Source organism: Hibiscus syriacus, unplaced genomic scaffold (assembly GCF_006381635.1).
Source record: "Hibiscus syriacus cultivar Baekdansim isolate YM2019G1 unplaced genomic scaffold, ASM638163v2 tig00110348_pilon, whole genome shotgun sequence".
Taxonomy (NCBI): Eukaryota; Viridiplantae; Streptophyta; class Magnoliopsida; order Malvales; family Malvaceae; genus Hibiscus; species Hibiscus syriacus.
This window is the reverse complement of record NW_024062699.1, coordinates 1762551-1834639: the sequence shown is the minus strand read 5'-3', so window position 1 is coordinate 1834639 and position 72089 is coordinate 1762551. Positions and strand designations below refer to the sequence as shown.

The 72089-nt window shown below is 35.1% G+C and overlaps 1 protein-coding gene and 4 pseudogenes across 3 annotated transcripts; 2 read left to right on the top strand and 3 right to left on the bottom strand.

Moving 5' to 3' along the window:
- On the bottom strand, nt 1-6481 carry LOC120120913 (annotated as a pseudogene).
- Nucleotides 6482-30500: 24019 nt separating this feature from the next.
- Nucleotides 30501-31264, bottom strand: LOC120120792 (annotated as a pseudogene).
- Nucleotides 31265-42476: 11212 nt separating this feature from the next.
- Nucleotides 42477-47118, top strand: LOC120120807. Of its 3 annotated transcripts, none has more exons than XM_039140344.1 (5): nt 42477-42696; nt 43290-43478; nt 43698-45074; nt 45250-45275; nt 45926-47118. In XM_039140344.1, the coding sequence occupies exons 2-5, from the start codon at nt 43469-43471 to the stop codon at nt 46676-46678; spliced, it is 2166 nt and encodes a 721-aa protein (XP_038996275.1). In that variant the 5' UTR covers nt 42477-42696; nt 43290-43468; the 3' UTR covers nt 46679-47118. The 3 variants fall into 3 exon arrangements, with proteins under 3 accessions (XP_038996275.1, XP_038996277.1, XP_038996276.1); XM_039140346.1 differs by having other exon boundaries at nt 43634-45074; XM_039140345.1 differs by lacking the exon at nt 43290-43478 and having other exon boundaries at nt 43634-45074.
- A 2629-nt stretch (nt 47119-49747) lies between these two features.
- Nucleotides 49748-54257, bottom strand: LOC120120809 (annotated as a pseudogene).
- Nucleotides 54258-57335: 3078 nt separating this feature from the next.
- Nucleotides 57336-60480, top strand: LOC120120808 (annotated as a pseudogene).
- The last annotated feature ends 11609 nt before the right edge of the window (nt 60481-72089 follow it).

The window sequence follows — 72089 nt, the reverse complement described above, 5'->3', positions numbered from 1 at the left end:
TCATGACAATGCCTCTAATGCAAAGTACAGATTACCTCCCGTATGCAGCAGCGGTCGACTTATTGCCCGCGGGATGTTGGAAGCATTGTCATTGCCGTAAAACGGAGAATTTCCGAGATGTATTGGTCAATCCGGGATCGAAGGAACTTCGATATCACCTTCCAACATCTTTAGTTCATCCAAAATACTTGGCCTTAAAGCTACCATTACATGAGCACATAAAATCCCAACCTGAACAAATCTCTCCATTATAGCCTTTGGATTGAATTCATTGAATCCCCATTATCAATCAACGAACGATCCAAAACCACCTCGGTCTTTCCCGCCTTCATCAGTGACCAAGCCCAATTGGTTATCAAAAATGCACGCGGCGAGTCCGACGATGACAAATCAAGAGCTTTTCTTCCACACATTATTTCCAAAATCACAACTCCAAAACTGTAAACATCGCTCTTCTCAGTAAGCTGGCCATATAGGGCATATTCAGGGGCCAAGTATCTGTGAGTTCCAGCTACTCGAGTTGTAAGGTGAGACTGGCCTTCCCGACTCTGATTCGCCAACCCAAAATCTGCCACTCTCGCTCGCATATCAGCGTCAAGCAATATATTCGTAGCCTTGATATCTCTATGACATATTGCAGGCTTCACTCCATAGTGTAGATAAGCTAACTCCTTTGCCACATCCATGATTATATTCTTACTATGAGGCCAACTCAATGGTTTACTTGCCATTTTCGATTGGAACAGATGATCTTCGAGATTTCCGTTAGGCATATAATCATAGACAAGGTACCTTTGGCTCCCTTTTTCATCAAAGCTTCCATCGTCGTCCATCATACAACAACCTCGAAGAGGCACAAGATTCCTATGCTTCAAGTTGCTAATAATCTCAACCACGTTGCAAAACTCATCTCCTTGAAACTCTGATTCTATAATCCTTTTGATTGCGACCACTTTCCCATCTGGAAAAATCACTTTGAAAACCAAACCAAATCCTCCTCTCCCTATGAAATTCTTATTTGAAAAATTATCAGTTGCCTTCTCAAGATCAGCAAGTTCGAACCAAATCGAACCAGTATTAGGTCTCAGGCTCAATTTTGCTCTACTTTGTTCTTCTAAATCATTAAAATTATTATCAGATCGACCAATAGTACGTTTCATTGTAAATCTTTTTTCACACCAAAAGTATAAACTCAATAAACTAAATGTAACAAAAAGTGCAATCCCAGCAGCAGTTGTTAGGTATGGCTCATAAATATACCAGTAAAGAGGACAGGAGATGGAGCGGAGTGAGCGAAGCGAACATCAACTGTCCTTACAAAGAAAGTCTCGTTGTGGGGTTACGAATTATGTGGGTTGGGGGTGGGGGGCGTAGCCCCCGCGGTACGGTACAGGGTTGATTTTGTAATTATGTACCAGGGTTTTCTATTATAAATAGAGATGTAACCTAGACCTAAAAAATCATTGAATAAAACTTCTAGCGCCGCCTAGGCACCGAGGACGTAAGCACATTGCCGAACCTCGTAAAATTCTCGTGTTCTTTCGTTTTCTTTACCCGTTTTCGTCAACAATTGGTATCAGAGCTCAGGAGCAAAATTCGAAGTCGCGAAATTCGATGGTCAGGGTAACTTCGCATTATGGTAAACGAGGGTGAAGGATCTATTGGCGCAGCAAGGGATCTTGAAGGCTTTGCGATCTACAAAGCCGGCGTCGATGGATGAGGAAGATTGGGAAGAATTGCAGCAGCGAGCGGCAGGAACCATACGATTATGCTTGGCGGACGAGGTCATGTATCACGTCATGCATCTATCGTCTCCAGACGAAATTTGGAGGAAGTTGGAAAGTCAGTTTATGTCCAAATCCTTAACGACAAAACTGTATCTGAAGCAGTGGCTGTATGGGCTGAAGATGCAGGACGATCACGATTTGGCGCAACACGTGAATGTCTTCAATCAAATCGTTTCTGATCTGGCTCGACTTGATGTGAAAATTGAAGATGAAGACAGAGCGATGATTCTGTTGTGTTCGTTGCCTTCCTCTTACGAACACATGGTGACTACTCTTACATATGGGAAAGAGACTATCAACGTTGAGGAGATTACTGCAGCCTTATTGGCTCACAACCAGCGGAAGCAGAATGCAGGGGAAAGCTCTCAAGCCGATAGCTTATATGTCAAGGGTAATCGAGATCGTGGACGGAAGCCAGAGAAGGCAGGGTCCGGGAAGCGGAATTCCAGATCCAAATCCAGGGATAAGAAGACGATTCACTGTTACAAGTGCAAGGAGGCGGGACATATGAAGCGAGACTGTCCGAAGTTGAAAAAGCAGACCGATGAGAAGCGTGATGGCTCATCCAAGTCTGTGAACGTGGTCGAGGATGATACTTCTGATTGCAGTGAGGGTGATATGTTTTCTATTTCAACGACACAATTGACGGATGCTTGGATTCTTGATTCTGGATGTTCTTATCACATCACGCCAAATAGGGAATGGTTTTCGACATACAGGCCGGTTAATTCTGGTTCGGTTTATTTGGGTGATGATCGATGTTGCAATATTGTTGGTATTGGTGATGTCAGAATTAAAATGCACGATGGCTCCGTTCGGACGTTGAGTGGTGTTCGACATATCCCAGACTTGAAGAAGAATTTGATTTCCTTGGGCACTTTGGACAAGAATGGTTTTATCCCTAAGGCTGACAAGGATAGGGAAACCATTCGGATTGTTAAAGGAGCATTGACTGTGATGAAAGGCAAGATGACTGCAGGGAATATCTACAGATTGTTAGGGAGTACCGTTGCAGGTGGAGTTCACTCTGTTGAGTCCTGTGATGATACGATAAAATTGTGGCATATGCGTCTTGCTCATCTTAGTGAACGTGGTATGGCAGAATTACACAAGAGAAACTTGTTGCATGGTGTCAAAAGCTGTAAGCTCGACTTTTGCAAGTATTGTGTTCTTGGTAAACAGACTAAAGTCCGTTTCAAGACTGCGAAGCACACAACTCAAGGGATTCTTGATTATGTGCATTCTGATGTATGGGGGCCTTCCACGACATCGTCTTTGGGTGGATCTAGGTACTATGTTACTTTTATTGATGATTTTTCACGGAAAGTTTGAGTGTATTTTTTGAAACAGAAATCTGAAGTTTTTGAGAAGTTCAAGCTGTGGAAAGCTGAGGTAGAAAACCAAACAGGACGAAAAATCAAGTGTTTGCGGTCTGACAATGGTACGGAGTACACAGATTCACAGTTCCTACAATTCTGTAAGGAGCATGGGATTCAGAGGCATTTTACAGTGCGCAAGACACCACAACAGAATGGTGTTGCGGAACGAATGAACAGGTCGTTGAATGAAAGAGCCAGATGTTAGCGGTTGAATGCGGGGCTTCCCAAACACTTCTGGGCTGAGGCTGTTAACATGGCGTGTTACCTTATCAACAGATCGCCAAGGGCATCGCTGGCTGGGAAAGTTGCAGAAGAGGTATGGACTGGTCATGATGTTAGTTTTGATAACTTACGGATTTTTGGTTGTCCTGCTTATGTGCATGTACCTGCTGATGAGAGATCCAAACTTGATGCAAAATCGAAGGAGTGCATTTTTCTGGGTTACAAGAAAGGTGTCAAAGGATTCAAGTTCTGGGATCCAGTTGCGAAGAAAGTTGTGATTAGTAGAGATGTCGTTTTTGATGAACAGTCTATGTTGCAGCAGAAGCAAGACACGACAGTGGTGGATTTCGAGCAGTTTCCAGTTGAGAAACCAGAAACTTCTCAACCGACTTCTGGTGGTTCCACTACGGATGATTTGCAGGATTATAGTCTCGCCAGAGACAGGGTGAGACGGACAAATATAAAGCCTCCGAACAGATTGGGTTTTGAAGACTTGGTATCTTTTGCACTTACTGTTAGCAGTGATGATCCAGTTACTTTTCATGATGCCGTTACTAGTCAGGAAAACGACAAGTGGATGGCAACCATGGTTGAGGAGATGGAGTCTTTGAATCACAATCGCACATGGGAGTTAGTTCCCCTTCCTGAGGGTAAGAAGCCGATTGGTTGCAAATGGGTGTATAAGAAGAAACCAGCAGTAACAGAAAAGAGGGGGAGAAGTTCAAGGCTCGTTTGGTAGCGAAGGGTTTTTCACAGCAGAAAGGAGTTGATTATGATGAAATCTTTTCTCCTGTGGTCAGGCACACTTCAATCCGAGCAGTACTTGCATTGGTGGCTAGTTGGGATTTGCATTTAGAGCAGATGGATGTTAAAACTGCTTTTTTGCATGGTGATTTAGAGGAGCAGATCTACATGCGGTAACCTAAAGGTTTCACTCAACCTGGAAACGAGCATTTAGTTTGCAGATTGAAGAAATCTTTGTACGGGTTGAAACAGTCTCCGAGACAGTGGTATAAACGGTTTGACTCCTATATGATCAAGATTGGCTACAACCGATGTGAGTATGATTGTTGTGTCTATGTTAAGAGCCTTGATGATGGTTCTTTTATTTTTCTATTACTGTATGTTGATGATATGTTGATTGCTGCGAAGAACATGGATGATGTTATCGGTTTGAAAACTTTATTGAGTCAGGAATTTGATATGAAAGATTTAGGTGCTGCAAAGAAAATTCTTGGAATGGAAATTTGCAGGGACAGAGACTCAAGGAGACTGCGGCTATCTCAACGGGGTTATGTTGAGAAAATGCTAGAAAGGTTTGCGATGAGCAGCGCAAAACCAGTTAGCACTCCATTGGCGAATCACTTTAAGCTCTCATCAGAACAGTGCCCCAAGACAGATAAGGAAGCTGAAAATATGGCAAAGGTTCCGTATTCTAATGCTGTTGGCTGCTTGATGTATGCGATGGTATGTACTCGTCCTGATTTAGCTCATGCTGTTAGTCAAGTTTGTAAGTACATGTCTAAACCTGGTAAGCAACATTGGGATGCAGTCAAGTGGATCTTTCGGTACTTAAAGGGTACTGTGGGACATGGAATTGTTTTTGGGAGTCAGCGGGATAATCCTTTGGTTGTAGGATATGTGGATTCAGATTATGCAGGTGACTTGGATAATAGAAGATCTACGACAGGGTATGTGTTTACTCTTGGTGGAGGGCCTATTTGCTGGAAGTCTACTGTTCAATCTGTCGTGGCACTATCTACAACTGAAGCTGAATACATGGCAGCGGCTGAAGCTGCAAAAGAAGCTTTATGGCTTACTGGTTTAGTGAAGGAGTTGGGTGTTCAACAAGGTGGAGTTTCAGTTGCTTTGTGATAATCAAAGTGCTATTCACTTGGCTAAGAATCAGGTGTATCGTGCTAGAACTAAACATATTGATGTAAGGTTCCATAAGATTAGAGAGTTGGTTGCATCTGGAGAGGTTTTGTTTCAGAAGGTGCATACTGATGAAAATGCCGCTGATATGTTCACTAAGCCAGTTACGACAGACAAGTTCAAGCATTGCTTGGACTTGTTGAATGTTTCGAGTTGTTAAAGGATCAAGGTAACCCAACCCACATTGAAGTTTCCAAGAGGCAGGATATTCGCCAAGGTGGAGATTTGGTACGGTACAGGGTTGATTTTGTAATTATGTACCAGGGTTTTCTATTATAAATAGAGATGTAACCTAGACCTAAAAAATCATTGAATAAAACTTCTAGCGCCGCCTAGGCACCGAGGACGTAAGCACATTGCCGAACCTCGTAAAATTCTCGTGTTCTTTCGTTTTCTTTACCCGTTTTCGTCAACAGCAGTGAAGCCAAAAATAAGGACCTTTACTAGATGAACTAGATTGTTCATTCAAAGCTAATGAAAAAGCACACACCAAAGCTCCATGACTTTCAGGTCCAAGTTCATTAGCAATCCCAGCCGCATAAAGAACGGTATAATAAAAACAATCAGTAGTGTGAGTTTTATTACCATCAATGGAGACCAACGTAGATTGGACTTGGTTACCAGCACGAAGGCAAGTATCGCAAGCAGTGAGATCACTGAGATCGAACCTGCAACCCTGGTCAAGTGCAGTGGATTCTTCGAGCTTTTTGATCCAATCTTCGATTGTTTGTATGCCGGCACAAAAGTTAGGTGTAGCCACGAACTGCTCAGACTGAAGGCAAAGGGAAACAATATTACTAGGAAGAGATAGAGAGTTGAGCTCAGACTGATAATCTTGGAGGCACGAAACAGAAGTAGGCAAATTTGGTAGGTCAAAGAGAGATGTTTGCTTAAGATGCTGGGTAAGTCCAATACCAAAGGCCGATAATATAGACATGCAACAGTCTTGTGGTGTAATTTTAACTTTGGAGGTTTAGGGTGAAAATTAAGATAGAGAGACGAGTTCCATGGAATTCTTGTCACATATGTGAGGTCCATTGGACATGTTGTAGAAGAGTTGGTCGATATGGGTGACGAGTCAGCTAAGGCAAGGGAAAGGACAAAGAGAAAAACAAGACAAGTAACCTCAAAATTGGTCTTCATGTTCTGTCTATGCATCTTCTTCTTCTTCTTTTATATTAAAGGGTGATAAATTTTCAAGCACAAAGAAAAATGAGGATGATGACATATAGGAAGGTGCAGTAACACTTACAAATAAACTCATCCCACATTTCAAATAGTATTTGACTGTTGTGCTGAGATGAGCCTTGATCATAGTCTTTCAATGGCGCGTGTCAAATCCCAGCAATGGAAGAAAAAGGGCTTTAAATTTGTTTGGAGCGTTTATTAAGGCATGCTCAAAAGGACTTGCTGTTGGATGGGAGTGGTCGTTATTTCCCAGAAATTCTTATTAACAGCCACTTCCCCCTAATTATTCATTGCCAGAATTTGTAAATTTGTACAATAATTTAATTCAGGGTAAATTACACAAATGGTCCTTGATTATAAGGTATTATTTTTTTGAATCTTCGACTATTAAAAAATACAAAATGATCCCCGATAGAATGCATTACTTTATTAAATCTCTCAACTATTAAAAGTTACAAAATGGTTACCGGACTATTCATATGTTCCAAACTTGTATTTTTTCGTTAAAAAATGATGATAGTTCGGGCTGAACGTTAACTTTTTATTGAGATATGATAATTGTTTGAGATTTTGAGATTAAATTTTATCATTTCACAATTAGTATGTTAATGTTCAGCTAAGACTGTTGTAACTTTTTTAACATAAAAGACGAGTTTATAATATATGAATAGTTGAGTGACCATTTTGCATCTTTTAATTGTTGGGGGACTCAACAAAATAAAATCCTATAATCAATAGGCCATTTTATAACTTTTAATAGTCGATGAACTTAACAAATTAGTCTCAATAATCAAGATACGATCTATGTACTTTACCCTTTAATTAAACATGTTTACAAACTTAAAAACTACCGCTTCGTAAAAAATATATTTAGAGTTAATTGCATGAGCATACCTTAAAATATGATTCCCATTCAAATTAGTCTCTAAATTTTTAAATATTTAAATTTCATCCTTAAACTATGACTATCATTCTAAATTAGTCCTCTTTATAATTTCATCCCTAAATTATGACATTCATTCTAAATTGGTCTTCGAACTTTATGAACATTCCTTGTTAATAAATCGTTAGGCCAAGTTATATTATTATATGTTTGAAAAAAATTAGGTTAAACTATAGTTGAAATTAATTACACATTTGGATGAAATTGTGGATGAAATTGGAATATTTATGGGGACCAATTTAGAAAGAATGTAATAGTTAATGGATGAAATTATAAAGTTTAAAAGTTTAAGTATTAATTTAGAATGAGAGTCATAATTTGAGGATAAAATTGAAATGTTTAAAAGTTTAAGGATCAATATAAAATAAGAATTATAATTTAGGGATATATGATATAATTAAAACACATCATATATTTATATATATTATACATATGACTTAGAGTTCACTTACACATAGTCATATATATATATTAACAAACTTATTTTTTTGGATAAATGTTGATTTTATTTCATCCAAAAGAACTAATTCTGTAACATCCCCAAATACCATACTAGTGACCAAAGTGTAAGGTTTATAAACTTGGTGGTTAAATTTTGATAAATTGAAAAGTACAAGGACTTAATTGGAATATCTTTGTGTCGTTGACTAGCAAAGAAGGAAAGTAGGAAGGGCATCTTGGTCATTAGTCAAGAAAATAATTAAAACCCATTATGGTTGTTTTATATAACCACGTGGAAGAGGAGAGAAAAAAATCAGAGAACTTTGGAAATATTCTTCATCCTTTCTTCCTCAACCTACCGTGACTCCATAAGCTAAGGTAAGGATCCTTCTAATTGGTTATTCTTTGTAATTTATAAGAGATTTTGATTCTTGATGTGTTAGGAAAACTTAAGGAAAGCTTAAGGTTGCCTAAAACTCAAATATGGATAATGTACCACCCTCAACCCGCATCTGAGTCCAAGGTGTCACATTGACTTTTCAAAGCATTTACTTTTACAAAGTGACTAAAAATTTCATTTGAAATTTATAATAAAACATAATAATTTCTATTATATAAAACATATGGTTTTACAAAACCTATCAGAGCCCACTTGACCCAAATCTTTAATTACATGCCAACTACTTTCAATAAAACAAAATACATATAATTCAAAACGCTTTTCTGATATGATCTTTGGAAAGGAGAGGTTGACTTGTCTTGCTCCTCTTTGCTCCTTAATCTTCTCGGAACCTACGTATGAAACATTCACACGCTAAGTTTATGACTTAGTGAGGCATATAACACGTATAATCAAAACTCTATATACTCAACAATGCATGAACATTTCACATTTCAAATATTAACATAATACCAACATCATATAATAATTCATATTACAACTATATACATGCACATATATCAACACTATCCTAATCACTTCATTGTAATTATCATTATCATTAATCCCTTTAAAACATATAATCTTGTATTTAACTTTAGTACAACTTCATACCACACATATCACAACCAAAACACATAGTATCATACAAGGTTTCTTTATATCATCTCTTTTATTAGCCCATGTATACATGTGAGAACTTAAGGTATGCGAGTACATTGAGGTTGTGCACATATGTTGTCACCACAGCTCGTATAAGGGTCCACTGAGTGGTATGTGAAATATGTCCCGAAGGACCTATGCATGTGTCCCGAAGGACCTGTGTATATGTCCCGAAGGACCTATGTAACCCTCGACTCTTGGCATGCCAACTATACCTATAGCTCTCCTTTCACATAACATGGGCATTCTCTTTCATATCATTTCTCATATTCTTATAGATATATGGTTCACTTTAACATATCACATAGCTTAACACATATACTTTCTCATGTCATGTCTCATATCTTGTGATTATGTAAGCACATTACTTATTTTTATATAGATCATATCATTTCATTCATAATCACATATTTCATGTTCATATGATCTCTTATGTTCATATCACATATCTTATAACATATTCTTATATGATCACATATATCATTTATACTCATTCACAATTACACTAACATGTACTCACGTATATCATATAACATATGCAATAACCAATAACACACATATATCATGTCAAACATATGTTCATATTAACGAATTCATGCATTCTACTATAGGAAATAGACTTGTCGCAAGTCTTATTTCCACTAAACATTATATACTGTCTAATATGCACTCACCTGAGCCTCACTAGTCATTCTTATACGTATAACTCTTGTGCACTCTTATAACTTCAAACCGTCTTGGACTTGTCTTCGATCGATATCTACAATGTACATATAATCGATATGAATATCATAATTCTAATTACTTATAACCAATCATCAATAATCTAAACTAAATGAAGAATCCAATTCACATTTCACTTTGAGTGGGTATCGGTACCCCCATGCATGGTACCGATACTTCCCTAGCTATGGTATCGATACCAAGCTTGGGTATCGATACCCTTTTTACATTCGAAATCCTTATTTCAAAAATGGGTACCGATACTGACCTTATGGTATCGGTACTCTTGGTATCGATATTGCCCTCCACGTATCGATACCCCTTGAATGTCTTTGTCAAATTTAAGCTTATAGTATCGATACCCCTTTACCAAATATCATTATTTACTCTTTGAAGTATCGATACTTGATGAAGCAGTATCGATACCCCTGGCCCATAATTCACTCCTACAACCCAAAAATCAACCATCACCCATCTAAATTCTTTATTTTACTCTTCTTTCATGCCTTTAAACTTTACCAAACTTACACAAATTAAATTATTTCACTTTAACTCATCATAACATCCCACATATAACTATTATACATGAATTCAAGAATCATACCAAATAATCAACATGTTCCAAATTCAGTTCTAACACTTTTGTTGAGTTAATCGATTAACGGAATTAGGCAAGAGGGGGGTGAATTAGCAATTAAAAATTTGGTGGAAGCTTTTGCAGAAAATTGAAAGTAATTGTATAGCGATTAAGAGTGGTTCGACTTTCTCAATCAAAGTCTACGCCCACTACCTTAGCTATCCACACTAAGGATTTTCCAGCAAATTCACTAATTTGTTCTTTCTTTTGAGGCCAAAGAGATAACCTTACAACACCCTCAAGAATATACCCCAATTCTTGAGAACACTCTTTCCCAAAGAGAAGATTACAAATTTGCAAACTTACAAGGAAACCTCACAAGGTAAGATGTTTGCACAATTCTAGAACAAGAAAAGAACACTCACAAATAATTACAAATGAGCACAAATGGTGTTCTTTGAAAGAAAAATGAATATTAAAAGGAAAATTGGCTTGATTTGCACAAACTTGGTGTTTGATGCTTTCTCTTTTGTTTCTCTATGATTTCTTATTGATCAAAGGCTTCAGAACTTGTTTAAATACACCTTGAATCACTTCTGAACGTTGTGGATGATTAGTGAAGATCATATAGCCGTTTTAGTGTGAAAACAATTAATAAAACACCTTGGAGCGTGGGGGGAATCGGTACCCCCTATGGGGAATCGGTTCCCTAAGTATAAAATTCAAATATTTCGACCGTTATACAAGGGGGGAATCGGTACCCCCTGGGGGGAATCGGTTCCCTCCGAACATTCTGGATTTCTCGGAGCCAAACCATTCAGGGGGAATCGGTACCCCCTTGGGGGGGAATCGGTTCCCTCTGAGCAATCTTGAATTTTTGGTTTTGAAATGGTTCGAAATACTTTGTAAAATTATTTTGAAATTGTTTTAAGATTAAAACTTAATTTTACACTTGAGTAAGAATTAAAAATGATCTTTGAAATATTTGGAGTAATGTTTTGATATTCGAATAATTCTATCGAATATACTTAGAAAATCATTTGGAAAATCTTAAAATTCATTTAACTTAATTTGTTATATCGAAATATCAAAATGTTTTCAACAATCTCCCCCTTTTTGATATAACAAAACATTTTAGTAATTTTAAGATTTTGAGATTTTGAAATCAAGTTTTGAAATTACTCGCCCTTACTTTAACACTAACACTTCAAGTTTTGAAATTACTCCCCTTACTTTAACACTAACACTTCTCCCATTTATCATACATTTAACACTTCTCCCCCTTTTTGTTAAATCAAAAAGACATTTTAAAGAATTTAAACAAGGTTTTGAAATATTTAGCCAATTGAATATATATAGTTTAAGCTGCTAAGATCACAAGCAAGAGAAACATTAGCCATTAGTTTCATAATCAATATTCATAAACAATGTGAAATGACAAAAATTGGTCATAATGCAACTAATATGTAAATGATGCAAAAATAAACATTAAGCTCAAAATGAAAGTGAAAATCAAACCAAATATATAAGCATATAAGTTCAAATATCCATTTATCCAACAAATTCAAACACCCAAAATAAAACAATCCATGAACATCAAAATGTTTCACAATTAAAAGTTCTGAGTTCGGGACGATAAACCCATTGACCCAAAGACCGAGTTTGATAAACAAATTACTAAGGAGATAACCATAAACCAAGGTTTCTATATTCTTGGAAGGAACAATGTTTATGGAAACTCACTAAAAATGATATGTGGCAGATAAATCTTCTTTTTATGTTGGATACAATATATCCTCTATATATCTATGTTCCTAAGGGAGGAGTACCTACCTCCAGATGGTCTAAACCACCAAGAGATCAAATAATGAAGGAATTTATCATGATGAGTTCTTAGCGTACTCTCACTATCCTTAGACTTATAGGGTGAATCCACAGTCTCTTTTTCATTAAACCTGAGTTATCTAGTCCAAAATGGGTAGCGATTGTGCCGGAGTCAATAAAAATGAATTGTCCTAAAAGATAGGATCAAATTCCTATAGTTTCAGATCGGAGCTCGTTTTGGACACATACCACATTGGAATAGAAAAATACGGACTAATTGATGATAAACCAAAGGCTTGAGTTTAAAGAGTTTATCAAACTTCTAGGATTTAAGAGTAGGAAGATATTGAAAATCCATATCTTCTATAGCTTGGATCGAAGGGATACACTCTTCCCAGATTTTATATGACTCAAAACAAGTATGGTACATATGGTATAGATCTTGTCCATAACCAGGTACGTTGAAACAAGAGTTCATAATGGTCATATTTGGGTTATTTGGATTGGGTGGAGGAAAAAGAGGTCGGTTTTGACTTGAGCGACTAGACAATGTCCTAGGTCGTTTAGGATTTGACATGGTTTAAGAATCGGAATAGAATATGTAACCTGAAAATTTAAAAAAACACATGTATGCAATTCAATCAATCCCAAAACTCAATTGAGTCCTCAATATTTCAAGGTTCTCTAAATCAATCCTAATGGGTAAAGTTTTTGAAAACTTTTGAAAAATATGGTTTTGAGAAACAATATAGTTTTCATAACAACAACATAATTCAATCAAAACACAATTAATGCCCGATATAAAGTTCATCCTAGAACTAATTAAAACTAGTTCTATGTTTATAAATTGATGAAATAGAAGTTTTGGAAAAATACCTTGAAGGATTTTGGATTTGAGTGAGATTAGATGAAGTTTGCACATTTTTTATGATTCCAACAGGTTTAGAAGATGATATTTGAAGTGAATTCTGATTAAGAACGTTGATTTGAGGCAAGAATGGAGATAGGAAGAGAGTTTAGAGGAAACGGCGGCAATGAAGATGACGCCAGACAGAATAGTGATTATCCTGTAGGCTAGCTCCGACAGACGATTCACAAGAGAAAATTCGCCCAAAAACCAGAGAAAAAAGTCTCTAGGGTTTAATAAAATATTATAAAATCAAAACCATCCAAAAAGCAGTCCACAAGCCGGACTGTTATAGCCAAAAATCGTCTTTATTCGAATTCTGCCAAAAATAGCAAAATCCCGAAAATCACTCTAAATTGAAATTCGAAATAAAATAAGCAATCTCCCAAAAATCCGGCCTAAATCGGATTTAAATTGACTTCCTAATTAACAATCGAAATATTACCATAAATAGTAAAAAATAACTAAATCTAGTGATCCGGAGGGGAAAACGGCAGAATTTGAGGTTGAAAAAAAGGTTACATGGAGCATAGCTCCATATAGAGAGCGTGCGCGTCGAAAAGTGCTTTTTGGATTGGGGTCTTATGCACGATTCTGACACCTGTAGCCAAAGTTATGGCCAAAAGACTGAAACATACTCAAAACGACCCCAATGAGGAACATGTCACAATCAATTCCCGCCTTTGCGCTGATCTGCCAACTCATGGTATCTCAGCGCCATCAACGTGCAATCTGACAGCTCAGCATCATCTGTCTCGGATCCCCCTGCATCAGTCACCCCGGGTTGGAAAGAACTCGTCCTCGAGTTCAGAGTAGTGTCATCAGGATCCACAAAATAATGACTCAGGTGCTTCACATTAAAGACATCAGAAGTCTTCAAGTGACTGGGAAGTCGCAACCTGTAAGCATTATCATTGATCTTCTGCACGACCTCACAAGGTCCAATCTTCCGGTCCTTAAGCTTATTATACTCACCAACATGAAAACGATCACGAGTTAATACAGCCCAAACAAAATCACCAAAATCAAAAAGTACCTAACGACGATGATTGTCGACCCGAGTCTTGTACTTGGTATTGCTCTCATGAATGGTCTGTTTTACCTGCTCATGGATACCCTGAAGATACTTTGCCATCTCATCTGCTTTAGGACTGAAACGTCCTATACGTGGAATAGGGGCTAAGTCCAACACCCCGGACGGGTTCTGACCATAGACAATCTCAAATGGGCTTAAACCTGTGGTTCTGTTTTTTGATCTGTTGTAGGCAAATTCTGCCTGAGGCAATGCCAAATCCCACTGCTTCGGCTTCGTTCCTGCCAAACACCTCAAAAGGTTTCCCAAACTTCGGTTCACCACCTCAGTCTGGCCATCCGTCTGGGGGTGGTAGGCGCTACTGAAATTTAACTGCGTTCCCAGTTTCCCCCACAGGCTCTTCCAGAAATGACTGATGAACTTAGTATCACGATCTGAAGTGATGGATCGAGGAACACCATGTAAACGCACAATCTCCTTGAAATAGAGATGGGCAATCCGGTCAGCATCCATAGTCTTTCTGCAAGCTACAAAATGAGCCATCTTGGAAAACCTGTCATCCACAACAAAGATAGAATCAGAGGCCCTTTGGGTGCGGGGTAAGCCTAGTACAAAATCCATGCTGACATCGAACCAAGAAGCTTCAGGAACAGGTAAGGGAGTGTACAATCCCGCATTGGTGAGAACTCCCTTAGACCGCTGGCACACATAACAACGGTCCACATAATGGGCCACATCACTAGTCAACTTGGGCCAATAAAATTCAGAAGAGATAAGGGCCAATGTCTTATCTCGGCCAAAGTGTCCCTCATTATAGAGTTCACTTATAATTTGCTGCCTCAATGAACAATCTCGAATGCACAACTGTAATCTACGAAACAGATACCCATTATGCAAAACAAAATCATGACGGTGACCCTCAGTTACCTCCTGAAATATCCTTCCAAAGGAAGGATCAGCTGCATACATATCTATGAATGTCTCAAATCCTGCAACTTTAGTACTCATGGTGGTGAGAAGTAAGGTACGACGGCTCAGGGCATCTGCGACGCGGTTCAAACTCCCTGCTTAGTGCCTCAGCGTAAAAGTGAATTCTTGCAAGTATGTTACCCACTTGGCATGACGTCTACTCAACTTGTGTTGGTCATTGATGTACTTCAAGGCCTCATGATCGATAAACAGAATAAACTCCTTCTGTACTAGGTAGTGACGCCAATGCTTCAGGGACTGAACTATGGCATAGAACTCCAGATCATAAGTGGAATAATTTTTCTTTGATCCTGATAGCTTCTCACTGAAAAAAGCAACCGGACGACCTGCCTGACTCAGAACACCACCAATGCCAATGCCAGATGCATCACAATTTACCTCGAACACTTTGTCAAAATCTGGAAGTGCCAAAACTGGAGCCTCGGTCATCTTCTACTTGACCAGTTGAAAACTGGCCTCTGCCTCCTCAGACCACTGGAAATCACGCCCCTTGAGGCACTCTGTGATAGGGGCGATCAGAGTACTGAAATTTCTAATGAATCGGCGGTAAAAAGACGCCAAGCCATGGAAACTTCGGATGTCATGTAAGGTTCTTGGTCTGGGCCACTCCAAGACTGCATCTATCTTTGACTGATCTGCATGAACACCATCAGTAGACACAACAAAACAAAGAAAAGTCACAGAAGTAGTGAAGAAAGAACACTTCTTTTGATTGACAAACAAGCACTCCGTTTTCAGCATCTCAAAAACAGCACGGAGGTGATCGAAGTGTGAAGTCCATGTCGGACTATAAACGAGGATATCATCGAAGTAAACTACAACAAATTTCCCCATAAAAGGCCGCAAGACCTGATGCATAAATCTCATGAACGTACTGGGCGCATTGGATAACCCAAAAGGCATGACCATCCACTCATACAACCCTTTTGGCGTTTTAAACGCCGTCTTCCACTCATCTCCAGGCCTTATTCTGATTTGGTGGTAACCGCTCTTAAGGTCAATTTTTGAGAAGATCTTAGAACTAGATAGCTGATCCAACATATCATCTAGACGGGGAATTAGAAACCGGTACTTCACTGTAATTCTGTTGATCGCTCGACTATCAACACACATACGCCAAGAACCATCTTTCTTTGGCACTAACAGAGAAGGGACTGCACATGGGCTCATACTCTCTCGGATATAGCCCCTCTCCAACAACTCTTCCACCTGTCGCTGCAACTCTTCGCCTTCCTTGGGACTGAGGCGATATGCTGGTCGATTTGGCAAACTTGACCCAAGAACAAGGTCAATTTGATGCTGAATATCCCTCATAGGTGGTAGTCCAGGAGGAAGATCCTCTGGCATCAAGTTAGAGAATTCTACTAGCAGCCGCTGCACCTCTACTGGTAAATCTGTATCCACGTCTACTGCATTGTTCTCGCAAGGTAGCAAGGCATAGACCACGCCGCCATGCTCAATCTCATCTAAAAACCTGGACATAGAAAGCAGATTAGTATTATGGGTTACTGGGGTAGGAGTAAGTCCTTCCCGCCGAGGTGCCAACACAATCTTTTTTCCCTTGATGCTAAGGGAATATGTATTCTTCCGTCCATCATGAATGACACTGCGATCATACTGCCAAGGTCGACCCAACAATATATGACACGCATCCATAGACACAACATCACACCAGGCATTATCAAAATATTTTCTACCAATTGAAAAAGACACGAGGCATCGCCTATCAACTGTTACCTCACTGTCTTTATTTAGCCATGACAACTTGTATGGCTTAGGATGACGGTCTGTCTTCAACTGCAATTTCTGGACAACCTCCTCGGACACTACATTCTCACAACTACCGCTGTCAATGATCATTTTGCAAACTTTATCTGCAACTGTGCAAGTCGTGTGGAAAATATTGGTTCTCAACCATTTGTCCCCTGAATCGCCCTTGGGGGTAAGTAGACTCTTGCGAACGACCAGAGTCTCATGACCATCTCCATACAGCACATCATCAGTCTCATCATCGTCATACACGGGTTCGCCAATCTCCTCAGTCTCGTCTTCCACGTTTTCCTCAATCAACAAATTTTTGCCCTTTTGACTAGCAGGCTTCCTGCAATCAGTCGCCCTATGCCCTTTGTTCACCACAACGAAAACATCTAATAGTAGGGTTAGAATTACCCTGCGGTGGCTGCTGAGCAGGACGGGACTCCTGAGGGCGAACTGGTCGACTGTTGTGATCGCTCCTGATCACTGGTCTCCTGTTTTGCTGTTTTTCAACAGCAAGTGCACGCTGGTATGCTTCCGAAACACTCCACAATGAATGAAGGCTGAGGACATCTTGCAAGGGCTGGCGTAAACCCCCCAAATATCGCGCCACCATCTGCTCCTCCGTCTCAGATAAATCGTTCCGGGCGACCAATTGGTAAAACTCCTCCGTGTAATCATCGACTGATCGCGCGCCCTGCCTCAACGCATGAAGTCACTGAAATAAGGTTTGCGTGTAGCCGAAGGGAAGAAAGTGGCCCTTCATCTTCTTTTTCATCTTCTCCCAATCAGTGATCTTGGCTTTGCCCTGTCTTTCTCGTGAACGTCGTAACTGTTCCCACCATGCAAACGCTCTGCCCTTGAGTTTGATGGCGATCAGTTTCACTTTCACACGATCGGGGACTTCCTTATATTCAAAAATACGCTCCACTTCATTAATCCAATCCACGAATCCCTCGGCCTGTAACGTACCAGAAAACTCAGGGAGATCGACCCGAAAACCAATGTCTCCATGACGCTCCTCCCGACCACGGTGCTCCCGGAATCCTGCGCGATTGTGATATGGGTTTTCGAAAGTGGAATTGGTATCGTGATCAGAGGCCTCACGATCCTCAAAATCCTACGCCGCCAGGCGCTGGGTTAATTCTGTGACTTGCCTCTGCAAATCCGCAATCATCACATCCTGAACGCTGCGATCACGACGTTGGGCTTCCTCATTCGGAACCTGCTCACGACGACCACGACCTCCAGCCATTGAAACTGGTGAAATTTCCCAAGAAGATGTTGAAGTTCTGACACCAACTGACGCCAGACAGAATAGTGATTATCCTGTAGGCTAGCTCCGACAGACGATTCACAAGAGAAAATTCGCCCAAAAACCAGAGAAAAAAGTCTCTAGGGTTTAATAAAATATTATAAAATCAAAACCATCCAAAAAGCAGTCCACAAGTCGGACTGTTATAGCAAAAAATCGTCTTTATTCAAATTTTGTTAAAAATAGCAAAATCCCGAAAATCACTCTAAATTGAAATTCGAAATAAAATAAGCAATCTCCCAAAAATCCGGCCTAAATCAGATTTAAATTGACTTCCTAATTAACAATCGAAATATTACCATAAATAGTAAAAAATAACTAAATCTAGTGATCCGGAGGGGAAAACGGTAGAATTTGAGGTTGAAAAAAAGGTCACATGTAGCATAGCACTATATAAAGAGCGTGCGCGTCGAAAAGAGCTTTCCGGATTGGGGTCTTATGCGCGATTCTGACACCTGTAGCCAAAGTTATGGCCAAAAAACTGAAACATACTCAAAACGACCCCAATGAGGAACATGTCACAATCAATTCCCGCCTTTGCGCTGATCTGCCAACTCATGGTATCTTAGCGCCATCAACGTGCAATCTAACAGCTCAGCATCATCTGTCTCGGATCCCCCTGCATCAGAAGAGAAGGGTTTTGAACAAAAGTAAGGGTTCTGCCCGTGTATAACCAGAACCCCAGGGGGGTATCGATTCCCCTGTGGGGGGAATTGGTTCCCCTTCAAAGGGGGAATCGGTTCCCTCATGGGGGGGTCGATTCCCTATGCACCAAAATGCTAAAATCCGATTTTAAACACCCAAAATGCTAAATTAATTTCCTCTAGTGGTATTGGCACTCATATATTGAAAATTAATCATGTTCAAACAATTAAATTAATCTTTAAACGATATTTGAACATAAAATTAATTTTTCATTAAGAATCATAAACTCCCCCTAACTAATAGCAATGAATGCAATCAAAAATTACTATTATAAGCATTTTTCATATATTCTTAAAAGTGCTAAAATTATTTTAAACACTAAGTGAAGATATGTTGGTCAAACCTAATTCTCTCCTAAGTGTCCAAAATCTTTCCTTGTCTAAAGTTTTTGTAAAGATATCCGCTAATTGGTGCAAAGTATCAACAAATTCTAGAGCTACATCTTCTTTAGCGACATGGTCTCTAATGAAATGATGTCTAATTTCAATATGTTTAGTTCTAGAGTGTTGGATGGAATTTTTAGTGAGACAAATAGCACTAGTATTGTCACACTTGATAGGAATAGTACTTACTTCAATTCCATAATCTAAAAGTTGTTGTTTCATCCATAAAACTTGTGCACAACAACTACCAGCTGAAATGTATTCTGCTTCAGTGGTAGATAATGCAACACAATTTTGTTTCTTTGAAAACCAAGAAATTAGCATATTTCCAAGTAATTGGCAAGTACCGGAGGTGCTTTTCCTATCTAATTTGCATCCTCCATAATCCGCATCTGAGAAGGCATGCAAGCTAAAGCTAGAGTCTCTAGGATACCAAAGTCCTATACTAGGAGTGTCCTTAAGGTATCTAAAGATCCTCTTAACAGCTAGTAAAAGTGATTCTTTAGGACATGATTGAAACCTAGCACACAAGCAAACACTAAACATAATATTCGGTCTACTTGCGGTTAGATAAAGCAATAAACCAACCATGGATCTATATATTTTAACATCCACACATTTACCTCCTTCATCCAAGTCATGCTTTATAGAAGAACTCATTGAAGTGGCATAAGGTTTCCCATTTTCAAATCCAAATTTCTTGAGTATATCCTTGACGTACTTAGCTTGATTGATGAAGATGCCATCTTTTCTTTGCTTGATTTGGAGTCCCAAGAAATATGAGAGCTCCCCCATCATGCTCAACTAGAACTCACTTTGCATTAGCTTAGAAAATTCTTGGCAAAGAACATCATTAGTAGAACCAAATATTATATCATCAACATAAATTTGAACTACTAATAAATCTTTACCTTTTCTCTTTAAAACTTTCCTTTGGAAAAACCTTTTTCAATTAAAAAATTTGACAATCTTTCATACCAAGCTCTAGGAGCTTGTTTTAAACCATAAAGAGCTTTTGTCAATTTTAAAACATGATCTGGAAAATTTGAATCTTCAAAACCTGGAGGTTGTTCCACATACACTTCTTCTTTTATAAAACCATTTAAAATGCACTTTTAACATCCATTTGATATAATTTAAATTCATTGAAACATGCAAATGCTAATAATATTCTAATTGCTTCCATCCTAGCTACGGGAGCGTATGTTTCATCATAGTCTATGCCCTCTTCTTGAGTATACCCTTGAGCAACAAGTCTAGCCTTGTTTCTCACTATATTACCACTCTCATCAAGCTTATTCCTAAATACACATCTAGTACCTACAGTAGATTTATTACTAGGCCTTTCAACTAATGTCCATACTTTACTTCTCTCAAATTGATTTAACTCTTCTTGCATAGCCATAATCCAATGTTCATCATTTAATGCTTCTTTAATATTCTTAGGCTCTATGCATGAGATAAATGCAACATAATTACAAATATTTCTAAGAGAAGATCAAGTTGTTACCCCTTTGGATGGATCACCTATAATTTCACCATCATTGACATAGTTGTACTCTCTTGGATAAGATACTTCCCATTCTTCAATGGTTGGATTCTCAAGAGGATCATGAGTTTCCTCATTTTTCGTTTATTCCTTTGATGATGGTTCTCCAACGTCATATCTAACGTCATTTGTATATATAACACTTACATCATCATTCACACAAGAATCCTTCCTCGGAAGGGGATTATCATCGAAAACAACATGTATAAACTCTTCTACAACTAAAGTTCTTTTATTAACTACACGATAAGCTTTAGAATTTAAAGAATAACCCAGAAAAATTCCTTCATCACTTTTAGCATCAAATTTGCCAAGGTTTTCTTTACCGTTGTTTAAAACAAAACATTTACATCCAAAAGGATGAAAATAACTAATGTTAGGCTTTTTATTTTTGAAAATTTCATATAGAGTTTTCTTTAAAATTGGCCTAATCATTACTTGATTTACAACATAACAAGCGGTATTTGTGGCTTCCGCCCAAAAATATTTTGGCAAATTATTTTCACAAAGCATGGTTATAGCTATTTCTTCTAAAGTTCGATTTTTCCTCTCAACAACTCCATTTTGTTGAGGGGTTCTAGGTGCTGAAAAATTATGGCTAATACCGTTAGAGTTACAAAATTCAGTAAATCCAAGATTTTCAAATTCAGTTCCATGATCACTCCTAACACTAGTTAATAGAGTAAACTTTTTCATTTTGGATTACTTTTGAAAATGTGATGAATTGTTCTAATGCTTCATCTTTAGTACTTAAAAATAGAACCCAAATATATCTAGAATAGTCATCTACTAAGACAAATGCATATTGTTTTCCACCCAAGCTAGTAGTTCTAGTTGGCCCAAAAAGATCTAAATGGATCAATTGTAAAACTCTACTAGTTGATACATCATTAATGGATTTAAAAGAAACTCGCTTTTGTTTTCCTTTAGCATAAGCATCACATATTTTATTATTATCAAATTTAAGCTTAGGCAACCCTCTTACTAGGTCTCCTTGAATTAACCATTGCAAAACACTCATACTAGCATGTCCTAGTTTCCTATGCCATAACCAACTATCATGCTCATCCTTAGCAACTAGGCATAAATTAGTCATATCAAAAGAATCTAAATGCACCATGTATATGTTTCATATTCTATGACCAACAAGCATAATCCGATTAGATGCAATGTCAATTAATTTTGCAATCATTTAAAATAAAACATTGTATCTTTTATCAAATTTATTTTTCAAAAGATTATGCTTTTAACCCATTCACATATAAAACATTATGCAATGTTGATTATAGAGATTAAGAGCACATGCATAAAGTTTTTGAAAATGTTATGCATTAAAACTTTATATTAATTAAACAAAAATCTATGCATAAACATTAAGAAAAAGTTCAAGTCAAAATTTTGCAAAACCAAAGTTCTTGAAAAATCGATATAAATTGTTAAAGAGATATCAATTACATTTTAAAAACAATTTTGACCAAAAAAAATATGATGAACTAGAGTTTTTAAAACATTACCAAAAATTACTATGTACATCATACAATATTTTTCAACATACATGAGACAAAACATAATAATTTAGAATTATTTAACATTTAAAACCTCATGCATGCATAAACTAAATGAGCAACCAAATAAAAAAAACATTAAGTTTAGAGGTTACCCATTCCTTTTTCATGTATGGCTAGAGCATCTTGAATATCATCATCTTTATCACCATTGCTCTCACACACCTACAAGAGACATTTAAGTAGATTTTGGTATCCAAATTGCTTTGGATCCTTGAACATTAGTTTCAATGCCTCTTGTTCCTTTTGGAACCAATACTTGTCTAATTTTAAATCGTTTTCCTTTCTTTAAAGGACAAGTATGTTCCTTATGACCATGATAATGACAATGTGAACATATTGTCATTATTGAACTAGATGAACTATTTAGAATGATCTCTTTTTCTCTTGTTAAACATTCAAGCTTATCTTTCAAATTGAAATTTTCTTTTTCGATACTTTCAAATTTCATTTTTGAGAGTTCTAAATCCTTCTTCAAGATTTCATTTTGATTTTCAAAATCTATTTTCATTTCTAGAAGAAGTTTGTTTAATTTGAAAATTTCTTTTTCAAAGTTTTCAGATTTTATTTTTGAAAGCTCTAACCCCTTTCTCAATATTTCATTTTGATTTTCCAAGTCTGTTTTAGCTTTCAAAAGAAGATCATTTTTAGCAATAAATTTAGAAATCAATTTATTGTATTTGGAGTTCATGGTCTCAATCTTCGAAAATAATTTATCATAAGCATCTTGTAACTCATTAAAAGATTTTGAATTTGATATATTTGAGTTAGAAGATACATTTGGCTCTGTGAGAGCTAATTGAGACACCACTTTTATTGGTTCTTCTTCTTCCTTGTCTCTATAGATCTCCTCAAGCTTATCCCACATTTCCTTGGCACTTGAACAAAAAGAAACTCCTTTATATACATTAGGATCAATTGCACAACACAACATGTGCATAGCCTTTGAGTTTTGTTGAGCTTCCTTCCGTTCTTGAACACTCCACTTCTTTGCCTTCTTAGTAGGAGAGGAATATCCTTTCTTGATTATCATCCAAGCTTCCATATCAAATGCTTTGATGAATATTATTATACACCTCTTCCAATGACGATAATTTGTTCCATTGAAGTGTGGAGGCACTTCAATAGGTCTGGATTCTTCCATGGAGAATGAACTGGAAGTAGACGCCATCTTTATCGATTTAACTCTTCCCGAATCGACTCAAGAGGCGATTAAACCTTCAAATGAGTTAGGCTCTGATGCCAATTGTTGAGTTAATCGATTGACGGAATTGGCCAAGAGGGGGGTGAATTGGTAATTAAAAATTTGGTGGAAGCTTTTGCAGAAAATTGAAAGTAATTGTACAGCGATTTAGAGTGGTTCGACTTTCTCAATCAAAGTCTACGTCCACTACCTTAGCTATCCACACTAAGGATTTTCCAACAAATTCACTAATTTGTTCTTTCTTTTGAGGCCAAAGAGATAACCTTACAACACCCTCAAGAATATACCCCAATTCTTGAGAACACTCTTTCCCAAAGAGAAGATTACAAATTTGCAAACTTACAAGGAAACCTCACAAGGTAAGATGTTTGCACAATTCTAGAACAAGAAAAGAACACTCACAAATAATTACAAATGAGCACAAATGGTGTTCTTTGAAAGCAAAATGAATATTGAAAGGAAAATTGGCTTGATTTGCACAAACTTGGTGTTTGATGCTTTCTCTCTTGTTTCTCTATGATTTCTTATTGATCAAAGGCTTCAGAACTTGTTTAAATACACCTTGAATCACTTCTGAACGTTGGGGATGATTAGTTAAGATCATATAGCCGTTTTAGTATGAAAACAATTAATAAAACAGCATAGAGCGTGGGGGGAATCGGTACCCCCTATGGGGAATCGGTTCCCTAAGTGTAAAATTCAAATATTTCGACCGTTATACAAGGAGGAATCGGTACCCCCTGGGGGGGAATCGGTTCCCTCCGAGCATTCTGGATTTCTCGGAGCCAAACCATTCAGGGGGAAATCGGTACCCCCTTGGGGGGGAATCGGTTCCCTCTGAGCAATCTGGAATTTTTGGCTTTGAAATGGTTTGAAATACTTTGTAAAATTATTTTGAAATTATTTTAAGATTAAAACTTAATTTTACACTTGAGTAAGGATTAAAAATGATATTTGAAAGATTTGGAGTAATGTTTTGATATTCGAATAATTCTATCGAATATACTTAGAAAATCATTTGTAAAATCTTAAAATTCATTTGGAAAATCTTAAAATTCATTTAACTTAATTTGTTATATCGAAATATCAAAATGTTTTCAACAACTTTGAATTTCTTATTTCTATTCATGACAAGTCAAATTTAACCTCAAAACTCATTTACTAACTTCTTTCCATAATTTCACTTAACCGCACCTTATATTAAATCTTCCATAACTTCCTTATCTTAGAGTTTTAAGCTAATTTAAGCTTCACTCAAGCTTTCTTATCATCTCAAGAATTAAAATCAACTTAAAATTGAAAGAAAACATTCACTTGAGACCATCTTACCTTACTAATAGAGCCACGGGAAGAGAAGAAGAAGAGGAAGAGAGCCAACCAAGTCTCCAAGCATTTCTTTCATTTTTCTTCCATTTCCACGTGTTATATCCAATAAAAAGGAGAAATAAAAATATTTCTTATGAAATTACCATTATACCCTTTCCACTTTCAAAATTTTTTATTAACTCCAATACTAAAATTCTCCAATCAAGTCCCTGAACTTTTAATCTTTTCTAAGATTAGTCACTAATTTTCAAAAACTTTTATTTTGGTCACTAACCTGACTTTTGGGATGTTACAGACAAGTTATGAGAGATCGAATATAAGAGGTTTTATAAGTGAATTGTTGAGAAAGAGTTAGTAAGTGATGTTTGAGGTTAAATTTGACTTGTCATCAGTTAGAATAAGAGATTTATGAGGTTAGAAAGATTTTATAACAAAGTTGAAAATTTGGTATGATTTTTTATTCCAAGTATGCTATTGAGAAATTGGATGTTTAGGAGTACTAAAGTGAAATAAGTTGGTTTGGGAGAGTATAGTTGATTTTTAAAGCTTTAAAGAAGAGTCAAATGAGAAAGTTAGCAAAGTTTGGAAAATTTTTGAGTTAAATGAGTTAGTTCTGGGTTAGAGGTATCGGTACTGGATGAAGAATACCGATAAAAAATTTTGTTTTGAAATTTAAAACAAAACATTTTTAATATAAGGTAAAACATTCGTTGTAAACTATTACAAAGTTATAACTTAAATACATTACATAGCATTTTTTTCTTAGATTCATATACATGCCACCTAATTATCAAAAGAAGACCTGATTGTCATATAGTTACTGATTTGTCAACCTTGGATTGATGTTCTCTGTTGCACTCCTTACTCTGCTAAGTTTTTGCTTTTACCTATGCATGAAATCAACACACGTTATGTATTTACTTAGTAAGGCATAATAATGTAAATGAACTGAAAATTCATACATAATCATATTATAGCAATTGAAATACGAACTAAATCGTATACTTCATAAAAATCAATTAATCATCTCAATTAAACCAATGTTTCTTTCATATAGTTATCAAAACTATTCTTAGTATGCCCAACATACTTATTTTTTTTTTGTATTTTGTACCCAATTATACTTTTTTTTGCCCAATATATGTTAAATAAGAATTTAAGGTACATACATTGCACTGAAGTGTCAAAATGGTCATTCACCTTTTATGAATATCATGAGTGGCACCTTTATGCCAATAATGCACCGTTATGCATTTTCATTTATGGCACATTTCTGCCAATAATACACTGTTATGCATTTTCATTTATGGAACATTTCTGCCAATAATGCACCGTTATGCATTTTCATTTATGGCACATTTCTGCCAATAATGCACCGTTATTCATTTTCATTTATGACACCTTTCTGTCAATAATGCATCGTTATGCATTTTCATTTATGGCACATTTCTGCCAATAATGCACCGTTACGCATTTTCATTTATTTCGGTAACATCGATAACCATAGCACAACATTAACATTCATTCATTTTAGAGCAATTCATACTCTAAAACTTATTCATAATATCATTTCTATATATATTATGAAAATATACCAAAATGTTGTAAAATATACATTTAACATAACATTCGAGATTGACTTATTGCGAGTCTTCCTCCTTTCATACAAGTACTATAAATGCACTCACCTGATAAGCCTCGCTAATAAGTTGTAATGATGTCTGACTATTCGACAACTTTATATTTGCCCTTTTTCTTGTTTGACTCAGGAGCTTGGTTATGATATTTGGCTATGGAGGAGAGCACGGTCACGGGGGAAGAAGAAGAGTAAATGACTTTGTTTTGTTTTCAACTTTCCCTTTTTCCCTTTCTTAAATCCTCAATAAAATGAATTTTAAATTCATTTCACTCTAAAGGACCAAAATGTCTTTCACTCTTCCATTCTTACTAATTGGTCTTAATTAAATCATTTCTTATATTTTACCATTTATTCAATTTAATCCTCCAAAATTTTAAATCCTTTCAAAATAGTCACTTACCTAATATTTAGGGTATTACAGATTTTATAAGTAGGGATGGGCATGGGTCGGGTTTCGGTTGACCCGACCCAACCCCAAAAACATATATCATCTACCCGACTCGAACTCGACCTAATTTTTTGAGATAAAATATGAACCCGATCCGACCTAAAATAATAAAAAATATTATTTTTATTCAATAAAAACAGTGATTTAATTTGAAAAAAATAATATATAGATGGATATTATTTTTATTCCTAAATATATAAGGTAAAGTTATTTTTTTAGGCCGGGTTGGGTCGGGTATTTTTACCCTAAACCCGAATCCGACCCGAACCGAATCTAATGAATCTACTTATACACTATTGAATCTATTTATACAATATTGTTAACTCTTCAGGCCAGGTTGGGTGGGATAAAAGTTAAAATATGTATTCCTTAATTTTTTTATCTCTATATCTAATGAATCTATTTATACAATATTGTTAACTCCTTCGGGATCCCCCTTTGAAGCTCATATACCTAATCACTTTTTTTTGTTAGTAGAAAGCAATAATCTTGATTATCATAACGTGAAAAAAAAATACTTCTAGGTGTTTCTTACAGATGTGTTAGACTATTAAACTCGCCAATTTCAGAAGGAATTACATCTTATAGATCTCAAATTACTACAGAAAAAATAATTAATTAAACAAATTACATGAAAATTACTCATTATCTCATAATCTAGATTAAAACATATAGTATTTTAAGGCGTTTGAGTCGTCCGAATATAATTAATCTTATATTCGATCTAACATGAGTATAGCGTTTCCTCTTTAGTATATATCAACTTCAAAAGTTAATTTAGTATAAACTTTAATAATAAATATTAACCTAATATAATTATTTAAATATATTAACATATAAAAATATTTAATCATAATTAATATAAACTTTAATAATAAATATTAACATAATGTAATTTAATAATATTATATAAATAGATTCATTAGATATAAAAATAAAACAAAATTAAAGAATACACATTTTAACTTTTATCTCACATTATAAAAAAACATAACATAAACACTTAAATATGCATATATAAGTTAATCCCATTAAATTTTTTAACTCGTGGAACTAATGTGTATTAAATTATGATGATAGTCCCTATAAATTTATTTTTTAATTTTTTAAAATTACATTTTTTTAAATATTTTGAAAGATGATATAACCCTATAGAAGGCACATTTTATGATCCAAGTCTTTCGTATATATCAGAAGTTCAACTAAGACATGAATAATGATCCTTACCTTCCTTATATGGTGCAAATTCGAACAAAGACACATATAGTGATCCGCGCTTTATCATAAAGGATTAGATCGATAATATTTTAGGAGAAAGAGTCTGACAAGTAATTAAAGGGCCTGAGGATAATATTTTGGTAAAAATGCCTAAGAATGGGGTGCCATATTGATGAATATTGATAAAACAATGATAATTTGGTATTTGATATTTTAAGTGATTTTTTTTGGGATAGAATCGCCTAAAAAATACTACTAAATGATTAAAATAAACCAAAATTGGTGATGACATGTATGCCATTTTAACCGTCACCCTAGAGTTTCGAAGATTTAGAACATTTTAGAGAGAGACACTCATTCCATTTTTAGGTATATGAAACATCGGTCAAAAGGAAACCCAAAAACAGCAACAGAAAACCACAAAGCACTAGTTTTTAACTCGTGGAACTAATGTGTATTAAATTACGATGTTAGTCCCTATAAATTTATTTTTTAATTTTTTAAAATTACATTTTTTTTAAATATTTTGAAAGATGATATAACCCTATAGAAGGCACATTTTATGATCCAAGTCTTTCGTATATATCAGAAGTTCAACTAAGACATGAATAATGATCCTTACCTTTCTTATATGGTGCAAATTCGAACAAAGACACATATAGTGATCCGCGCTTTATCATAAAGGATTAGATCGATAATATTTTAGGAGAAAGAGTCTGACAAGTAATTAAAGGGCCTGAGGATAATATTTTGGTAAAAATGCCTAAGAATGGGGTGCCATATTGATGAATATTGATAAAACAATGATAATTTGGTATTTGATATTTTAAGTGATTTTTTTTTGGGATAGAATCGCCTAAAAAATACTACTAAATGATTAAAATAAACCAAAATTGGTGATGACATGTATGCCATTTTAACCGTCACCCTAGAGTTTCGAAGATTTAGAACATTTTGGAGAGAGACACTCATTCCATTTTTAGGTATATGAAACATCGGTCAAAAAGGAAACCCAAAAACAGCAACAGAAAACCACAAAGCACTAGTTTTTTAACTCGTGGAACTAATGTGTATTAAATTACGATGTTAGTCCCTATAAATTTATTTTTAATTTTTAAAATTACATTTTTTTTAAATATTTTGAAAGATGATATAACCCTATAGAAGGCACATTTTATGATCCAAGTCTTTCGTATATATCAGAAGTTCAACTAAGACATGAATAATGATCCTTACCTTCCTTATATGGTGCAAATTCGAACAAAGACACATATAGTGATCCGCGCTTTATCATAAAGGATTAGATCGATAATATTTTAGGAGAAAGAGTCTGACAAGTAATTAAAGGGCCTGAGGATAATATTTTGGTAAAAATGCCTAAGAATGGGGTGCCATATTGATGAATATTGATAAAACAATGATAATTTGGTATTTGATATTTTAAGTGATTTTTTTTGGGATAGAATCGCCTAAAAAATACTACTAAATGATTAAAATAAACCAAAATTGGTGATGACATGTATGCCATTTTAACCGTCACCCTAGAGTTTCGAAGATTTAGAACATTTTGGAGAGAGACACTCATTCCATTTTTAGGTATATGAAACATCGGTCAAAAAGGAAACCCAAAAACAGCAACAGAAAACCACAAAGCACTAGTTTTTTAACTCGTGAAACTAATGTGTATTAAATTACGATGTTAGTCCCTATAAATTTATTTTTTAATTTTTTAAAATTACATTTTTTTAAATATTTTGAAAGATGATATAACCCTATAGAAGGCACATTTTATGATCCAAGTCTTTCGTATATATCAGAAGTTCAACTAAGACATGAATAATGATCCTTACCTTCCTTATATGGTGCAAATTCGAACAAAGACACATATAGTGATCCGCGCTTTATCATAAAGGATTAGATCGATAATATTTTAGGAGAAAGAGTCTGACAAGTAATTAAAGGGCCTGAGGATAATATTTTGGTAAAAATGCCTAAGAATGGGGTGCCATATTGATGAATATTGATAAAACAATGATAATTTGGTATTTGATATTTTAAGTGTTTTTTTTTGGGATAGAATCGCCTAAAAAATACTACTAAATGATTAAAATAAACCAAAATTGGTGATGACATGTATGCCATTTTAACCGTCACCCTAGAGTTTCGAAGATTTAGAACATTTTGGAGAGAGAGACTCATTCCATTTTTAGGTATATGAAACATCGGTCAAAAAGGAAACCCAAAAACAGCAACAGAAAACCACAAAGCACTAGTAATCGAAAACATAGCACCTAAACATCGAAAAACAAGCCCAACCCACATACATTTGCTATTATTAAAGCCTAAGACCTCCAGTTGTCATTAGTCTTCCCCCCCTTGAGTAGCTAGACCACAATCGCCATATCCACCTTCTCGACGTCCACCACCATATGCCCTCCATTCCATATCCCCCTTCACGACGGCCGCCTCCATATACCCCGTCTCCATCACGGCGACCATATCCACCACCGCTTCCACTCAGGTTGTACCCTCCGCCTCGACCACCTCCACCGCGTGATTGGGCTTCATTGACGGTGATGTTCCTTCCGTCAAGATTCTGACCGTTCATTCCTTCAATAGCGTCCCTCATAGATTTCTCATCACGGAATGTAACAAATCCAAAGCCTCTGGATCTTCCAGTCTCACGGTCATTAATAATCTAGAACAGATAACAAGAAAAAAATCAAATAATAAACAAATATCACAACATTAAAAGAAAACAAGAAAGAAAAACAATAGATTTGTTAGAATCGATCAACCTTCAGGCCCAGATGGGATGAAGATGAACGTACCGGTGAGAGATTTAAAAGAGAGAACAGTAACAAGAGAGTATCAAGTAACAAGCAGTAACAGAAAACAGATCAAAAATCACAGATCATAGACAGGGAGGCCCAGTTCGGGTCGGATCAAGTCAGATCTGGAGTCCGATCTCTGCAACAAACGGACCTTCGATTCAACGATCTCGCCATACACACTGAAGGCTTCTTCAAGAGCCCGGTCATCGGTGGCCTAAGCAAGACCTCCAACCGTACTCAACATCCGCTGAAGCCATATCAGAAAAAACCGGGACGGAGAGTGTAAAGTAAGGGACAAGGATGAGGATAAAGCAACAAGGTGGCGGCTAAACCATGGTTATACATAGAAGCCGTGAGGTTTGAATTAGGTTAGTTTTGAGCTGGATATAACGAATCCGTTAACTATGGTTAGTCCTCACAGATTGATTACTTATAATCTGGCTTGTTTGGTTACTGCTACATGTCTGTCCACTTTGGGTTTTTAATTTTAAAATGATTTAATTAAAAATATCGTATGATTAATCGGCAACATTGTTTTAATATTGTAGGGGAAGATAGTTTGAATAACGGAAAGTATCACGTGCGATAGTTTAATATATGGTTAAGAAAATATTATTAATTTTATTATTATTTTTTTAATAAAATCGGTAAAAAATTATTAAAATTATTATTATTTCTATTATTTTATTATTATTGAGCGTTTTATCGGGTTTAGTAATATATTTGATAGAAAAAATAATATTTTAGGTAACGTTTTAGTTAATATATTACCAGACTCAGTAAAACTCCTAATAATAATAAAATCAATAAAAATAATAATATTTTAGATAAAATTTTAATCAATAACATCTTTTTTAACTATATATTAAATTTAACTTGAAGAACATGTATAAAGATGGAGAAACCATGTGATGTGCCCCCAATCACGTGCTTTACTTATTTAATTGGGGGTAGTTGAGAAGTTATTATGATATTTTATTTGCCTGTCATAAATATCTTAAATCTTTTTAAATATAATCATAATATCTCTTACTCTGCCTCCGTCTACTTGTCCCCTAATGAATGGTCTTATCCTAACACGAAAACGTACTATTGTTTTTCACAATTCTATTCTTGCTAATTTTAAGAGAATAATATTAATTTAAAAATTAATTATGATTATGTCATTTTTTTCTTTCACATAGGATAGAGTTAATTACATGAATAGTCAATTTTGTTTCAGATTACTTTAGTCTTGATCTTGATTTTAAAATATATATATATTTCAATAGCTTATATTATTGATTTATTAAATTGGAGTCACTTACATTATCAGTTATTATATTTTGATAATTAAGTCGTTGATTTTATATTAGTTTGATGATGTGTTATGTTAGTAAAAGATTAATTTTTAATTTAACCCCTGAATTTTAATTGAAATACTAATTTAACTCAAAGTTTAAACGAAGTATCATTTTTATCTTAAACTTCAGATGAAATATTTAACCAGATTCAAACAAAGTCTCTCATATTGGCGACCACCTACCTTCGTCGTTACCGATCATCCTTGATCACCGACACCGATAATCGTGGACCTTGAAATTTTCAATTCACTCATTTTATCTCATGAATTTGATGTTCATTCATGGTGCATATTCACTTACATATATTAACTTTCAACAAATTTTTTTCATGAATAGGTCCAATTTCTTCATTCATTTCCTCTCTATAAATAAAACCAAGTTGGAAGACTTCTAAAAACATCAATCATACCAAAAACATCAATATCAATTTTTTTTCTAAATTCATTCCTTCTAGTGATAAAGGAAGATAACATTATATTTGATTGATTATTATTGTTGTGTATATTGTAATCCTATGTTGTTGTATTTTGAGATCCAAACATCCAACATTATTTAAGTACGACAGAATATGTCAATTCTATCTTAAGAAAGTTACTCATATAAGCCTCAACAAAATTCTAATCCTATTTTCAAACTCTGTCCCATTAATGTTATGTTCTAATTTTTCATTTCTTTTATTTTCGTTTGGTGTTTTCTTGTCATATTGCTCATATTATTTGTAACACCCTAGACTAGTACGACACACAGTCGATCGATTTAAGGTGCTACATGGAACTACTGAAATGGCTGACCAACTTTTTATTTTTTCTTTAAATATAAAACAATTGTAAGAAAACTAAAGAATAAATTAAATATTTACACTTTACAAAAATATTACAAACCAACATGACTGAATCTACGACTCAACTGGATAATAATGTTTACAATATACATGTCCTTTCGAAAATGTTGAGACGTACATCTGATCTACACTGGACTGGTCTGGACCTTGGTTTATCTACTGCTTCCCAACTGCTTGATTTACTAACCTGCCCACGGAAACATCTAAAGGCCGATATAACCAGCTCAACAACACACTAATAGCTAAAACATACTAATTATATATCACTGAAAGGCTAGCTATCAAGTATATTGATATGATATGCTTAGCGAATATCCTTGTGATACTTACTCTCTACACTACTGTAGACATCATGGTGCGGTTGAGGGATTACTGCATCTCGGATCTCACACACCCTCTAGTCTACTGAGATATAGCTTTTGAATTCTATATCAGACACCATACCCCTAATTGAACTACCCCTTGCAAGTGTTAGGCCTCGGCCTTAGTGAGTCAGTTTTAAGGGCCTTTTCCCCTACTAAGGATATATATGGATTGCATCTATACTTTGACTTCACTTGCTTTTCTAAAGGAACTCGGGTGTCCGAATCATTTCCCGAGCATCAAACAAGGCTAGTCTTATATGTTCATAATTATTTGATTTCTATGTTGACTTAACATTAATATAGTTCCACTTGCAGTCTTATTTAATGATATATTAAAGTGTTGGGGGTACCTAGAGTCTAATTCCCTTAAAAACTAACCTTTTTGCCCAAAACATACTGAAAGTATCGATACTAGCCCATGAGTATCGATACTCCTGCAAATGTTTCGATACTTATATAAGTATCGATACTTTTAAACATTATGTTCTGCTTAGTTTCGATACTTTCTGGGAGTTTCTAAACTATGACTCAAAGTTTCGATACTCTTGGAAGAGTATCGATATTTTGTCCAGAAAAACACGTTTCTACCCAGAAATAAAGAACAAGTATCGATAAACCCTATAGTATTGATACTCTACTTAAACAAGTCATAAAACAAGCACGAAAACATTATTTTTCAAATCCAAAGACCATAGTGAGGTCCCCAAACGTTCTTATAGTCTTATTGATATTAAATGAGCATAAATAAGGTTTAGAAACATGCTAAAACAAATATAAAATCTACCATGGAAGGCTATTAAACATGCTCATACTCAACTTTCAAGCTAACTTCTTTATGATGATCCTACAACTGGTATGGAAAAGCTAATAGTGTGTTACCTGAATCTTTGGATACTAGAACACTTCTTGAATCAACTAGGGATCCACTATTCCTTTTCCCTTGGCTTGAACTCTCTCTTCAACCTCTTTAACTAATCAAAGTATAAAAATGGATTACTTAATTAACTAAGTGTTGGATAAGCTTAGATACACTCCCTACAACTCAAACACTCTCATAAAATGACTTAAAATACTTGATTTCTAAAAACTCATAAAACCCATTTTTGAAAAATTAAGTCAAACCTTGAAATTAAAGGCTCTAATGTAAGCTTAGAAGATGAAGAGTAGATTTCTACCATGACTGCTTCAATCTAGTCTTAGGTTCCTTAGAACTTAATCTTGGCTAAGTAGAAGAAATGAAGAAGAAAAGTCTAGAGGAAAAAATGGGAAGATATTTTTGGGGAATGACTCATGTGAAAAATAAGGGAGATAAGGGTTGTTTAACCTTTAAAGCAATACGAGTAAACTAACTTTTAGTCATTATCCCTTAACTCATACTTAAAAAACACAACTATCATTTAACTATTAGGCCAACCTAAGCCCAATACCCATTTTTGAACTGGTCCAATTATCATAAGAGGCCTAACTGGCTGACTTACGAGTTCAGGTTGATTGAAACTACTGACTCAGAAATCGGGGCATTACAACTCTCCCTCCTAATAGGAAATTTCTTCATCAAAATTTTGACAGACATCTACTACTAATCTCAACTTCTAGGGCATCTAACTCTAAGGGCTGGTCACTAAATCAACTATGGTTGTTATTAGAATAGGGAATAAGGTAAGTTTACTTGAGATCTCATCAGTTGCATCACCCTATTCTTTATCTCTGATCCCAAACTGAGGGCTGCAACTCTGAGCTCCCTACTAGCTCCAGGCTGAACGACACCTCTACCAGTCTGGCCAAAGAACTCCTTTATCTCTCAAACCCCTGCCTTTATGAATTAACGGAGTTGACTACTGAGTTAAGTTGGAGCTACACTCTGAGCTTCTGGGCAATCTTAGAGAAAATGATCTAAACACCATAACGATAACAACCCTAATCCCCTAAACCTACAAATTCCTAGGTTATCCTACCACAACGAATAAGTAGGATGAGAATATACTCTTGACGATCCTCAGCAGCTAATGGTGCACTAAACAATGGTATTCTACGCTGACTGATCTACTTCTCCTCTGCTAACACTCTTAACTGGATGACATACCATGGCTTTCTCAAGGTCCTGAGATTCTTGATTTCTTAGATGGCTGGTCTAGTTCTACTGACTCTGCCATTTCTCTGCCCTGACCTGAGGTAGAGTCTTCTTCCGCTGCTCTCCTTGCTAACTCTCTCTACTGTTTCGCTTGGAAACTAGCTCAGCAAAGACTCTCGGGGATTGACAGCTAAATGAGTCAAGATATCTAACCAAAGACATTCTTTTAACTTCCAGTAACGATGGTACTCTGACGAAAGAAACTCCGGGGAACTCTACCTCATACTCGAATATGATCTGTCCCCTTGGATCAACTGATTTTGGCGAAACTCCCCTAAAAAAAATTAGCCACAGGTGGGTCGTTCGGGCTTTAACGATCCATTGTCTTCCACCAATCTATCACGTCTCCTTTCAGTAGCGAGATAACACACTCCAATATTCCCTCGAGAGTAAGATGCATCTGACAGAGGGTTTTTTAGGGTTTCCCTTAACTACTGGTTGACTACGATTAATCATCATCCCTTGACCCAAGAATTCAGTGGTTCGGTACCTTCAAAGCCTCTCTATTGGGGTTTCCTAAGGTGCTACGACTGGAGAAACCGGATAGTTTTTTATTCGAATTGACTTCTGTTTATAATTTCATAAAATCAAATTGTATAAAAAAATTTCAAGTTCTAATTAAGTATTAAAATACAACTCGAATAACTCAAAATTTTTAGTATTATCATATTGATTTTCAAGTTTGAGTCGAATCTCTCGACTCTGCATGATACATGTATATCATATATGAAAAATTATATATTATTGTATGTAGTTATAAAACCATTTAAATTGGATAAACTAATACTAATATTGTTATATTATAAATATTTATAATTAAATTTAAATAGAAACACAAATAAATTGACTTGATTCCAGTCGACTCAAATTTTATAAACTCGACTAAAAAATTTTTAAATTAAATTCGAGTTATAAAATAAGACTAAACTCAAATAATTTGAAATTTTTTTACTCAACTTTACTATGTGTACAAGCATGAAAGCTTGGTGAAGGCGATAAAACAGATATGGACGTAGTGATATCAACCGTGGGTCACGCCATGAAGACAAGATCATCGCCGCCATTAAAGAAGCTGAGAAAATCAAGGTAAAAGTTCAGTCGACTCTGTCTACTAAACTGATGTTTGTTTTTGCCTTGGAATGTGGAAGTAATGTGGAGTGTGTGCATGAAAACGGCCTTGGCCACAGCGGCGTAAATCTGAAGAGCTGTTCAACTGAAGCAATACTCTTGGGCCTTTGCCACACAGGAATACCAAGGCGATTGCTGTCAAACTAATTGGGCTTTAAAAAGAATGCTTCATGCGCTAAACTTCAATGATGTCTCCTTGACCAAAAACACCATTGTTTCCGAAACATCTACGTCCGAGAATCCAATGACCCTACGAATAAATGGCCTGAATCATCTCAACCCTTTTGTTGGCTCCTCAGAAATTTCAATACTTTATACATGATGCCATGATAAAAATATATATTTTTTCTTATCGACTCATTCAGTCATTTACAGCTCGTGCCCATTTTTCGGAGATGAAAGTGAATGTTACAATATAATCGTATTCTTTTAGAACTCAGAAGCAGCAATCACGGCAATTGAGAAGAATACATCAATGGCAACATATCTTGATCAATCAAAAGATGATGAACTGGGTACCTTTTGTTTCTTGGAAAAATTGCTCCTTGATGAATGATGATGATTTGGGGCTCATTGGAAAATCATCTGAATCAAAGAATTAGCCATGATTGTACCTGAGGAAGCTTCATTAACGGAATTGCAGAGTAAGTTATAGAAATTAATCATTTCAAATCATACCTAAAAATTTAAACCCTAAATTTGAAAAGATAAAGAAGCCCAATAATTTAATTCACTCCCAAACATGAAATAAAGAGCAAACGAAGATTTGAAATTGTAATAATTTAATTCCCACCCACTCGATTTTGGAATTCACTCCAAATATGAATTCCCATCTTATTCTTCTTCCTAAAAAATGCTCTAAACCCAAAAATGGAACTCCAGATCTTGTTAATATTTCATTCATCCATGAACAAAATTTGTTCAAACCCAAATTATTTTGATAATTATTGAGGATTTTTAAACAACTTAATAATTATTGAAATTTTTAAATTTTGAGAATTTGTTGAATTAAGATAGATTGAATATATATATATTTAGATTAAAACTATTATTATATATAACCTTATCATCATCTTTGTTTTTTTATTAAGCTAAAGTGATGATTACAAAGTAATATATATTCTAGATACTACTCATAATCATTTGATAATAAACACTTAATCCCCTACTGCAGTCGCTAGTGTTCGAACACAAGACCTCTAGGAATAATAATATTCCTTTGACCATTGAGATAATTTCATTTGTGCATATTTTTATTAATCACAATCAAAACTACTAACAAGTGACCAAAACAAAAACAAAACATAATGTTAGGTATAATTTAAAAGAAATATAATTGAGTGACTAAAGGGTTCGTTTGTTTCACGGAAAACATATTCTAAAAAATGATTTCCGTAAAATAAATTATATTAATCTATTTTACGGAAATCATTTTACGGTATTTGAATGAATTGTGTAAATCATTTTCCGCTAGTTGATAATTTTAAAAAAATATTATTTAAATATTGAATACAATAAAAATATTGTTTTAAAAAAATATTTTTAGAATATTGAAATATTTTCTTTAATATTATTTATGTCAATATTTTATGAAAATGTTGTTTTTATAATTTTATTAATAAAATATTAAGAATATATTTTATTAAAATAAAAATATTATAAATTATAATTATTTATTAAAATTAGAGAATTAAATTATTAATTATCAAAATAAGAATATCATTTAATAATTTATTATATTATAATATTAGAAAATAGATATTATTAAATTATTAAAAATATATACTAATAATTAATATTTTATTAAATATTAAAATAATATAATAATAAATATATAACATAATATTATTTTGAGGTGCTTTAAAGTAAAAAGTTCATAAAATAATTTATAGAAAATCAGGATAAATTATTTTTTCAAAAAATACAAAAATATTTTGTTGACAAGAAATAAATTAAATTAATTATCTATTTTTCATCAATTAAATATTATAAAATAAAAAACATATTTAAAAAAAGCAATTACAGAAAATAAATAAACCCTATAAAACAAAAATAGACGAGAGACCAAAGATACAAAAAAAAAAGATAGACACTTGTTCTCATATGTAATGAGGTAAGGGAGAGGTAAGATAGTAGGTTGTCTCCAATATCAGATTGGGGGCAACTTCCGTAGAAGACATCCGAATTATGAAATATCCTCCGTGGGATTCGATCTCACAACTTCAGATTAAAAACCTTATGCTTTACTAACTTAGATGATCATTTAAACAAAAAATACACACCTTACCTAAAAAGTTTGATAAGATAGGCCGAATACGCGCATGCACTTAGGTTTGTTTCATAAAGGAATGATGGATTGGTCGTATGATGACGTGGACGAAGGTAGCCACATCTTATTTTGCTTGGTTTTAGGATACGTTGCGTTGCATCTTCGGCCGTCCAACAATTGACTGTGATCTGGATAGTGAGTGAGGCTCTTTTTATTATTTATAGTATAAATTATAAATTTGATAATTAAATTTTATTTTTTCTCTTATTTTATTTATTATATTTTAATTTTTTTAATTTTTTTATTAATTTAATATATTTAGTTTTTTTTTCACCCAACCGTTAAATAATTAACGATATTAAAATAGTTATTATATAGATACAAAATGACGTATTTTAGGAAAATTATTTTTTAAAATGACATCGTTTTAATACCGTTAATTATTTAACAACAGAATGATCAAAATAGAAGAAAGATTAAAGTTTAATGACAAAAAATTAATGTATTAAGTTAAATGAAAAAATTAAATTTTTAAAATTTAATGAGTAAAATAGGAGAAAGAGTAAAATTTAATGATGAAATATGTCATTTATCCTTATTTGTATTATATTTTATATCTCCAGCTCAGCATAGCCTCGGCTTAACTCTCCATCCAGCCGAGCTCCTTATACAATCCATTAATCCGTTGATATAGATGGTTTATACTTGAATTTGATTTTGTTTAAATACATTAAACTTTTTTAGTTATATTATTTATATTACTAAATCTCTTGATCTTTTATGTCCGAAAAGGGACCTAACCTAACCTCCAATTTTTTTCAAAATTTGATTATCCAAAAAAAAAAAATTCAAAATTTCGCTTTAACCCTTATAAGAGTAAACTATACTAAGGGATAATCGTTTTGCTTAAACTTGACAGATTTCAGACTTATTTTAATTGGGTAGATTTTTTAAGATTGATTAGATCAAATTGAGTTTGAATTTAAGGTGAAAAATTTGATATGATTTGACATAATATTATAATTATCTTTCATAAATTTAATAATAATTACAATGATACAATTTTTTATTTTATTCTTTTCATTTAGATCATTATTTTATCTAATAAAAATGAATTATATATATATAGATCGGGTTGAATTTTGGATCGGATGAGACCACTTTTAAACCCAGGTCGAGTTGGTTGTATTGCAAATGAACCAAAAATCTGACCCGACCCGACCCGACCCGTTGTCATCTCTAACTACACTAAAGATCATTAAATTATATAATATTTTTTATCAGCAATTTTTTTAAATATTATAAAATAATCATTAAATTATTTATATAGTTACAAATGATTATTAAAAATAATATAATTATTAGAAAATCTTCTTTAAAAACTTATTGAACTATTACAAATAGATCATAAACTTATCCAAATTTATTACTATTTTAACATATTAAAGGATCATTTGGTAACAATTTAAGAAATTTAAGTTTAAGAAATTTGCGTTTAGGAAGACGGATAATCGTTTTAACCAGACATAACCAAAATATGAATTTATTTATTCCGACAAATTTTCTTAATAACCAACCGTCAAAATTAAAATTTTGATCGAACCAAAAAAATTTGCAACAATTATAATGGATGGGCACTAGAACAATCTTGGAATTTATTCATAAAAGACATTAAGAATCATGCAATAACTAAACATGTCAGGAATTAGGGGTGAGCGCTCAATCAAGTTGAGTCGAGTGATGAATCATATTTTACAACTTGAAGTTGACTTGAAATTTTTCGAGTCGAGACGACTTTACAAAATTCGAGTTGAATTGAATCGATTTTTCGAGTTTCTGTTTAATTTAATTGTAAATATTTATAATATTATGTATTTTATTCAAATTTAAATGATTTTTATAACCATAAACAATACATATATATTTATTTATATTTTTCATATGTAATATACATAAATTATACAGAGTTGAGGAACTCGACTCAAACTTGAAAATTAATTCACTAATTACTAAAAAATTCAAATTACTATTCGAGTTATTCAAGTTGTATTTTACAACTCAATTTGAATTTGATTTTTTTCCGAGTGGAATCAAGTTTATGAAATTACAACTCGAAGTCAATTTGAGTCGAAAAAATGATTTTTCGAGTTAAGTCGAGTTTTACTCCCAAAATCATGCGATTACAAGAAAAACAAAACATGGGTATGCACAATAATTACAAGGGAAAACTATTTAATACGTAGAATCCAACATGAAGAGTAATTGATTGAATTACTCTAAACAGTCACAGAAGTATGCGATGGAATTAAAGCAAACCGAAGAGTATCGTAAAGTGAACGCAGTAATGTTCATCGCATGCCTAAATGATCGTATTGTTTTTTACTAGTCTAGAATCCTGTGTTGATAAAATATACTTCAAGGGAATTAATCTCCAAATCTACTTCTCTACAACACAGATGCCACATATGTCATGTACAACCTATATTTCCGTGAAGAGTACCGAGCATTTTCCTAAAGTACTTGTTGAAATTCAGATAGCCGTGTACCTTTTTCATCACTAATGAATCCACCACACGAGCATCTTCATCACTTATTCGCACAGCTCCAACTGGAGGTGGCACTGCTGCAGTTGTATTCGAGTCAATTACAATCCAAGGAGCACCAAAATGTAGTCGATACCAACCCCATTGAACAGTCACCGTCACCCAAGATGAGACTGGTGCAGGGCTCGGCATGCCAACTTGGAGATAGTTTTCGCGCAGTGTACCTATATCAACGTATGCTTGATTGAACATCCTTCCAAATACTAACTAGGCCCTTCTAAAGACGAGCGCAGTTTCGAGATCTTAAACTATTTGGAACCAGTTCGACCCATTTATACTTTGCCCTTAACACCTTTACCTACACCTTGTCCACATTAGTCAGTAATTGGAACCTCACTTTCATGATTAAAGCTTTACTTTTACAATATAGTTCTTTGATCGGAAACCCACAAATATTTTGTTTTTTTAAAGGGGAAAATGAGTCAAAAAAAAGTTTGAGACTAAGTTGGTACTCTATCTATAATTACAAGTCAAATTAAAAATTAATTATTTTTAATATCTCATATCATCAAACTTAACACATTTAAAAGTTGAATGATCAAGTTATAATAAATCGATATCGTAAATGAATTAAACAATTTTTCCAAATTTTAACGATCAAATTGGTAGTTTACCATACACGTGCACATATACAAAACCAGCCGACAAGTGAAGTGGGTAAAAAGTTTTGAAAAGTGAAAGTGAAAGGTTGTGGACCTCTGACTTATTTGAGTCAGCTCCCAAGTTTTATCGGCTCGACTCGCAAAAGATATAAATGTGGCTCAGTGGCTTATCGGCTCTCTAAGATGCTTTTTCCCTTTGTTTTCTTTCACCTCCCTCCCGTCCTTTCTCTCTCTCTCTCTCTCTCTCTCTCCCCCATCGTCCACAAATTCCCCTATTTAGCAAATCACGTTTTCTCTGATTTTTCTTCTTAATTTGTGATCTGAATTTCTCCATGGATCTGTGTTTCACTGTTTCTCTTTGTCTTGATCTTCGATCTTTCTTTCCATCGTGAACTCTGGTTCTTCTTTCTCAGTCTTCTTAGGTGAGGTTGAAAGCTAAATTCCATTGTTTACTTCTTCGTTTCTTTTAAACTGCTTACTTTTAGTGCGTATCTATGTGTATGTGTGAATTTTCATCTGCTCTGATGTTGCTTAGTTTATGATCGGAGACCTTTCACTTCTAGTTGTTCTAATTTTTCACCACCTCCTCTGTGTTAGTAGTTTATGAATTATGATTTTGATTTTGCTTGATGAACAGTAGAATTCTTATTGTTGGTAGTGCTTAAGTAATAATAAAAAAGGACTGGTAAGTGGTAAGCAGTAGTATTGCATAGATTATGAATTCCGTTTATGGAATGAAGTCGCGAATCGAAAACGTAATTCGATGAAATGTGAAACGCCTTTTTCAATGGTTAATATATTCATTATTAATTAAAATTATTAAATTTAATGTTTAACAGAATAGTAATTAAATATTCAGAACTTTTAATACGATTGTAAAATAAAATCTCACTGCCATATATAATAATATCTTGCAAGTCCTAAAGCAGAACAAATAATAATCCAAAAAAATAAAATAAAAATATGCTCGGATCAACTTTTCAGAATTTTAACCTCTAATGGCTTGATTTTGCAGATTATATTGCTTTTGAATCGTGCAATCCAGTTTAAAATTTCCAGGAGCGACCAAACTAATTAACTCTGGGAGCTTGGACTGATCTCATGTATCCAAAACTTCAACGAAAGATTTTATTATGCAATCTAAAAACATTTTGGCTACTTCAACCTTAACATTTCCAGTTCACACTTCTGAAGATGAAATTGGGTAATAAGTTATGCACGTGTTCTGTAAATCGTTAATTTCCAATAGACTATTAGTTGTCCTTTAAGAGCATTATGTTTTGAATTTTTCTTGGAATTTTTGTTTTGAAACTATGGATATCATGTTTGATGTTAGTGTTCGCTGAATTTCATTTTCAGGTAAGATGCATTGAGCCTCTTAACACTTCTCAAATTAAAATAGAATTTGATCTTACCATGTCAGATCGCGTTGCAAAATCAGATCGTGATAGTGATGAAACAACTAGGAAATCTATGAATCATTACCAAGCTGCTTGGATGTATCATTGGAGGTATGCAAGGGAAAAGCCGTCCACTGAGGTTCACGGTCATTTGCTGAACTTTCCTGGACCCAAAAAAGTCGATCATGAGGATTCTAAGAAGTATCCTTTCCTTAACAGGACTGAAATGGAAACCAATATTTTGAAATATTCTCATGAAGATGTTTCTGAAGCCAGAACAGATGACACCTTGAAGAAGAGTCTGAAAACAGTTTCAAAGAAGTTGGGTGAAGAAATTTTGGATGGACAGCCTCTTCCACCTTCCACCAATACAGGGAATAGGGAAAGTTCTTTGTCTTTGAAGAATAATGCAGGTACTTTATCTGATATTGAGGCAGTGAGGTATCAAATCGATCTCAATGATGGCCATAATTCTCTTGCGCTGGGTAAAAGTGATGGCTTATATCCTGAAGGCATTTCACGGATTCCTCAGCAGCTGGTCAAGCCTCATGAATTTCTTGAAGAAAACATCTTACCTGTTTCATTGTCTTTTCAGGATGATGTTGGGTCATGTTCTAAAACTGTACCATATGTAATGCGGAGTGCGGTGGCTCCTACACAATCTTTCACACATCAACATGAAAACATTGATAAATCAAGCCCTGTTGTAGCACCCAAAGATCACCTCATGGATTCTAAACTTTGCAGCTATTCTAACTTTTGGGTCCATGAGAAGAAAGCTGATGCCCTTTTCGAATCCAGAAGAGGGGGGAGTTCATTATCCAGGCAGAATGTTGCGCCTCTATTACTGAATGACCAGTCAAGAAACGATAGTCAGAATAAGCAGAGTCAGAAAGTGGAAACTGATTCTTGTATTAGATTGCTTCCAAGCTTGGGTGGTCCTGAGGCAAAGAAATCAGGAAAAGCAGACGATGAACATTTCTTGCTGCCGAGAATACCTTGTTCTGTTCATGATGTCAAGACTATGGGAATATGTACCACTATTGATTCTATGGAAGAACTACCCACAGATCCTTCCAAGATTTCTCAGACAACTCACCAATTTTTCATTACAAAGAAAACTGGTGCTAACTTAACTGAAGGAGGACAAGAGTTCAGAGATACCACAGTCTCTCCCAAATTGAAGGGAAATATGTTCAATGAGTTCCTGGGCTTATCTCCCAGTTTCAGTTTCCATGGTCAGGAAGGAATTAAACTGCAACCTCTGGAGAGCTCCACGGGTAATGAAAGAAAAGAAAATGCTGGGGATGTCGGAACTTCTACTGTTTGTTTAAAGAATGAATCATCAGTTGAAACTGATACGATGGAATTGGATGTGTTCCAGAAGAGCCTTCTTTCAAGTATGTATTTATGTTACCTCTGTAATCACAAAGGGAATGGAACTGCATATTTTAAAATTTACATCAGAATGATTATAAACTTACTCTTAGAAATATCTGTGAACTGAGTTACTTTTATATTTACTTGGTCTTTCAGTATTCATGTTCATATTTAATAAGCTTATTTATGTTGCAGGTGTGGCTTTCTGTCCATCGGACCAGGTAATTCTTTTCATTTTTCTGTTATACCATGCTAATAGCAAAATATGTAATCAGATCAAATGAAGCTTTAAGGAAGGCACTTTTTGGATGATTACTTGTTTGAACCAGTTATATGAACAATATGTTCTTGATATTTGTTAGGAATTCTGATTTAAGTTCTGTTTGACCCGAAAGTTTGCTTGTGACCCGTTTAGTGAAAATTTAAACTTGGGAGGAAATAGGGGATTATTTGGTTAATATGGAGTTTCTTGAGTTGAAGGTCCGGAACTGTAACCCAGCACTGATCTTGCCGGAGTGCGGGGGTGGAGCCCCCATGGTACAGTAAAGTTTATTTTCTAGTTTTTTTTATATGTGCGTGCACTTATAAACATGTACCTAGCGTTTCCACAGATTGTGTGAGAGATAGGTGTTTTGTGCCAATTTGTGCTCGTGTTGCGGTTATTGTGATTTTCGAAACCCCTCTCAAAATTCTCTCTTCTCCCCATGGTTTTTTCCGTTTGAGATTTTTCACGTAAATCTATGTGTTTTTACTTTGCAATCTTGTTTGTTTGCTTGTCATTATCTTTTCGATTTTGTAACAATATTCTATACATTGAGTGTTTTCTCGAAAACTGGTTTTCTTTGGTCATAAATACTAATTAATTTTGCAGAACATCAAGGGAGTTCATACATTATCTGAAACTGAGAATGCTACTGGAGAAGCTAGGAACAAAACTAACAACATTGAATTACCTGACATGAATGATGGGCTTCCTGCACTTCCTGCTGCGGCAAACTCGATGAATGATGGAATGACAAGCACCTCAAGAACCCAGAGTTTAGATGCAGATCATCTTCTTTGCTATGCTGAGCAGCCTGCTAATTCCAATACCACTGCTTGTCCAGATGGTGTTTTGGGGCCAGTTCCAAGCAGCAGATGGGTTAAACGTCTCAAGTTGAACACTTCAGATCCTTTTGCTTTTGGTACTAAGAGCTCTAGAATAGGGGAAGTTTCATCCCGTGAAAAGATTAACAAGATCAGCAAAATCATGAACTGCAGCGGGACGAGTTCAGAGTCCACAGTGGGTAGAAGCTATGTGAGACCAAAACTGGCACTTGATCAAACTCCAGTGCTATTAAAGAACAAGGACTCCACTTCCAGTGGTTCAGTGAGGAAAAGTCATGAAATATCTCTTTCACGTGCTTGGATTCACCGATGGTGTCGTAACAAAGATGCACCCCGAAACAAGAAGCCTGATGCTGCAGTGCTATGTGAACCACAGAGCTCAAAGGCAACTTCAGATGAACTCCAAGAGAAACAATTTCCAAGCATTGCAGCCATGGCTTTGATGGGGAATGCCGTGAACGGTTTTCATCCTTGTGAGTTTAGAAGAAAGGGGTCTTTGATAATTTGGAATACTTGAGAGATTTGGAGGCAATTCTGGCTAAAACCATCCATGCTGGAAAAAAACAAGATGACCTTTAGGTGATGCCAGTAGTGTTAGTGGTTCTATTTCTTTGGGTTATTTTTGGAAGGATGCTACATAGGCCTTGTCTTGAATGAGCACTCGGACCAAAGATCAAGGAGACAATCTCAACAACTATCATCTTTTCTTGCAAGTTCGAAGAACACTCCATTTGGAATGTGAATCTTCATAGATTAGAGTTAAGTTTTGTAATAATGAATCGGGTACGTGTTTGTCATAAATACCAAAAAGATGGAAGGAGTGGTTGGTTATTTTGTATTCTGTGGATTGAGTGCTTTTGAAATTTACTACTAGCCTAGGAACATCAACTATTTCAGTAATGTAATGGCCTAATGTGTGTATCAAATATGTGTCCGGTCTAGAGGATCATTTCCATATATTTATGTCTGAAAATGGGTTGGACGTGGGTTCCTGAAATATGAAAAGTTTGTAGCAACATAGCTAATGGCTATTAGTAACATCGATTAACCTACTTTATTGGAAGAGGTCAAGATTTAGAGCAAGTGAAATGTGCAATGAATGTTTAAGGTGCTGTGGTTAGCTGGTTAGAGATATAGAGACGTTCTGGTCCGATAATATTCATTTGACCCTTCTATCTTATCAGTTCATCACGATAATTTCACTTGTTATTCGATTTTTGATTGCTCAAGCTCGCATCATATACATATACTATGAGATGGACCAACATTTTCACTTCTCTTGGTTTGTTCTTTGTCTCTTATAAAATAACGATATCTATAAATGTATCCTAGATGATCTGGATTCAAGCAAATGAGTCTGAAAGGTGTGTATGCGTTGTCAATTGACTAAGAAAAGTTTTGAACAAATATTATCTTATAATCACCCTATAAAACTTAAAAAAAGGACCACATTTAAGGCTCCAGAACAAAGATATAAAACAATGACGTCCCCTTGGCCTCAATTTCCTCAATATGACAATTAAGATTTATGCTACTAAACAACCATATCGACCGGACCTACCAAACAAATCTACCAAAGCTGAGTAGCCAATTGTGTTGAAAAGTATCAACTAAACCATAGTAAATACAAGAAAAGTAGTCCCAGGTAAAGTTTAAAACAAAATTAAAAGGAAAATCATTTTTCAAAGTCAAACTCAATTACTTTTTGGAACTAATTAAGCCAAAGTATAGGTAAAGATCTAGGAGTTTGTAGCCCTAGTGTAAATCTGCTGGCTAGAATGTGCAGACACCAACCTAATCAACCCTCTAACAATCAACTCCCGTATTGCCTTCCTCGCCAGTGATCCATTAATCTGTCGAGTGATCGCAAAAAAAACATATTAGAGTTCGACACAATAGCCAACTTTCAGTCGTGCATGCATCTTGAAGCAAACATTTTATAAAAGAAAGTCAACCTGATTACCAGACACATTCAAACTTTATAACCAAGGATGACCTGAAGGGGGGCTGGCAGGGGCAGTCCGGAAAATTTCAAAATTTCTTTTAGTTTAGGCATTTTCTTTATATTTTCTATTGATAATATGTTTTTAACCCATCAAATTTTATAAGTTCTCCCCTAGCATAAAATCTTGTGTCTTTGCCTGTCTTTAACACAGGCATATTAATATCAACATATTGCTTTCTGTAACATCTATATATATATATATATATATATATATATATATATATATATAGTTTGGATTGCCAATGAGGGTTAAGAGATTGTAAGCTGAGAATAAACAACTTCAAAGTAGGTTCCCATCTAACCATGCAGCAGTCACCATGGATTCAACACTAAAAAGTACCATCAGATATCTCAGATAAACTCGTATTTCCTAGAAAAAGGAGCAGGGCAGGGCAACAAGACTAGGCACAATCGAACAGACCTCAATAAAAAAATAAAATCAAAACCTAACATTATCACAAAATGCAAGAGCAAGGCAAACATCGTGCAAAGGGAAATTTAACAATCAAGAACAAATAACACAGAATGAGGCAAAAAGAAAGTACCCTCAAACGATCAGAGAGGATTGAAGGAGTGATAAGCTTGTATTTAGGAGCTTCAGAGAGAAGTTTGTCATAGGTAGCTTGATCAAACAGCACCATGTTGTTCACCTTCTCCTTTTGCTTTCCCTTGCTCCACTTCTGTTAATACAAAAAAAAACCCAATTTTTATTTAACTCCAAAAAGCAGAAAAACAAACCCCATTATATATATAAAGAAGAGGATGATGACCTTCTTCTTCTGCTTTCCACCTCCAGACTTGCATTCTAAAAATAAATCAATGATATAAATTTCGTATCATTTGTTAATATGTCTGTATGAACCTTTTCTCTCAAATGAAATAATCTTGGATTACAAGTTAACCTCAACGGTTAATAATTATTTCTTAATGATTAGGTTACAATTAATAAATTTAATTTAGGTTGAACAATACAGCTAACCAACAGTGAAAACGCTCACTGAACAATTGTTTATTGATGATGCGAGTCTCAATACCTACCATTCATTGTTTTTTTTATTATCCGGTGACTTTGTCAGGATTGCTGAAATGCGTAGATGGGTTATGGTTGAGCTGTGATGATGAAAGGATAATAGTGTTCACAACGAACCACAAGGGCAGACTTGACCCAGAGTTCCCGATGTGCAGATCCACATGTCCTAAACTCCATTTGGGTTCACAGTGTTGGCTTCCAATTACCTCAGGATAACAGAGTAGCCACGGTTCATGGACATCGAGGAATTGCTGAAGACGACGAAGGTAACCCCTGCGGAAGTGGGTGAGCTGTTGATTAAAGACGGGATTGAAGCATGTTCCAGGGTCCAATTCAGTTTTTGAAACCAAGCTAAATGACAGTCGAGAAGATGCAGCTGCCGGAACAAGTCCAAGCAGTAGAAGATGAAGAGCTAAGAACAGAAACGGAAGATCTACCAACATTAATCATTTTAATTGTTGGGACACTGAATAGGCTTTACTTAAAAACCAACAGTTCATTGAATGAAAATTCATGCACATAATACATACTAATCCAATTTCAAGCCTCAAACAAGCTTCTATTCTTTTATCAAACTAAAGACCTGCAAAAAACCTCATGTGATCTTCAAATGTTTCCCCATGCCGTATCTTGGTCACTGATCCATCTTCTTCAACCTGAAACCATTAGTTTGAAATCCTAATTTATCTTCTTCTCCTTTTCAGGGAAATCATCATTCAACGACTATATGCAGAAATTTTCCTTTAGCAATCAAGTTTAACACGAACCCATGCTAAGAAATGATCATGCTGATGAGGGTGTAATTGCTGATTTGAAAATGAACTTGCTATAAATAGAAAACAAGGTTAAATTGTGTTACCCAGTACTCAGGTGGGCGCATCTTGAGATTGTAAGTTGATGCCATGCTCATGCAGTAAGCACCTGCATCGTGCACAACCAGGCCAGTCCCCTGCAAAAATAGAATCTTGATTAATCCAGATAATTGATACTCCAATCAGTCCATTATATAGATAAAACTGGATACCCTAGCTGGGGTGGGAAGTTCTCTCTCCTTTCCCAAGAAATCCGCGGATTCACAAACAGGGCCAACAATATCAAAGGTAGAAACCTCTGCATCAGGAGGAGCAGGAGAAACCAACTCTATATGCTGCAATCATATATGAATGGGTTTATTGAAACAGTATGGATATAAATTAATGATTTAGAAGAACAGAACAAAACTCTAGGGTTATAATTCATATCTTGAAAAGTTCAACTATTTGGTCCCAAGTTCAATGGACTGCACCTAGGACAGAAGCTTCGTTAAAACCAACTGCTAGGTAATTTTGACTGTATTTGCATGTTCATGAAAGCTAAACTTGTTGGTTGATGATTGGAACCGATGATACTTACTTGGTAAGCACCATAAAGACTAGGACGGATAAGTTCAGCCATACTGCCATCAATCACAATGAAATTTTTGTTCCATTAGTTTTGACTCCGGTGACACGATTGACTAAGCAGCAAGTATTTGCAATGAGTGATCTCCCTGGTTCAATGATGAGATTAAGATTTCTTGAAACTACCAATTCCCTGACCTACAACAACCAACAAGTCAAAAAAATAATAATAATATTAGCCAAAATGAACACTCCAAGCATATCAATATCGGTGCTTCATATATGAAGTATTAAAAACCATTAAGTGGCTGCTATAGAATTCCTATTTCTTCCACCAGCTAGCCAAAAAAATTCATGCATGAATAAGCCAACCATGGATGTTATGACAACAATTTGGAAAATTTACAGGTCTGAGCCTTACAGTGTCAATGAGATTTCTAGGTGTGGAAAGGACGGCACCGCTATGGTAGTAATCTATCCCCAAACCACCTCCAATGTTCAAATAATCAATTTCAAACCCTTGGGCACAAATTTCATCAATGTAATTGACCATAAGTACAGCAGCATCCCTGAATATGTCCACCTGAAGAACAATACATGAGAGTTTCATTAGAACATGATGAGCAATTCATGAAATAGATTCAGACAAACAATAATGTAACACACAAAATAAAATATGTTGACAGACTGATAGGATAATCCAAGAAACAACTTTTGTAACAATCAACAAGTACGAGTTGCTCCAGCATCAGTTAACTTGGTAATCCGAGAAGTATTGGGTTAACCACAGAAACCTACCCTCAAATTCCTCTCTTGCCAGATTTAACTAGCAAGGCAAATAAATAAACTTAATGTTGTTGATACCTTGGTAATGGTAGAACCAAGATGACAATGGGCCCCCACAAGCTTCAGTTCATTAGGGTGTGCTTTTACAGCATCCAGAAACCACTTCAGCTTCTCATTCCTAATACCAAATTTAGAGTTCTTGTTTCCAGTAGCAACATATGGATGAACCTACAGAATAATAGCAAGTCATAAACAAAACTAATTAATATTCAGTTGAAAAGCATGCTCTTGGTATCAAGTCTATCTTAAGCCTTCAATGTCCTCCCCTAGAATTAATGTAATCCTCAAAGCTAGGTTTAAGTTGTATTACCAAAAAGGAATCATCTTAAGTAAATTTAATAGCCATCCCATCATGGATCATCAACTTGAGAGCTGAGAGTAGTCTGCAGTAGGCAGATGGATTCAAGCTAAGGAACAATAATCTGGTTCTTGAGTACACTAAAACTGGTGCAAGAGAAAAATGGGATAAAAAGGCAGCCATGAGGTGGTTTAATGGAGAGAGAATCGTCATGGAAATGAAGATTAGATGATAGAGGTTAAAATACGCATGCTGGTTTTCCGAAAATTGGGTTGAAATTTCTGTTGATCATACTTCAGTAAACCAATATGTAGTACTATGAGAAAGCCATGTATAGCAGCAGAACTAGGTCCTCATGCACCATATAATAATTACACCAGAATGCAAGTTCCATGTTTTTTCGAACTATTTTATATGTACATATATTGTCTAAACTGTTTTATATGTACATATATTGTTTCAAACTATACATGGCCATTAACATTGTTTCGAACTAGGTCCTCATGCAGCAGAACTATATTGTTTCTAACCAAGTTTGATCAATTTAGTTATCCAAAGTCATATTCTTTATAAAAACACGTCTAGACCACACATTAATGGCCATGTAGTTAATAGTATAAATACCACATTACCTGAGGATCCACATCAGGGTTGATCCGAAGCAAAACATTAACCTTTCTGCCAGCAATTCTTGCAGCTGCAACAATATTCTCCAGATCAAACTCACTATCCACGTTCACAAAAACACCTTCTTTGGAAGCTAGTACCAAATCTTCCAAGATCTTCCCATTCCCATTAAATATGCACCTATATATTTAGATATTAGCACCAGTCAAGCTAAATAAACAGTCAACAGGAACAACCAAATGATTCCTACTCATAGTCACAAACAAATTTAACATAGCCCAGCACATCTTAAAGCCAGATAGATCCATCAAATAATATATTTCATTGTAATGATGGGTGCAACACCAACCTAAAGAGTCTAGCATTGACAATGGCAAGTAAAACTGTCAATGAGACGAGCTAGATTGCAAGCTACTCGAGTTCAGCTCGGCCAAAGCTCAGTCAACACTCGATTCGAACGGGCTCGACTCGAGTTCTTAATGAGCTGAAGCGAGCTATTTGAAACAAGACTCGAAAAGCTTGTGAGTAACTTAAAAAATAATATATTAAAATTTTTATTTAAATTAAATTATTAATAGTATTAATATTTATATGTTGTTTTGTAGAAAAATGCAGTATAAGATTTTATGTACTTAAAGGTTCATATTTGAGCTTGAATTGAGATCGAGTTCGAGCTTCAACCGAGCTAAGTTTGAAAATATTTCGAGTTCATATTTTTTTTTAATTTGAGTCGAAATTGATAATTTTAAGTTGACGAACTTTCAAATCGAGTTAAACTCAACAATCCTCACACGACTCGTCTCATTTTCAGCCGTAGTTCAAATAATCAACTTCAAAACCTTGGGCACGAATTTCATCAATGTAATTGACAAGCACAGGTGCTTATCCACATTAAGCGGTTACTTAATGTAGTGAAAAAGGCACTCCTTCTAAGATTGTAGCACTCATTCTAAACAACAAGACAAGCTTAAGAATACAACCTAGCTAATCACTCAAACAAATGAATACCAAAGGCTGTCTTTGGAATTTGAATGCTGCTTTTACAACTAGCTTTTTATTACTAGTATTATCTTTTTTTCACTAAAATGTTGCATTAGTCAAATGCAAAATTAATCAAAATAATTATAAAAAAAATTAAAAATAAACGAGTGATAAAAATGCAGTGCCCAATTAATCATAATTGTTCAATTTAGAAAGCAAAATAATGAATCTATTCACAAAATTATTATTATTTTAATCTAAAGGCGGAGTCGAAAGAAGGAAGCTGACGAAAATATGAACAAGAACGAAATGAAAAACAAAAGTAACCATTGTTCAATATAAGGAATTTACTTAGTTGGATCGAAGCCGGCACGAAGAGCCAACTTGAGTTCATTGCCACTAACAAGCACAGCACCGCAACCCAACTTCCTCAAATGCTGCAAAATCTTGTAATTATTGTTCGCCTTAATCGCGTATCCAATAATGGAATTCTTCAAGCCTTGGAGAGCCTCCTTATAAGCTTCCACATTCCTAGTAATCTGAGGCTTGCTGTACAAATAAAACGGCCTCTTTTCGACCTTTTCCATGACGTCCTGGACCTTGGTATCCTCACAATAGAGAAATCCATCCAGGGATTTGGTGAAGCAGTGTTGAAAAGTGGTGTTGAGGGTTTTAGCAGGGTTTTCAGAGAGGATAGCTTTGAGGGAGAAGGAAGGGTGCTTGAAGAGATTTTTGGAAGTTTTGAGGGTCAAAATGGAGAGTTTGGAGAATGGGTTTTGGGTTAATTGGTTGTCTAGGGTTCGGGGAAGAGATGGGGAGTGAGAAAGATGGTGAGTAGCCGCCATTGACGATGAAAAAATGCACTAATCTGCTTTTGATATTTAAGTAGGTATTCTTTTTCATCAAAGACAACTTTCAAACTATCTCAAATCAATTTCTCATATCAATTCACGGCCACTCAATCTGTTTTCATTCTATTTATACCAATAAGGAGGAATATGACACTTACCATCCTACATAGTTTCAAAATAAATCATTGGGTAAACTACTCCAATGGTCACTAATGTTTGGGTAAGTTTTCGTTTTACCACTGATGTTTCAAAAGTTACAAATCAGTAACTAACATTATCATTTGTTATAAATTGATCACTCGCCGTTAACAGGCGTGACGGAAAACACAAGTAACCTGTTAACAGCAGTTAACAGGCTTACCTGGATAATATAATTATACAAATAGTCCATGTTATTTATATATTCTTTCAATTTGATCCTAGTTTTAATAAATTAAAATATATTTATTTTTAATTCTTATAAATAATGATATATTTTTTAAGAGAATATATTTTTTAAATAACTTAAAATTTATATTTTATCATAAGTAATACTATAAATCTAATTTTTAGAATGATTTAATATTAATTTTATATAAATTTATATTTATTTATTTATTTTCTTATTTCAAATTGAAGTTACAAAAATTATTTTTACCTTTAATTTAACAGTTGTATAAGTAAAAAATGGGTAAAAATACATACATACATATTGAAAATAAATATTTACACCAATCTGAACTGTAGAAAGAAAGATTTATATATATATATATATATATATATATATATATATATATATATATATATACTTCTACATGTAACCTCTACATTTACTCCTGTGATGAAGGAGATAATTTTAAGCATGCTTGGACTACAATTTGCTGGCATCATTGTTCTTTCTTATTGAAATGAAAAATAATAAAAGGAAGCAGTGATACTGCATGCCATATAATTTCAACCAGATGCATCAAAATAAAAATACAATGAATATATATAATGATAGTTTTTTGTTGCATGCCAAATGCCATTAGTTTCTATAGTATAGCATAAGGTGTAAATGAGAAGAAATAGATCATAAATTATTCAAAATTAATTTAGTTAAAATTTGATTAATATTATATTCGAGCTTGAATTAAATTCAAACTCTTAATGAGCCAAAGCGAGCTATTTGATATCCGACTCAAAAAACTCACGAGCAACTCAAAAAATAATGTATTAAATTAATATATTTTATAAAATTAAATTATTAACAATATTAACATTTATGTTATTTTTAAAAAAATGCAATATGAGTCTTTCTTGTACTTAAGATTCATGTCCGAGTTCGAGTTTGTGATTTAATTGAGCTAAGTCTTAAAATGTTTCGAGTTAAAGATTTTACGAGCTTGAGTCAAACTTGAAAATTTTAAACTCTCGAGATTGATAATTTTAAGCACATGAGTTTTTAAATCAAGTCAAACTCAGTTATAAACTTTTCAAATTAAGTCGAACTCAACAATACTTTGGACTAACTTGCTCTTTTGCAGCCCTGTACTATAGCAGATAAAGCTAAATTTCTTCTTCCTTCAGCTATAAGTCTTATGCCGTCATTGCCTCCTTATGACAAAAAATTTATCCTATACTATTCATCACTCTTATTTTGGTCACTTACATTAAAAAATATTCAATTTAATCACTCAGCTTTATAATTGCTTTTGCTTTGATCCTTCTACAATGACAGATTATTTTATTATTATTTTTATATGATGTGATATATTATATTAATATTTTAATATGATATGTTATATTATATTATATTAATAGTGTGATATTATATTAATATTAATTTAGACCAAAATAAAAGTTAGAAAATAGTTGAATGGTTAAAATTATGATCGTATTAATAAGTTTAAGAGTAAATTGAAGCACTAATCAAACTCATAACTCATAACCATATCTAACTAACTGCATAACAGCAAACTAACTCCTAACTATTCAACTGATCATAACACATGTTTCTTTTTAAATTTTTGTTTGACGTTATTAAAACTATTAGATCTTGTTAAGAAATTTGATTCATTCATATATTTGTATTGATTTCATATTTATAATTTCAATTTTATTATATTTTTATTTAAAATATCAAATATCTAAGTATTTTAACCATTCACGTTAAATAAAAGAATATATAATAACATGGACTATTTGTGTAATTATACCATCCAGGTAAACCTGTTAACTTCTGTTAACATGCCACGTGTGTTTTCTGTCAAGCCTGTTAACGACGAGTGACCAATTTGTAACAAACGATAACGTTAGTGACCGATTTATAACTTTTGAAACATCAGTGGTGAAAACAAAAACTTATCCAAACATTAATGACCATTGGAGTGGTTTACCCTAAATAATTTAAACATAGGATTAATAACTATTATTGTAAGAAAACTTGATTAGGGGTACACATTTCTCTCAAGAGCAATGGCACAAACCTTTATCATATCCTCTAATTTCCACAAAACAAGAATAATTATTGAAATTTTAGATTTTTTAAAGGCTTTTTAGAATTATAGTTAAGAAACCAAAATACCAAATTAATATTTCAACTATAATTTAGGCGTCTATATTTCAGTGACCAAAATATAACCTTTTCAAATAATAGTGACCAAAACCAAAGCTTATTAACCACTTGTATAGTTTAGCCTTTCAAATAAAACAAAATATATGGTATAATCTTTTTGAATGTGGCATCTGCCGAGAAAAGGGTGAAGACGGTTGATGAATTAATCCAAGACACAAACTGTGTTTGGGGTTTGAATGGAGCTGCATGCATATCGCCAAACTCTAAAACAAAGGCTCAACCTTCTTTTTTAAGACGACGTCAATAACAGTAAACCTGAAAATCTAAGTTGAAAGAACTATATTTGATGGTCACTTGTTATATAAAACCTATCCCTTTCTCGATTAGCCTTAGTCTCAGACTCCTATCATATGGTATGATCTTCTTCTCTTCAATCTTGGATAACACTTTAGTCATTGCATCTCCATACTTTTTATAATTTATTATCAGTTCAATCCCATCATCGTATGTTATTTCCAATGGCTTATTTGCAGATGTTCGGATTGGATTCTAGGTGTAAAAGCCTAGTTAGGCCAACATCTTTGTGTGAGTGCTGCTTTTGAGCTCAACGAAATTGTAATCATGGCTGACACCTTGTCTCAACCTGTGGAACGACAAGTTCTAATAGGCGGTTAGTGTTTTGCAATTTGGTACATGATTTTCTAGATATGGTTTGATGGTGCTTTTCGATCTCCATTTTCGCAGGGTCCGAAACAATTGATTTAGAGAACTCGGAAGATGAAAGAGAACAAAGCTTGTGTCACTTAAGAAAAAGGCAATGAGTGCCTCAAGCAAGTTCAAACATTCACTTAGAAAGAAAAGCAGGAGACATAGTAGAGTGATGTCGGTCGTAAATATAGAGGATGGCCTAGATTCTGAAGAGCTGCAGGCCGTGGATGCGTTTCGCCAAGCACTCATCTTAGATGAATTACTGCCTGCTAAACATGATGATCATCATATGATGCTGAGGTCGCAATCGTTCATCTCGGTTTCGTTAGTTAGCTTTGAATGAAAGATTAGGCCAGATGACTCATTATTTGATCATTCTGATGATACAGGTTTCTTAGGGCTAGGAAATTTGATGTTGATAAAGCAAAGCAAATGTGGGTTGATATGCTCCAATGGAGGAAGGAGTTCGGGGCCGACACGATCATGGAGGTATATACAACTGTTCCCATATTGATGAATATATGAACTGTGTCTGAACTTTTCTCCTTGGGATTTCTTTGTAAGGACTTCGATTTCAAGGAATACAATGAAGTGATCAAGTATTATCCACAAGGGTATCATGGGGTGGATAAGGATGGACGACCTGTTTATATCGAAAGGCTTGGTCAAGTGGACGTTAACAAGCTGATTAAAGTTACGACGATCGACCGATATTTGAAGTACCATGTAAAGGAGTTTGAGAAGACCTTTTCTATTAAGTTTCCTGCTGCATCCATTGCAGCAAAGAAGCAAATTAACCAGAGCACAACCATATTGGATGTGGAAGGAGTGGTATGTCCGATTTGCTTCTTATAATTTCGCTTTGTTGCAGTTCTAACACCTACAACATATATAACTTTCAGGGGCTTTCAAGCTTCAACAAGTGTGCAAGGGAGCTCCTTCAGCGCCTTCAGAAGATTGACGGTGACAATTATCCTGAGGTACTCGATACTCATTACTCCATAAGCTCAGTTTTACGTGCCTGCAGATTCTCTGTCTATTTCTTGCACCGAAATAAGGCTAATTGAACGGCTCCAACATTGCAGACTTTGAACCGCATGTTTATCATCAATGCTGGCTCGGGGTTTAGGCTGTTATGGAACACGGTTAAATCGTTCCTTGACCCGAAGACCACTGCAAAGATCAATGTAAGTATTGATTCACCATTGTTACCTGACTCTAAATTTGGTATATGGTACTATAATGTTGCTGAAGAACTTTTCTCCAGGTTTTGGGTACCAAGTACCAGAGCAAATTGCTTGAAGTAATTGATGCAGAGTGAGTTCTTTCACTTTTTTTCTCATAATGTGCCATGCATTTCAAACTTTATAGAACTAAAACATCTACTTCTTGTGGCGTTCACCAGTCAATTGCCAGAGTTCTTGGGGGGTACTTGTAATTGTGCCGACAAAGGCGGTTGCATGACTTCCGACAAGGGTCCATGGAACGATCCTGATATATTGAAGGTAGTCTCCTAAAGCTTGATCGATTTCCAGTGAATACCTATCTAATATTATACTTGGAATAATGAAATTGAGTACCACATTTTATGAGCGTAGAAAGTTGAAAATGGTCAAGCCAAGTGCATAAGGAAGAACATATCAGATGCAGAGCAGAAACAAAGCTTCCCTTTCGATGCAAAGACAGATACGAACAGCGCCGAATGCCATGCAGATCCTTTTCCTGAAGTAAGTTTTCTCATTGTCATTAGATCATGGATTGAGATAAACCATAGTTCATGCAACATAACTACATGTTTTTATATACTGCAGACTCCCATCAAGAGAAAGGCACATTTCGATACATTGGTAGACCCTTACTCGGCAAACTCATTGAAAGATGAAGGATTTTCCATGTCCAAAGGTACTTGCATTCGGATATGTTTTCTCGAGTTTTAAGGATATTACTTCAAAAGGAGGCGTTAGCATTGACGGGACAAATTTCCCTAAAAAATTTCAGCTTGTTACCAGACAAAAGATGTTAGGATGGCTACACAAGGAATGGGGACCAACATTTACGGAGGAATAGTGGCCATTATTACGGGGATCATCGCCTTGGTTCGCCTGTCCCGCAGCATCATACCAAGGAAAGTAACCGAAGCTCTTTTGTATGGTGGTCAAGATTACTACGATGATCCAATGATCAAAGGCCCTGCAGCTCAACAAGCACCTTCTATCGATGGCGCTGAATTATTTGCCATTATGAAACGTATGGCTGAACTGGAAGAGAAGGTGACCGTACTCGTCGAGAAACCAGCCACATTGCCGCCCGAGAAGAAGGAGATGTTGAGTGCTGCTTTAAGCAGGGTCGAAACCCTGGAAGAAGAGCTATCTGCAACTAAGAAGGTACATTAGTTTTTTGAAAAAAAAGCCATAATGTCAAAATACATCTAACATGTGATAAAATAGTAACTTCAATCCTTTTTTTTTAAGTATTTTGACTCGTTACGTTTTATTTGGGATAAAAAGATTATTTTACAAATGGGAATTGTTAGTTAAAAAATTATTAATACTTCAAAAAATGAGCACTTTTATTTTAAAATGAAACATTAGAGTCGAAATACTTCAAAAAAAATAAAATTAAAATGACTATTTTATCAAACATTTCGAGTTTTTTTACTTTAAAATGAAATGTTGAATTAAAATGTTATAAAAAATAAGAATTAAAATGACTATTTTAATAACATTGGAGACTCTTTAAAAAAAAACTTCAAATCCCTTGTGAAGAACATGAATTGGTCACTATATTTGAATCTTAATGTTTTGTTTCCTTGCAGGCACTTGAGACGGCCATTGATAAACAGCAGGAGCTCCAAACCTACATTGACAAGCATAAGAAGAAGAAGAGGAAGTTTGTAAGTTATCAAACATCAAATCATTCACACATTACATATATAATATAGGATTATCTGACGTCTAATTCTCTTGTTTTTTGTGGCTGCAGAACCCATTACGCTGGCTAAGTTGAACATAAATGTCGGGATTTCTGCCCACAGATGAATGGCTAACCAATATTGTTTTGCTTTGTAACATATTCAATTCCCAGCCCCTTTAAGCAAAGGAGTTTGGCATATACCGTTATATGTTGAACAATTACTGTCTCAAAGTGGAGGTTCTGGGTTGCCCAAGTTCTTTTTATGAAATTCTGGGGAACGTATATAAACTATAGGAAAAACCAATGAAATGATATATATATATATATATATACACACACATACTCGTAATTTGGCTGCTTCTTCACTGTGTATGTACGCAAAATCAAGCTTCACGAAGAGCCTATTAAATACATGCAAAAGAAACGAAACTTTCACAAAATAAAACCATCACTATGTTATTTCATCCTACTCCCAGGATATGGAACAGGGGCAGATTTATGGAGTTATGGACAATGTTTTGGAAAATATTAACTTTGTTAAAGCTAGCTCTCAGTTAAAAAGAATATTTTTAGTATCCGAAAACTAAGGTATAGAGGCACAATTATGTGTGAAGAATGATTAATATTCTTAACAACATCTATAAAAACGACGTTTATTTGATTTTGAGTTATGCTTAAATTAATATGAAAATTTTAAATTGTTGAAGGGTAATCTCGATTCCTCTTACTTCTAAAACAATCTAATAAGTTTTTAATATTCGAAAATTTACATAATAATTTGTTTTAAAATTTCATTTTTTAATAAAAAAATAATTTTTTTGTAAGAAATAATCGTAACATTATTCAACGTCTAGAAGAATGCTAAGAATTAATTTCACACGAGATGGTGCTTCATATGATGAAATATAAATATTAGAATAAAAACAAGCGTATATCGTGTAATTTTTTTTCTTTGAAAAATATGGGAGCCTCATTAAAAACTCCTACTACCTACATAAGGTTAGGTCCTATTAAGAGAGAGTGCCCAACTATCCATTAAACCATTATAACAAATCGTTTCATACAACAGGTTCAATAAACTTAAGACAGTCCTGATCAAAGTAAAAGGAAACATTGAAATCAAGAGCTCGTTTTGTTAACATATGAGCCACTTATTTCGCTTCTCTATGAATGCATGAAATAATACAGTTAGTGAATTGGGTACATTTGGAACGTACTGGTTGAATGAGTAAACCTAACGTGGAATCATCAGACTCGCCACTATTGAACTTAAACACAACCATCGTGGAATCAAGTTCAATAACAATATTTTGCATCCTTCTTCTAATGTGATATTGATCGCGGCAGTGAGACTATGAAGCTCAGCGAGATCGGAGTCGTAGCAACCAACATACATGTTTGCAATACCACCTAGGACCTTCCCTCGAACGTCTTGGGAAACTACACCAACTGCCGCTAATTTATCAATCGAATTATAAGCACCATATGCGTTTAGCTTAATCGCCTCACCGATCGGGGGCCGACAACAATTAAGAGCTTGAGACCGCTGACCAAAGGTTTCTTGTGAGACCTTGAGCAATAATAAATTCGCTATGAAGAGTCTGAGCATTGGCAACAATCACCCATGTAGTTTGCAATCTCCCATCATGGACTAAGGAGTTCTTGCCATTCCACAAATTCCACATAAGTACTATAAAACTTGCAAAAACATCTATTCCAAGCCGAGCAGCTGCCGATTCTAACCATAATAAAAGGGATGAACAAAGGGATGACGTAATCGAACCTGGGGTACCAGCGAGTCGCAGAATTTGTTGCGCAAAGCTGCAGTCTCTAACAACATGCATTATGGTTTAAAAATCCGTTTGGCAATGAGGACATTGACCATCACTAAGTCCTGCAGTGTGCATTCGATCTCCTATCGAAAGTGCCCCATGCGCTAGTCTCCACGCAAAGATTCAGGGTTTAGGTAAAACCTTTAATTTAGCCATAGACTGCCGTAGTTTTGATACTGTTTCCAACGTATTTGTTGCCTTTTGAAGCAACCAATAGGATGATCTAACTGATTATACCCTTGTATCGTGATTACTCCAGATAATGCTATCAGAAAAACATAGTGCAATCGGAGTATGTAGCACCGTAGTAGCATCTTATACGGAAAAGAAAGACTTGTCTTTATTACGATCCTATTGTGGTTGATAACGCTTATAATGTCTTATGTAATCTCCTCCATGCATACGAACTCTTACTACCTATTTTAGAATTTAGGACATCTCCATCAGGAAAATATGCTCGAAATACACGCACAAACAAAGAGTCTGACTCCTTAATCAATCTCCAAATCTGTTTATCTGACATTGCCAGATTCAAGGATCTCAAGTCTCAAAATCCTAGACCACCTATATGTTTCGGTTAACATATTATATTCCAAGAAATTAAAGGCCAACCACGTTCTGATGTCTTCCCAGTCCACCAGAATCTATGCATGACTCCTGTAATCTTATTTAGAAGGTGACATTGCATATTGGGAAGTGTCTGTGCCATAGCTTTCAAGAAAACCTATTGTCAACCATAAGATAGAAGTCTCGTTGTACATCTCGTTACCCTAACTTTGTCACGCATATATCCAAATGCTCTCGTTTTATTTTTACCAATATGAAGGGGTATGTAACACCTCAAATCCCGAGTTAGTAGACTCAGGTCAACCCGAGTGAGAGTTTAAATTAATCCATTAGCCTTGTGTGAGAATTCAACTACAATGAATATTGGGTTGGACTTGGTTGGAGCCCAATTGTTATGAAAATGGGGTATTTTCAAGTTATACTTAAAGCTAGAGTTAACAAGGGAGTAATTATACCATTTTCATTTTCAAAAGCTGAAAATCCTTAATGATTCACTCGTCCAAGCCTTGGAAAAGAAATGAGTGACAGGAGTCGTCTTTGAGAGCAATTCCTATTAGAGTTCTAACATAAATACATAAGAGAGACTCACATAGATGATATAAGGGAGTAGTTCTTACACCTAGCTCATAGAGATCATACAATGATAGTGTATGAGAGGGAATTCCTCCGATTGAGTAGATATACTCCAAAGTTGGTCTCGATAAAGAAGCATCGCTTCTGTAGGTTTAGAGAGGTACTACGCCTTGACATTCTTTCGTACCTTACAGTCGACCCTCATAAGGTCTTTTCCAAGTTATCCCAATAGGTGAAGATGTCCGAAAGGGCCCCTAGCAGGAGAGCCCAACAGTCAAACAAGATTGTGGGGCAGTCCAAGAGAGTTAATGAGCTAGCAAGGTCATCTTGAACTTCGGCCAAGAGGGTCAGAGATAGTCAAGGTTCATGGAGACCTCTAGTAGCGTAATTGAGAAGGATTGGACAGATTTTGGATTGAGGGGGTAGGTCCGAGTCTAGGAGGAGACCTCCAACCTTAGTCTTCAGAGCTAGTGTCAATGATTCAGAGATATTTGTCACCCACCCTATTTGTGCTTAGTGCTAGAGAAGACACCCGGTGACGTGTTAGTAGGGATCTAATGGTTACTTCAATTGCGGCTTCTTAGACCACTTTGTTAGAGATTGTCCAAGGGTTTGGGGTGTAACTTCAACATCAACTTATATGTCTGCACCGTTTGTACAGAGAGACCGAGGGTGAGTGAGAGGTGGTAGTACTACATTCAGACAGTAGAGCAGAATTACAGCCATATCAATGATCGGTACAAAGCCGAGGGTAGTCTCTCAACAGTATGCAGTGAGAGCTCGAGAGGAGTGTGATGCAACATATGTTATATCTTGTACATTCATAGTATTTTTCACTCTAGTACTACTTTGATAAATCTCGGTTCCACCCACTCTTATATATGCTCTGACCTAGTTCAAGAAATAGAAACCCCAACCAAAGACATAAAGGTATGAGTTCAAGTATAAAGCCCTCTAGATCTAGATGTCCTAGTAGGAAAAATTTACAGACAATGCCTAGTAGAAATTCAGGGTCAAACTTTTCTAGCGTACTTAATAGAGTTACCTTTTCAAGAGTTTGACATGATCTTGGGTATGGATTAGTTAATTGAGCATGATGCCAGTTTAAAGTGTAAATCCAGATAGCTTAAGCTCAGACCAGACAATGATACCAAGTTGGTATTAACTTGTGAGAAGTCGGATTAGCCAAGGATAATGTCAGATATAAAATCCCAGAGGATGATTGAATGTAGATGTGAGGCCTACTTGGCTCATATGGTTTATGCCCAAATTTCAGTTCTAACTTGAGTATATTCGAGTAGTACAATATTTCCCCGATGTGTTCCTTAAAGAATTGTTAGGTTTATCACCCGATTGTGAACTAGAGTTTGGTATTGAAGGTAATGTCGGGTTCAGCTTCAATATTCATTGTTCTCTATCGCATGGCACCAACATAATTGAAGAAGTTAAATACTCAGATTCAAGAGTTGCTAGAGGAATGTTTTATCCGACTGAGCATTTCTCTATGGGGAGCTTTGATATTATTTGTAAAGAAGAATGATGAGTCGATGAGGTTGTGCATCGACTAAAGACAGTTGAACAAATTAACCATCAAGAACCATTCCTACTTCCTAGGATAAATGATATCTTCAATCAGCTGAGGGGAACGTGTGTGTCCTCGAAGATTGACTTAAGGTCAGGTTACAACTAGTTGAAGGAAAGGAATGAAGATGTAGTAAAGATAGATTTAATGATAAGATACAATCATTATAAGTTCCTAGTAATGCCATTTGGACTCACCAATGCCCCGATGACATTCATGGACCTGATGAATTGAGTCTTCTACCCCTACCTAGATCAGTTTGTGGTGGTGTTCGTAGTTGATATCCTATTGTACTCTCAATCAAATGAACATGATCAGTATCTCCGCATCATCCTTCAGACACTTTGAGATCGACAATTGTATGCTAAGTTTAGAAAATATGAGTTTTGGTTGCCAGAGGTTTTATTTTTAGGGTATGTCATGTAAGCAGACGATATTTGAGTCAACCCTCAAAAGATATAGGCTACAGTTAAGTGGGAGCCACCTAAGAATGTGTCAGAGGTGCGTAGTTTCCTAGGTTTAGTCGGGTAATACCATCGATTTGTTCAGGGCTTCTCGATGATAGCCACCCTACTGACCAAGCTGCTTCAGAAGGAAATTCCCTTTGTGTGGAATCAGAAGCGACAAGAGAGCTTCAAATAATTAAAGACAATATTAACTATGGCCTTAGTATTAACCTAGCCGTAGTTGGGTAAGGACTTTACGATTTTCAGTGATGCTTTGTTGAATAGCCTTGGATGCATCTTGATACAAGAAGGCAAGGTAGTAGCTTATGCATCCCGCCAGCTTAAACCTCATGAGCGTAATTACCCTACCCATGACCTTGATCTTGGAGTAGTAGTGCTTGCCTTGAATATTTGTTGACACTATCTCTTTGGTGAGAAATGTCACATCTTCATAGATCACAAAAGTCTTAAGTACCTACTAACGCAGAAAGAGATAAACTTAAGAAAACATAAATAGGTCGAGTTACTTAAGGACTACGATTGGGTGATAGACTAGTATCCGGGTAAGACAAATGTTATGGAAGCCGCCTAGAGTAGGAAATCGATGTCAAAGTTATGAGCTCTCTTAGCACGATTGATCTTGTCTAGTGAAGATGGGTTTTTAGCCGAATTATGACTTGAGTCTGAGCTAATGGACAAGACTAATGGATTGTAGAGTTCAAATGAGAGACTAAGGGATTGGGTGGAGCAAGTTCGCCAACGCGAAGTAGCGGGCTTTGAGTTGTGCGATGGTGGTGTATTGTACTTCAAAGCTCAATTGTGTGTATCCGTAGATGCTCAATTTCACAGAAAAACCCTTTATGAGGAATATTGCATCCCACTCTCAATTCATCCAGGTAATAACAAGATGTACTGAGAACTTCGATAGTTGTTTTGGTGGCCAGGCATGAAAATGGAAGTGTTATAATTTGTCGCTAAATGCTTAGTGTGTCAGAAGGTTAAAATGGAACACCAGGTTCCCTCAAGTTTACTTCACCCCATACAGATTCCTCAGTGAAAATGAGACACAATAACCATCGACTTCGTGACCGGTTTATCCATGACTAGATAGAAACATGATGCAATTTGGGTCATAGTTGATCGTTTAACCAAGTTAACCCATTTTCTCCAGTCATGATAGACTATACCTTAGAGAGGTTAGCTTAGTTGTATATCCATGAGATAGTGAGGATCCATGGTGTACCAATTTTCATCATTTCTAAAAGAGATCCCCGATTCACTTCCGATTTCTAGAAAGCCCTTCATGGATCCTTAGGCACCAAACTAAACTTCAGCACCTCTTTCCACCCTTAGACAGCCAGCCACTCAAAACATGTCAATTCAGATTTTAAAGGACATGCTTAGGTGCACCATTATATATTTCCAGGGTGGTTGGGAGGACCACCTATCATTAGTGGAGTTTGTGTACAATAATAGTTTTTATTGGAGCATTCAAATTGCTCCGTATAAGGATTTGTATGGGCACAATTGTAGGACTCTATTATGTTTGACAAAGCTCAGTGAGGGTAAGATTGTTGGCCCATACTTTATTAGAGAAATCGAGGAAAAAGTTTGGCTAATTCAGAACCGGTTGAGAGAAGCCTCAGATAGGAAAAGATCCTACACAAATCTAAAGCGTAAGGATATAAAATTCTCAATAGGGGACAAAGTATTCCTCAAGGTTTCCCCATGAAAGAAAGTGTTTTGTTTTAGTCACAAGGGAAAGTTGACCCCGTGTTTCATATGACCTTATGAGGTACCAGAGAGTGTTGGACTAGTGGCTTATCGGTTAGCTTTACCACCACAGTTGGAGCACATTCATAATGTTTTCTACGTATCCATACTTAGGAGATACCATTACGATCCATTTCATGTATTACCTCTAGAGAAATCGAGGTGAGCCCATACATGACCTATGAAGATGAGCAAATTAAAATTTTAATAAGAGATGTAAATGAGCTAAGAGACAAGATGATTCCTCTAGTGAAGGAGTTGTGGAGGAACCATGGTGTCGAGGAAATGACTTTGAAAACCAAGGAGGATATGCAGCTTCAGTGCCCTCACCTCTTTTATCTAGGTAAATTTTGAGGACAAAATTTCTTTTTAGTAGGAAAGAGTTATAACCCTTGAATCTTAGGTTAGTAGACTCAGGTCAACCTTAGTGAGAGTTTAAATTAATCCATTAGCCTTGTGTAAGAGTTCAACCACATTAAATATTTGGTTCGACCTGGTTGGAGCCCAATTGTTATGAAAATGGGGTATTTTCAAGTTACACTTAAAGCTAGAGTTAACAAGGGACTAATTATACCATTTTCATTTTCAAAAGTTGAAAATCCTTAATAAAGGATAATATCACGTCTGAAGTACAATCTTTTTCTCAAATCTCATTTGTCTTTTCTTTTTACTCATTCATCATTCCTTCTCCCACTCTTCCATGCAACAAATGTGCCAACTTTACTAGGAAATCATCCCATTTTGAGATTTCAAGGTAATAAATAACACCTCCATCTCCCAAGCTTCAATTCAAGCTACCAATGTCAAATTTTAGCCTTGGAAACCTAATATGGATTTAGTGAGGGTTTTAGAAGCCTAGATGATTTTATCTCATTTTTTAGGGATTCAGACCTCTATAAACGATTTGAACTCCTTTGTAAACTCTCCATCTACGTTAGTAACACTTATGTTTGATTCTTATCTAGTGAGAGAAGTTGGAGAAAACTCCAAAGCTAGGGGAAAGGAGAAACACACTCTTGGTTGAGCCTTGGGTGTTTCCAACAGCTTAGGAATCCCAAGTAACTCATTTCTAACTCAACTCTTCCACTTGCAGGTCATTAAATATGTTTTGGTAGGTTGAACGAATTATAAAGCATATTAATGGTAGATTCAATATTTTATTGTGTTTCAGCATGTTATGACCTTATTTTGACCCTTACTATCAAACATAACACTCAAATAACAATTGGGGACCTCAGTAGGAAGTTTGGGAGTGTTGGGGAGGATTTTTCGTACCCAAAATAGGGTATTTATGAGAATGAGTGTCGGTACTAGAATAACAATATCAATATTGTTCTTCAAGGGTTAAAAATAAAGGGGTTTTAGGATAGGAGTATTGATATTCATACAATGAGTATCGATACTTTAGGTGGAGCATCGATACTCACAGGGTGGTATCGATATCGAGTTCACTTAGCAGATTTCAGTAGCCAAATTCGTATCGATACTCATGAGAGTATCGATACCAATGGTAGAATATCGATGCTCCCCATGGGGGTATCGATACTTAGTCATTTTTCAAAACATCGAAGCTAAATTAGGTATCGATACTTAGGACAATATCGATATCGCAGACTAGGAGTATTGATACTCCAGGTCGAGTATCAATACCAACCCCTTTCAATAAGCTTTAATAAGTTAGCAATATCGATACTCAGAGGGTAATATTGATACCCACGAATAGTTATGGGTAAGAAACCCATGAATTTTATGAGATAGAATCGAGGGTCCCAATAATACCATAATACCATGAACTAAAACTATAATGAGAACAAAAATAAACTCAGAACAACCAGAAACAATAACAACTAGGATGAGATAAAATAGCCTTTTTTATTACTCGGGACACAATCACGACACCCAAGTCGCTTTAGCATACATAATTGTACTATTGAATATCCAGTTAGTGCCAAGGTACTTCAACCGCCAGTTGGACACATATGCCCTAAGACTTGACGGAGTAAGTTGGACGAGTTTAGGCTTCTGATGTAGCTCCGGATCTCACCCAAAAACCCAAAGGTATTTTAGAATGGCTAGAGGAGTGTGTGAACTCCGAGAAGTAGAACCCTTAATCGCACCATGATGCCTACCTTAGCATGATTTTTCAGTATATTCATCTTTTTCATACTTATGCCTCTAGCACGCACATATAGTGAATGCATGTAGTGTATTATTAGTGAGGCACCGAGCTTGTAAGCTCAACGTTCAAAATTTGTTTCTGTGCATAGCTTCTTAGAGAATCGGTCGAGAAGCATTATCGTCGCCAGTAGTTCCAGCTCAACAGAGATTTTAGAGTACGTTTTGGTTGTTATTAGAGGGCATGTAGCATTGTAGACCCTATTTGGTGGTTCTTATGTGCCACTAGAATGTTATCCGATATCTATCGACCAGGTAGTCAATCCAAAATTCTAAGACATAAAAGTTTTTAATAAATGGAATGTTTATCGTTTTAAACTTGATGATTCCTAATGTCTAATAAAATATTGGCGATCTCCATTTAAAAAGTGTTAAAAATTATTTTATTTCTTCTACATCTAAAAAATATTTAATTGATATTTAAAAAAGTCATTAATGATATAAAATATATTTTTAAAATTATATATTATTAAATATTAAAATAAATATTTAAATGATTTTGAAAATTCTAAACTCCACCCGTGTCTAAGAGAATATATTTTTTAAAATATTACTTTTATTGTATGAAAAGATTTTTTTTAAAAAAATTGACTTCTCTAGTATCTAAGAGAATATCAAATTTTTATTACTATTTAAAACATGTAAGAAATTTGATCTAAAGATATTTTATCTAGCTAAAAAATTTAAAATATCAAGCTCATCACAAAGTTTTATAAAATTCTATTTAGTTTTTTCCAATAATGATATTTTAAAAAATCAAATTTATTTATTTTTTAAAAAATAATTTATCAAAATAATTAGTTTTTAAGATTATATATACCTTAAATAATAATTAACTGATCAGGTTTGATCAACGTCAAGATTCAATTTGGAGTGGTGAGTCACCCAATTCGTTTGATAAATATTTAAGAGTTTTATGGATAAATAAATTAGGGAACAATTTGTAAAGTAAAAGAAAGTAGAATGTCCTAATAGATAATGCCATAACAAGATTTCGTTAGTGGAATAAAAAATGGATTGTGGGATAGAGGCAAACCGAAATAGAGAGCTGGAGTAGGCTTGGGTCCAAGAAGGTATGATATCCTCTAGAATGTAGAATCCTCCACAAAGCTTAGCACTGTTAATCACCTTTCCCGAGATCAAATCCTAAAATTCACAGACATCATAATTAAACTTGGTATTGCAATGTAAATTAGTAGATAATTTACTTACAGAAAGAAGGTTGCAAGCAATATTAGGAACATAAAGGACATTGTAATGTAAGATATAGATTTATAGTGATTGAACCACTCCCATTAATAGGAGATAAAGAACCATTTGTTGTTCAGACATGAGAATAGGAACCCAGTATATGAAATGTTTGAAAAAGACTAAGCTCGTCTTTTATATGGTCACTAGTCCCTGAATCCATAATCCATGTAGCAACAAAGCTTTTTTTAGTCGATTTGGTGAATGAGAGGTTACCTTTATTGTAACACCCTAATCTGACCCATCCCGAAATTTGTAGGATTATAATATTATACGAAACCACCTAAGTGGTTAACCATTTTTTTGAAATCGTTATGTCACATTCATAAATTTAAGACATAATAGAATGCCAAATAGAATAACTTCACAAAATATAAGTTAGGTTTACAACCGGTGGAGAGCTCCCATGAGTATACTCAAAATACATAAGTTCAAATAAATTTTACGACTCAAATAATAAACAAGGGTCTATGACAATACATGCCCACTAAAATACTCGAGACATACTCTAAATAGATCAAGTCTAGAAATCCTAAAGTCCAAAAACAAGCTCCTCGAACTAGCACCTAAGAACCTAAGAACGAAAACATATTCCATACACTGAGCTCACAAGCTTAGTGCCACATAAATAACCCTACTATACTACATACATCCAACATATAAGCATGCAACTAGTATGATCATGAACATTGGAACACATTCATCATAACAATTAACAGTAAGCATCAAGGTATAGCTCGAGGTCAGTTAGCATCACGGAACTCACACCCCTATTTGCTAACTATAGAATCTTAAGTGAGATATGGGTCACACATCATCAACATCTCCCTATTACTTCAGGCTAGGTCTAGGTCACACAACATCGATACCTTGTTCGATTATTCTACTCTCTAGAGTACTTGGGACATGTTTGGGTCACACATCATCAGTACCTCATCCAAATATCATTTTAAGTGCCCAAAAACTAAATTGGATATATGCATATAATCCTTATTCTACTACATAATCGTCATACAAAGTGACTTGGGTGTCCTCATCGCATCCCGAGTATCAACCAAGTGGATAAGTCTTATGGAACCTTACATCATTAAGATATTATTTTATCACATAATTATTAAGGTTTTCACTTGTAAGCTTATCGAGAAATTTCATTTCTAACCATTTCCCTTTTTTTCCACTATCATGTAAGCTAGGCTTATAGCCTGAGTATTCACGATGGTACCGATACTCCTCCCTGGCTGTCAGTACATCCCCTCGTAGGGTATCGATACTTCTCCAAGTGTGGGCACAAAAAATAAATTTGATGTTTTGGAAAAGCCTAAGTATCGATACTATCAATACTTCTCCTGAGAGTATTGATATTACACCCTTAGTATCGATACTCCTATGAGTAATGATACTAAAATTGCATTCTATGTTTAGGAAAAATACATCAATATTGATACTTGTTGCATGTGTGAGGTACTATGCTATGGCACGTAAAATTGTGCTAGTATACACAATCGAACAAGTAAAATAGTAGTGAGTGAATATCATCTCTACAAGTACTGGAGGGATT

Coding starts and splice junctions, on each gene's coding strand:
- LOC120120807 (XM_039140344.1), top strand. Junction 45,075..45,249: donor CCAGAAGAGCCTTCTTTCAA/GTATGTATTTAT, acceptor TTTATGTTGCAG/GTGTGGCTTTCTGTCCATCG. Junction 45,276..45,925: donor CTTTCTGTCCATCGGACCAG/GTAATTCTTTTC, acceptor TTAATTTTGCAG/AACATCAAGGGAGTTCATAC.